General features: G+C 48.0%; 1 protein-coding gene across 3 annotated transcripts; it reads right to left on the reverse strand.

Annotated features, from left to right (window-relative positions):
- Nucleotides 1-6,963: 6,963 nt before the first annotated feature.
- Nucleotides 6,964-56,811, reverse strand: Eva1a (eva-1 homolog A, regulator of programmed cell death). 3 transcript variants are annotated; one of them, XM_060383505.1, is made up of 4 exons: nucleotides 56,694-56,811; nucleotides 56,092-56,288; nucleotides 28,357-28,508; nucleotides 6,964-8,276 (listed from the first exon to the last, which is right to left on the reverse strand). In XM_060383505.1, exons 3-4 carry the CDS (start codon nucleotides 28,454-28,456, stop codon nucleotides 7,903-7,905), a joined length of 474 nt encoding a protein of 157 aa, XP_060239488.1. In that variant the 5' UTR covers nucleotides 28,457-28,508; nucleotides 56,092-56,288; nucleotides 56,694-56,811; the 3' UTR covers nucleotides 6,964-7,902. The 3 variants fall into 3 exon arrangements, with proteins under 3 accessions (XP_060239488.1, XP_060239489.1, XP_021519687.1); XM_060383506.1 differs by lacking the exon at nucleotides 56,694-56,811 and adding an exon at nucleotides 56,438-56,459; XM_021664012.1 differs by lacking the exons at nucleotides 56,092-56,288; nucleotides 56,694-56,811 and adding an exon at nucleotides 28,810-28,833.
- Nucleotides 56,812-72,089: the final 15,278 nt, after the last annotated feature.

Consider the following 72,089-nt stretch of genomic DNA (forward strand, 5'->3'; position numbering starts at 1 on the left):
CTCTACAACCACCTGAAATGCAACTATTTAAACATGTAAACACCATTCTGAGCTTGCAAGACACACAAACAAGGGACAATTGTTGAATTCGGCTCCATGAGCTTCTGTAAAACACTGCTTTAAAGGAGCATGTGGCTCAGTTAAGTGTCTTTGTCATCTCGTCTCTGTCACTCATGGATGCCCTGCTTTACTTTCTGACTCACATTTGAGAGGAATTATCAACACAGTGGGAACAGCCTCCTGGGGCCTCCATCTGTCCCTGGAGGATAGGCAAGCAAAAGCTTGCTCCTACATAGTGAAGGGGAGCATTCTGAAGAACACTTGTGTTCAGGATTCCCCTTCCTACCAAAGGTCCTGCACTCAGTACATTTTTGTTGGCATAATAAACACCACAACCAAAAGTGACTTAAGGAAGAAATAGTTTATTGCTACTTATGGTTCCAGAGGGGTGAGGCCATCATGGTGGGCGTGGCTGCAGGCACCAAGCATGGGGGCAAGAGCAGGAAGCTCGGAGATCAAAAAGCAGAGAGAGTGAACAGGAAGTGGGGTAAGGTCTTAAACTCTCAAAGTGCAGTTCCAGTGATGTACTTCCTCCAGCAAGGCCATGCCTCCTAAACCTCCCAAAACAGCACCAACCAACTGCAGATCAAGTGGGCAAACGTGTGAGCCTATGGGGGACATTTTTCATTCACACTACCACAGCTCCCTGTGCACAAATTGACCCTTCCCATTCCAGAGCTTCACTAGGGGTACCCTCCATGCACCCCACCAGCTCTCCGTGGCTCCTGCCCTCTGTGGATCCTGACCTCAAACGCTATTATTCTGCTTGTTTTGTTTTTAATAAGATCAGCTCTTGCTGTTATTTTTAATATTATAACCAGAGTGGTGGCCACCATTTTTCTTCTTTAAATACATATGTCTGGTTGGATGTGATAACAATGTATATAGCAGCAAATGCTATCCATGAAAAGACTGGTAACAAGCACCCAGTTTTAAGATGGTAAAGAAAGCTTTTGGTTAATCATCCTTTTTTTTTTTTTTTTTTAAACTGTGTAGGGGCCTCATGATGGTGAGTCTAAACTGACTACCTAATATTATGACCTCCAAAGCAGAAAAATCTTTCTTCTGAGACTCCCGGAGGCTCGTATTGGTTTGTCTGATGAGAGCCGAAAATGAAGGCTGTGTTTCATTTCTCTGCTCCAGCAGAGACCCATGCACCTGTCTATGACTGAATACAAGTAAACAATGGGGAAACAGATAAGTAGGAATTCAATCCCATGTTTTCTTCTTTGGAGTAATGCTTATTTCTTGTTAAAAATGTAGCAGACCTGTCTGGGGGTCAAATGCCTCACGAGACCGGGAAGACAGATGATCTCCAAGGCAAGAGCATCACGGCAATGTAGGTAAACGGGGCAATTAGGCAGACTCCTAAGAGGAAAAGTTCTGAAGTTTTCCGTCAATGTTAAATGGCTTAAATATTGGTTACAAGTGAGTTCACACATACCACGCATTGTCACTCAAGGATGGCTTCTCTCTTCTGATTGTAAGCCCTCCCCAAGGCAGAGGGAGCATCAAGGAAGGTGGTGCAAAGAATGCAGGGGCCTGGCGATAAGAGTGCTGAGAAATGCTGTCTTCTGGGTGAGCTCTCAGCCGAGGGGGTTAGCCACACAAGAACAAACCAGTCAAAAATTCATCGTGGTTGGGGGACTGTCCTGAAGCCCCGCCCTTAGCTGAGGCAGCTGATGGCTACTGGGTAAGGGAGAGTCAATTTTGTTTGGGCTGTGGCTGTTGGTAGGCTGCCCCACTATACGGGCTTCTAATTAATGTAGGAGAAGACGAGGGCCATCAGCTGAACAACATGAAGGAATTGTTAGCATGGAAGGAAAGGATAAAGATGGATAAAACAGATGTCTGTGACCTCAGGAAACAGTCCCTGTCACAGCCAGGCTGGGGCTCTGTGGAAAAGCACACTGTAGAAAACTGTGGCTCAGTTACTCAGAGACCTTGCATGCCCACTCCAGTAGTTCAAAAATATTTAGCCAGGTGCATTGGTGTGCACCTGTGTTCCCAGCCACTTGGGAGTGTGAAGCCACACTGAGTAGCACAGAGACTGTGTCTCAACACACACACTCACACACACAGTAGCGACACCGAAGGAGGCACTAGTCTGAGATGGGTCCTTATGTGAGCACTGAGGACAGAGAGATGAGCACTGTGAAGGAGAATTGCAGAAAAGGACTTGTCTGCAAAGGCTGACTGACTGAACCGTCAATGGACTGTGGAGAGTTTGGAATGTTGCAGAACTAGAGCCTAATAACAATGTATCTTGAGCAATCTTTAGTCTACTAAATAGCTGTGTCTTGTCTCACCTCTGTGTGACCTAACAGCTTGCTCCTAGCCAGACCTAGCATCCTAACTACAGATTAAGAAGGAAAAAAAAAAAGTTGGAATGTATTAACTTGACCAAACCCGAATTTTCCAACCACTAGATGCTGAGTCATCAGATAGCACCTGAAGCCTGCAGCTGAGATTTCTCTGCTGTGCTGTAACTGCCACTTACTGGCCCCTCCAGTGTATTTAAACTGACTTTATCTTAGTGTCTCCATTGCTGTGATGAAACACTGTGACCATAAACAGCTTGAGGAGGGAACTGTTTGTTTTAGCTTACAGTCTGAAGGACTGAAGCAGGATAGGAGCTGGGAGCTTGAACTGATGGAGAGACTGTGGAGAGTGCTGTTTACTGGCCTTCTCCTCATGGTCTCCTCAGCCTGGGTTCACACAGAACCCAGGAACACCAGCCCGTTGCCACACCCCTAATAAATGGAGCCCTTCCACATTAACCATCAGTCAGGACAATGTGCCAAAGGTCAGTCTGGTGGGGGCATCTTCTCAGTTGACATTCCTTTTTTCCAGGAAGACGCTAGCTTGTGTCAAGGTGACATAAAAAACAAAAAACAAAACAAAACAAAACAAAAAAAAAAAAAAAAAGAAAAAAACCTAGGCAGCACAGCCCTGATTTATGACTTTCTTTTTTCCTGCCACTCTAAAACTTCATGAAACTTCTTCCACAATGGGGTAAACCAGGCCATCCTCATTCAAATTCGGCTCCATAATAAAGGTCTTATGCTCTTTTCATTGAGAGCAGTGCTTTGCATCAACAGCACAGTGTGGCTCAGAGTATGGAGAATCAAGGCAAGTTCATAAAAAATCACATATAGCCAGAATGTTCCAGAAACCATGGAAAAGTAATAGGAATATTTGACTTTATCTGGAGAAAGGAAAGAAAAACGTTTTCATGTAAGAGTACAAAAAGAAAAACAATTTATAATTTTAAACTTACACTTGTCAATTTTGAGATTTAGAATTAGTAATAATGTAACACCCTGACTTAAATTTGCAAGGGGACCTGGCATTACCATCTACTCCAGAGCGGCTCATAGGCTTGATATTGATATTTAAAGTAATGAACTCAGTGTTTAAAGCCAGAAAGTATTCTGATATAAAAAGGATGAATTTGGCTGACAAGGGGTAAGATGAACCCCTTGTCTATCCAATGTTTTTTTTTGGGGGGGGGTGGCAGGGGTGTTCATTTTCCAATTTGTGCGATTACAACACGACTGAGAAGATAAGAGGTAAGAAATGAGGTTAGTTTTGCTCTGCCCAAGGCAGACTGAGAAAACCACGTCAGTTTATTTCTTTATTTTCTGAGCTGTTCAGAATTGCCATTGTGATGAGTGCATGCTGGGCGAAGCACACCAGGGCCACGATGGCGGGGCAGGCTGGCTAGACTCATCCCATCCCAGCAGAGCTGAATTCAGAATACCTACACATGCAAACAAGTGATGGGATGCAAAGAGAGACTGGGATAAAGAAAATAAATCAGAAAACATTCCTCACAGAGAGATGGCTGTCAGAACAAGCCGACTTTGAATTTAATGTGAGTTCCTGTAAAAAAACCAAAAGATAAAAATCTCTTATGACCATCAGGTAACTTCAACTGAAGCACGAAAGTGTAAAACTCAATAACTATTGACATAAGACTCAAAAATGCTCAGAACAAGGCTTCGTTATAAAATTGAAGGCCTGGACACACTTCGGAGAGCGCCTGCGTCCAGTGCACAGTGGAGGCCCGGGGGTCTGTAGCCTGAGATCTGTGTGAGATCAGAGCAGTCAACCATTTGCCACCGAAAAAGAGCTGAGCTGGTGCATGCGCTAGAAGGTGAGTTTTTGTTCCACCTGGGGGTGAAATGTAACAGATGCCCCCCCCCCACGTTCAAGCTGGGTCTTCCCCGCGCAGGCTGTTGGCCCACCTGCCAGGCCTCTCTGAAAACACCTGCTCAGACATGAGCGGCAATGTCCTTCACCAGTGGCTCAGGTTTTCTTTCGTCTAAAGATTTATTTATTTATTATTTATTCAGCATTCTGCCTGCACACCAGATCTCACTATAGATAGTTATGAGCCACCATGTGGTTGCTGGGAATTGAACTCAGGACCTTTGGAAGAACAGCAAGTGTTCTTAACCTCTGAGCCATCTTTCCAGCCTGGCTCAGGTTTTCTAAGTGTCTCTCTAGTCAAGCTGGTGACCAAGAGTTACCCCAGCACCCATGGTAACCGTTAGAAGGCTTTTTAATCAATTACATGGGAGGCTAAAGAAGGAGAGGAGCCTTCAGTGGTTCCTGCCTTTGATTAACTTTGTCATTTGCTAAAGAATGGGTAGAATATTCTCCCAGGAAAGGTGTGATATGGTAAAAAAAAAAAAAAAAAAAAATTGGTCACTTAAAGAGAACTAAAGTCCAAGGGTGAGGGGACATGGCCTGAGCTACATTCCCAGTCTCTGGTGAGGGCCTTCTCAGTGCGCTGTGACATAGCAGAAAGGTAAGCATGCTCAAGAGAGATCCGTTAGTCCTCCCTCGTTGACTCTGATCAGGAATTCACTGCCTCGGTGAGGGTATTAATCTATCCATAAGGAGAGGACCCCACCCCCCAGCACTGTTTCCATGGCAATTAAATTTCAGTTTGGGTTTGGGAGGAACACTGAGCCCTAGCGTGGGACAGATTATACAGCTGTCTGCTGTGCAGTAAAATCCCACAAAACTTAATGACGTGAAAACAGCACTTTTTAAGCTCGTGAATTCCATGGAATCCCACTGCCGGGCACATTCTACAACTCGGCTCCAACATCCATGCCTATCATGCCATGAGGAGTTACTTTCCTGTGTCCCACTGGAACAGCATACATCTAGGAGTGCCCAGAGCAGACTGTGCCAATGGCAATGATGTTTGGATGTATCGAGCATTTGCCAGTGGCCACCTGTGCTGGCCAGCTCAGGACAGGAGGTGTGTGCAAGCTGCCTTGGGCAAGAGAGGCCTCCTTGAGCACTGAGATACTTTACTTTTCCCCAGGCATTGTCAGCAGGTCTTCTCAGCAGAGAAACCACACCCAGTACAACCCTTCTGTTCTCCTCCCTCCCTCCTTTCCCACATCTGCCCCCACACACACACGCACACACATTCCCTATGTGCTGTGTGGAAGCTTGGCATTCAACTCAATACAGGCGTGGAACAGTTGCCTCTGCAGAAGCAAACAAACACAGCAACAGCAAAAACCCGAGATGAAGCAGAGCTAGGAAAAGCCAGCCTCTCGCTGGTACCTGAGTCTCTGAGCCCAGCCATCCCTGAAGCCAGATCCATCTCTGTTCTTTTGAGTTTTACAAATCAATACATCCTTTTAAGTTGGTCTGTATTGTAAACACAAGTATCTTGCACAGAAACTGTTATAATTAAATTAAAACTTAATTAAAATATGAAATTGGACAGGTTAAAAAGAAAAATAAACTGCAATTCTTAGAGGACACAGAAGCTGATGGTCAGCTGTTGCCCAGGATCTTGTGCTCCTTGGATGGAGTCTCCACCACCTCAGCAATGGAAACAGCATGGACTTGGTGGAAAGCCATGAAGATAATTCAGGGAGCACTTGGAGAGCTATGTGACCCAGGCCCTGGCAAGCACATCTGCCACTGCAGCCTCTGTCCAGCTGGTCCCTGTGGATCAGCTTGGGCTACTTCCTGGACATGGAGGTAGAGACGACTGCTCCATTTTTCTAAGCGATGGAAACCAAGACTGGAGATGTCTATCTTCAGCTCAGGAAACAGGATGACTCCTGTGACTGGCCCCAAGTGACCCAGGTGACAAGGATGTATATCCAGAGATGCTAACTTACTACAACCTTTGGCACTCGCTATAGGCCAGGAGGAGGCTGATCTAAATAATCAAACTGGCCAGAGTTTCAAGCAAACTGTGTCAGCCCTTGGCAAGTGGAGATTGTGAGTGTGCAGTTAGTTCTTCCTACCCCTCGTGACTGAGAATGCATTTCTAAAAAGGCTACGCACTCCACAGTTCCCTGCCCATCTCGTAGCCTGGTGATAAGGCAAGGGACAGAGGAGTTGAAGTCTGGATATTGCAAAAGGGTCCTGGCCCAGGGCAAGAAAAGGGATCCCCCGTCAAACCTCTAGTTTCCTGTCTATGACCTGAGCGGTGATTCTCAACCATTCCAATGCTGTGACCCTTTAACACGTTTCTCAATAAAACGACTGTATCTCTACTTCATAACTGTAAGTTTGCTAGTGTTCTGAATCACAATGAACATATCTACTATGCAACTCCAAGGGGGCTGGGACCCAGAGATTGAGAAGTGCTGCTCGAGAGGACCGCTGTCTCACCGTGTCATCAATCTCAAATAGAGCAGTCTTCCTCCCTCCTGTCGTTGGGGCGTGCTCACTTTCCCTAGCTACCAACTTCCTATCGCTTGCTTAATAATAACTCAACCACAACCTACAACCTACACCCAGAACCCTTATCACAGGAACCCTGTTTGTAACTGTTCATCCTTCGGGACCTGCAGAGGCCGTGCTTGTTCTGAGCATACAGGCGTAAGTGTGACCAAAGAGACAGGGAGCAAAGGAGACCTTCATGGAATGTTTATTTTAGATACCGTTCTAATTTTGGCTTTAATCCTCACCTCTGGTTTCCACTAATTTCTTGGAAATCTAAACTTTTTTAAAAAACAAAATATTCTTTAAATATAACGAGTCTCTGAAGTCATGAGAGAGACTTTTCTTCTCTCCAAAAGGGAAGGACACATGATTTCTATTTTTATGCAGCATTTTCAAATACACGTGTCAATATATATTTTATAAACTACTAAAAAATAAAACCCTTTATCCTCTGAGGTTATTGATATATTCTAAGTCTCCAATACATCTCACACAACACAGTAAATTCCATTCATTTTCATGAATGAGGTGGGAACTAGACTAAAAAATAGGATTTTAATCCCTGAGGTGTCAGTTAAAATGCAGAGGTTGCCAAGAATTTGTTTTAAAAATTAGCATTAAATAATTAGCATCGGTCATGCTATCTCAATCAAAACCACTTCCAGCGCAAGGAGTCCTATTCGGGGTTAAGGTCACCCTGATATCCCCAGCTCTCCAGGTCTGAGAATTTTTTCTTTCCTTTTGTAAAGGAATAACGCAGCTGTAAGTCTGCACACAAACTTCTGAGCGCCTCAGAAAAAAAGGACCATTTTTCCTTTCAGCTCATCGTATCGCTGTCACGTGGATGGAGAGGACCCCTCAGCACCATTTCAAGACCTGGAAGGGTCGGGCTGGTGTGCCCACGTGGGTGTCAACTCCTGGAAAGGCAGGTGCCCCTGCTGGGGTGGTCTGTTTCTCCAGAGGTTAAGAGTTTAAATCAAACCTCTATGCTCTGGGAAAAGGAGGCTGGCCCTGTTCTTCCCAGAGCCCCACTAGCAGAGCTGGACTCAGCCACCTCACCGTCCCTGTCCGCAGAGCCCACCCTCTTTTTCTGGCAGTCTGCTGAGGTTCTGGGGTCCACTAAGAGCCCTAGTAGTAGCGGTTCAGGCTCCTGGTGCCAGGCGCCTCAGGCTGCCCGTTCATCCAGATCTCCCTGATGATGCGCTCGCGCTCCTCCAGCCGCTGCGCGCGCTCCAGCTCCTCGGCAGAGGTGAACACGTTCTTGTTTAAAGTCCTCTCGAAGCGGCGGTGTCTGCGCACAGACAGGTCCGACGCCGTGTCCTCGCTGCCATCCTCGCTGTCGCTGCTGTCGCTGCTGCTCTCAGGGTCCTGCAAGCACCTCCTCCGGGGACCCCGCCGGCAGTCCGTGTGGCAGGAGATCCTCATCACCAAGGCGGCCAAGGTCAGGCACAGGCCGATGCACACGCCGGAGACAAAGTACAGAGCGGCTCGCTCAGGGTTTTCTGCAGGGAGAGTAAGAAGGAGAAGGCACTGGACAGGAGTGCAGGGTCAGGGGCGCAGGCGCATGGTCTCACCAGGACCAAACTTGGACGGCAAACAGTGCCAGCCTTCTCAGGAACAAATTTCCTAACGTTTCCAAAGAGCATTATCAGGCCAGGTATGGTGGCTCGTGCCTATAAATAATCCCAGCATTGGAGATACTGAGACAGGAGCATTGCTGGGAATTCGAAGCCAGAGGGCCTGCCTCAAAAAGATTAAAGACAGTGGCAAGGTGGCTCAGTGGTGCAAATCCTTGCCTCCAAGCCCGAGGTCTGAATTACTACCCCAGGAATCTACAGGATGGAGAGAAGAATGGGACTCCCTCAAGCCGTCCTCTGACTTCCACATACATGCCATGGCACAGTGTACCAGAAAACACACACACACACATGCATACATACACACACATGCACACATGTACATACATACACAGAATAAAATGAAAAGGAAGAGAAAGACAGAATAAATAAGTAACACATCTGTTAGAGGCAAGGGTGTGTGAGATTATCACTCTTTTCAACTTTAACTTTGAAGTTATTTTCAAATAGAAAGTTGCTATATGTATGGTCTTTGGGTCTGGTTAATTTCTTTCTTTTCCTTTTTATTATTATTATTATTTATTATTATTATTATTATTATTATTATTTTACACTTTATTCACTTTGTATCCCCCCATAAGTCCCTCCCTCCTCCCCTCCCGATCTCACCCTCCCTCCCCCTTCTTCATGCATGCCCCTCCCCAAGTCCACTGATAGGGGAGGTGGGTCTGGTTAATTTCAATGTGTGTGTGTGTACACAACTTTTTAATACTAAAGTTTAGAATAATTCTTAATGTTAAAAGACCCAAGAAATTAAAAGGTAAAAAACTAATGATTCAGTCCCTCCCACATGGAGCAACCGTGCTCACTCTGAGCCGTGTTTTTCTGAAGACCTTCTTCCTGAGTGTCTAAAGGTTTCCATTCATCAACTTTCTCTCACAACTCTCTGGATCACTCATGAGTACCAGCTCCTGGTACCCATGCCCTTTGTCAACCAACCTCTTCTTTTTAAAATTTATTTATTTTTATTTTATATGCATTGGTGTTTTGCTTGCATATTTATCTGTGTGATCTCCTGGATCTGGAGTTTATCAGATCTCCTGAAACTGGAGCTACAGACAGTTATGAGCTGCCCTGTAGGTGCTGGGAATTGAACTTGGGTCCTCTAAGAAGAGCAGCCAGTGAGTGCTTATAAGCACTGAGCCATCTCTCCAACCTCCTCAACCTCTTCATTTTAAGGCCTACAGCTTGCAAGTCTGTGTGTGTATGTGTGTGTTTGTGTGTGTGTGAGAGAGAGAGAGAGAGAGAGAGAGAGAGAGAGGGAGAGAGGAAGAGAGAGAGAGTTATGAGTGTGTGTGTTCATGTGTATATGAGTGTGTGAATGTAAGTCTGACTGTGTTTGTTTCTGTGTATGTATGGAGTCTCGAGGGTAATCGGGTGTCCTTCAGGAACTGTCCACCTTGTTTTTTTGAGCCAGTGTCTCTTGCCCTTCTGGAATATATAAGGCAGACTAGGTCACATGACCTGTAGTCTCCACTCCCTCATGTTGGGATTACAAGCGCATGCCACCATGCCTGGCCTCTTAATTCTGGGTTCTAGGGACCAAACTCAGACCCTCATGTATATAAGGCAACACATTACTGAAGGAGCTGTCTTCCCAGGCCCTACTAACCTATTTCTACACAATATGGCAAAAGCAATAGGTGATTATAAGATGAGGTTATTTGAAGCTTCAATATGCCTTCCTCATAAATTCCCTTTCTTTCTCTCTTCCTGATCATGAAGATGAAGTCAGCTGCTGTGGGCAAATTGCTCATATGGAAGTCCAAGTATCACATAGCTGACAATGGCCTCCAGCCTTCAAAGGACCAAAGTTGCCAACAGCCATGCGGGAGAGCTTAGAAGGGAATCCACATCGAGGTAGAGCTTGAGGTGAGAGGATACAGCCTTGGCTTTCCAGCAGCCTTCTGAGGGGCCTTGAGCCAGAGAGCCCAGTTAAGCCACACACAGCCTTCCAAACCACAGAAACAGAGCTGTGGGTGCAACTTTAAGTTTTATTCAAGGGCTCATGTGCATGTGAGTGCAAGTATTCTAGGAGGCCAGAGTCCTCTGCAGTGACAGGTGGTCACGAACGCCTGCTGTGGGTGCTGAGAATCGAAGCAGTGCCTGCTCTTAATTGCTGAGCCATCCCTCTAGCCATCTGTGCTGTTTTAAGACCCTCAATTTGGGATAATTAGTATACAGCCATGGAGATAACTCATGTAGTCAATCACACATCTAAAAGCAGGGTAGGTATTGAGGAATGGCATCAAGTCCACTGAAAGGGGAGGCCTGAGGTGCTTGGCAGAGAAGGACATAATTGTCCTATGGATGAGGTGTATGCTCAGTGGGGCCCTTGGTGACCCTGGTGTAATGTACTCAACGGAATGAGAGCCACTGGGTGAACACAGCAGCTGTCCCTTTCATGAAGATATTCCTGGCCCAGGTCAAAGGCATGGTCAAAGTGATAGGACTTACATACACATCAGCAATCAATTTTCCACATTCTGTAGCCACTTGGGAAAGGAACTGACATGTTATTTGGGGGCATCGGACAACAGAAATAGGATCACAGGTGACTCGGAATTGCTTTGTAAGTTTAAGGCTCGGCATGGGGACACTGACCTGTAATCCCAGCACTCTGACAGTGGAGGTAGGAGGGTCAGGAGTTTACCAACACCATCCCCAGAGGCTGAGTTCAAGGCCAGCTTATGCTACAGGAGATCCTGCCTGGGGGAGGGCTGCATTTCTTAGTGAGATTTTCAGATCTGTGTGTTTATGGCAATAGCACCGTGCTTTGTAGAACAGACCCATAAAGTTCATTAAGTTGTTTACTGATAGCCCATAAACTGTTTCTGATATGTTTATATGTAATGACTTAAGGATGGGTCTAGCAAGCTGGCTCAGCAGGTAATGGTGCTTGCTGAGCAAGCCTGGAAAACTGAGTTCGATCCTTGGAACCCAAGAAAAGGTAGGAAAACCGAAAACAGGCCCCTCGGACAGTGTTCTCTTCTTCCTGGATTCTGTAAGGTCAGCAATCACGTTCTGCCACAGCTTCCCCCTATGGCTGACTGAAGCCTCTGAAATAATGAACCGAAAGAAACCCTCCAGCAGCTGGGCGCAATCCCAGCACCCAAGAAGGCAGAGATAGGTGGATCTCTGTGAGTTTGAGGCCAGCCTGGTCTACAAACTGAGTCCAGGACAGCCAAGGCTACACAGAGAGACCCTGTCTTGAAACAACAACAAAATCCTCCAGCTTTTAAATCATTTCTTGTATTTCATCACCAAAATGAAAAAAAAAAAAAAAGAATGTAGCTGGGTATGAGAAAGCATCCTAGAAAAACACAATTTCTGAGCTGAGAGTAGACAGGTGTGATGAGTTGTCCAGGTGGAGATCAGGAAAAGCGACACAGGGTACATGGTTGTGCAAGATGTGTAGCTTTGTGGGAAAGTGTGAGACGTCAATCTCAGACGGGCTGAGCTCCTCCTGCCTTCTCCTGCTGTGATCATCAAAACAAAACAAAAACGACCACAGCAACTTGCATAGGGAAGGGTTTATTTGGCTTACATGTCCCGGTAACTGCGCATCACTGAAGGAAGCCGGGGCAAGAACTCAAAGACGGGCAGGAACCTGAAGGCAGGAACTTAAGCCAAGGCCATGGAGGAATGCTACTTTCTGGCTTGCACACACCCCCCTGCCTCCAGATTATTTAGCTTGCTTTCTTATATAACGGAAGACCACCTGCCCAGGGGAAGCACCAGCCACAGTGGGCTGAGCCTCCCACATCAATCAAGCAAGAAAATGCCCCACAGACTTCATACGGGTCAATCTGATGGAGGCCATTCCTCTATCAGATATATCCGGGATTGTGTCAAGTTGACAAAACCAGCAAGCACATAACCCCAGCCCTGCAGTTCATGTTCAGCTGACCACAATTTGCTATCTAATGTCAGTTTGAGATAAGCCTGACTCAGAGACTTACGGATAGGGGACCCAAGAAAAAGTAGAAGATCATTAAGCTCTCTGATACATGGGATGTGACCTCTCATGAGCTTAAATCTCATGACTAGCCTCTCTGTTGTTTAGCAGGAAGAGGCCACTAAACAACTCCAGCCTGGGTCCATCTCAGCCTCATGGAGCCTGGCATCCCATTGCACATGATAAAATACAGGTGTGGGGGGGGGCTGGAGAGACGGCTCAATGGGTAGAGTGTCGGCTGCTGCTCAAGCGTAAGGATCTGACTTTGCATTCCTACCACCTCTGGGACAGCTGAGATGTGGGCACACGACCTTATCCCCAGCCCTGCAGAGGCAGAGACAGGTGTGTCCTGGGGACTCACTTGCCGGGCAGCTGAGCCCATCAGTGAGTTCAACAAGAGACCCTGTCTCAAACAATAAGGGGGAGAGTCTGACAGAGGAAGACAGCTGACTTTAGCCTCTGGCCTTCACTCATTGGTGAGTGTGCGCTACACATACACACACTACAGTGAGAGAGAAATAACTGGAATGGATGATGTGTGCCACACACTGGACGTAGACATAGACCTGGCAGTGGGTTGAGTCAGGGCTGAGGGGATGGATCTCTGAAAGGCAAGGGAGGCTCGGTCTCAGTGACCTTATCAGATCTCATTCCAGTGATAATTCAAAAGCATATTGCTGGAAAAAAAGCAAAATGAAAACCTATTTGCTGGAAAATGGGTTCTGTTGTTTACCAGAATGAAACCTCTCCCAGGGGCCATGTCCTGGCTTGGCTCCTCTGTGCAGAGAGATCCAGTGGCCCCTTCTCTCTAAAGCAGGCTTGACTCAGCCTCAAACATCCGCCCCCAGGTGCTCCAGCATTGATTTTTCTGCCACTATCCACATAGGACAGAAATAAGGTCATTGTACCTGAGGCGACAGCTTGTCAGGAAGCCCAGAGTCCTTCCTCTACCCACACAGCCCCCAGGGCCCTTGAGGCCACTGACCCTGCCTGCATTGCTTTGAGTGTAAGAGAGTGTGGGCTCTGCCTATGAGCTCTGCTCTTAGGGTAAGCCATCTTCACAGGGGAAATGTGTGCATAGAAGGGACAGTAGGGGGTGGTTCTTTAACAAATGTGTTTATTTTGTAATTTTGAGATTGGGTCTCATACAGTCCAGGCTGGCTTTGACATCCTGATCCTCTTGCCTTTATCTCCTAAGAACTGAGATCATGGGCATGCACCGTGACAGCCTCATGGGTGGCTTTGGAGAATGCATCTCAGTGCCTTTGACAGGCATTTTTTGGTTCTTTCCAAGCTGTACCTCACTGAGACGGCACCTTGACCACAGTGTGCTCACTGCGCTATCCCCACGAGGGAGCCACGCCTCCCCCCAAAGGTGCCCTTTCCCTCCCACACCTGAACTGTGCCTGCGCTATCCCCACGAGGGCCCCACGCCTCTCCCCAAAGGTGCCCTTTCCCCTCCCACGCCCGAACTGTGCGCGGCACAGTGAGCTCCCACCAAGTGCGAGTGGCCAGTGTGTAAAATAACATCCTGACAGTGAGGAGGCAAGCGCTCCTTGGGACTAAGACATCCTTTCAGGTCATTTCCAGGGCTGGCCCTCCTGCAGCCTGTGTGCAGTGAAGCCACACATGCACACGCGGGTCAGTGGAGGCCCACGGCTGACATCAGGAGTCTTCCTCAGTCTCTGTCCACCTTGTTATTTTTGAGGGGGAGGGGGTCTCTCAAAACCCAGAGTTTGCCCTTCTGGCTAATCTAGCTAGTCAGCTTGCTCCTGGCATCTCCTGTCTCCATCTTCCCAGCACTAGAACCACAGGCCGCCACATGCACATGCAAATGGGATGCAAACCAGACCTCTGATTCAAATAGCCCACACTGATGGGTTAGACATAAACGTGGAGTGGACTACCTGGAAAAACCTCTGAGGAGCTCAGACCACTAATGCAGGCTACAGACTCTAACTGCTCCTGTCTTGGCTTACCTCCACTCACTAAAAACCATGGCCTCAGACCATGAGGTTTTTGACACAATCACATTGACCACGTGACCCAGAACTGAACAGACACAGTGTGGAAATTGGACAAGTCCTTCACTTTCCAGTCCGCAGAATCACTCTGCACCTCCTTGTTGCAGTCTGAATGTGAAACATTCCTCCAGGCTCATGTCTGAACACCTAGTTCCTGGCCAGTGCTGCTCCTTGGAGGAGTTAGGGAATCATTAGGAGGTGGGGCTCACCCGAAGGAAGTGGGCCACTGGATGGGTGGGCCTGCAAGTAGACAGCCCTGCTCCACATCCTGTGCTCTCTGTTTTCTGACCCACCAGTATGTGGAGAGTCAGCCACAGGTTCCCACTGCCACAGATTCTCTACCACAATAAACTTTATCCCCTCAACTAAGAGCCCAAACTAACCCTCGTTCTCTTGCATTCCTTCTTACCAGGTGTTTGATCACGGCAAAAAGAAAGGAAGAAAGAAGAAGGACGAAAGGAAGGAGGGAGGGAGGGAGGGAGGGAGGGAGGGAGGGAGGGAGGGACCGAGGGAGGGAGGGAAGGAAGGAAGGAAGGAAGGGAAAGAAAGAGAGAGAAAGAAAGAAGGAAGAAGGAAAGAAAGAAAGAAGGAAGGAAGGAAAAGAGAAACTAACATTTCGGTCCTAACAATGGACCAAAAGAATGTTCAAAGACATAGACAGAAATACATATTGTATATACAGGCACAGGCACATACACTCTCAAGAATGGGAGGAAGGGATGAGAACAGTAAGGAAAGGGGAGAAAGAAGACAAGGAGGAAGGTTGATAGGAGATTGACAGGTAATAGATGGAATATAGGTAACACATAGATAGATTGGAAGATCAATAATACATAGATTGGAAGATAGATGGATACAGAAAGAAGATAGATGGATAGATGGATGGATGGACAGACAGACAGACAGACAGAAGGAGCTCCTATTAACTGAATCTTTCCCAGGATCTGGGAAAATATCTTTGTGCTGATCTTGTACCTTTAAACATTAGCACAGTTTAGGACAGTGGGTTGGTACTGGTACTCCTGGTTCAAACATTAAGACCCAGGTGACCCGTGTCCTTACCTGCATGAGAAGGAAAGCCATACTTGAGTTGAAGGGTAGAAAAAATTATTCTGACTCCCAAACCGCAGATTTGCAACACAGGCCCAACTTTTACCATTGCTGGATGTTTTTGTTTGTCTGTTTATGAGATAAAACTTTGCTGTGTAGCCCAGGCTGGCCCTCTTGCTCCTCTGCCATCCAGTTCCTGAATGCTGGGATTGCAGCCATGGGCCAACATGCCCACTGAATAGGCCTCATTTTGGAAACTGCTATTGTCATTCTAGCCTAAGTAGTTTTTCTCACTCATCAGAAAACACTTTCTTTTGCATGCAACATCCCAGATACAGACTCCAAAAGACATTCAGTCAAAGCGACCAAGCAGAGCAAAGGTATTTGTTGGTACTCACTGGGTACCAACCTGATGCTTCAAAGCACCTTTTCAGGATGGTGTAATTTGAATCATGCTAACTCACTTCTCTGCCTACATCAAACTGGAGTTCTAGACTGTTTGTTTTTACTCTCCTCTAATACTTCCTGCTCCAGGTCACTTCCCTCTAGGCCAATGACCCGCCCTGGTTTTAACCACATTCAGACATCTGCTTATTACCCAGGAAGTGAGGTGAAGAGGGCTTTTGTCGTTGTTTTCCTTTACTAAATAAAAATAAATGTATTACTCTATCTTGTTTCCTGCAGGGTCATTGTTTTCATGGGCAGGAAGAGGCCCTTTGGGGAGGTCCTGAGGCTGATCTCATTTGCATGCTGGGAAGCCAGATCATGCCAGGACTACAAGAAGGAACAGCCACACCAGATCAGGCCTAGTCTCCAAGCAAGTGTACCATGCTCCCTGCCTGAGGTTTCTTGCTGTCTTCAAAATGTTCAGTCTTTAAAGGGGAAAGAAATATGCTTACAGAATGGGCTTAAAGAGAGTAGCAGGATTGTGTGGACTCAGGGAGGACCCAGTGGAAAGCTTACACTGAGCTCTCCGTCATCATACAGATGTCTCCTTGTGGGAGGCAAGTCTTTTCACCAACACTCCAGGTCTCTGAAATGCTGAGGGAGGTTTCCCTCAGTCTCTTCCATTTCGGGCTTGTCCTGCTTGACAACAAGAAATACTGCCGAATCTGTCTGTCCCGCCTGCCAGGACAGTCTGTTGCTCCTTTGACCCCTTCCATCTTCTCCGCTCCCCCACCTCCTAGGCAGTAAGCACCCCACCAAGAAGCTTCCACTCTCCTAGTACTCATCTAGTCCACAGCATCATCAATTGTCGCTCCTCTTGTACTCCTTCAATTTTTTTCAACTTGATTCAAAGCACAGTCACCCTGGAGGAGAGAACTTCAACTGAAGAATCGCCCAGATCAGACTGGTCTATGGCCAAATCTGTGGACATTTCCTAAACTGCTATTTGATGGAAGAGGGTCCGGCCAATTGTGGGTGGTGCCATCCCAAGCAGGTGAGCCTGCAGTGTAGAAGACAGGAAGCTGAGCAAGCCAGAGGAAGCAAGCCAGAAAGCAGCACCCCTCTGTGGTCTCCGGGTCCTGCGCCTGGGTTCTCTGGATGATGGGCTGTAACCTGTGAGATGAAGTAAATCCTTTGCTCATCCTTGTTGCTTTCCGTCATGGTGTTTAATCACAGCAACAGCAAGCAAACTAGCTTCCCTGGGACATTAAATTAAATCATGACTATAAATTCTGTAAGTTCAGTTACTACATTTACTGTATGTCCATAAGTTTATTATATGTATGATTGTGTAAATGTGTCTACAGATATGTATATATGTTATTAGTTAGCTTTTTGTCTCTGTCACCAAAATACATAAGAAAATAATTTAAAGATTTATTTTGGCTCACAGTTCCAGAACTAAAGATTTAATTGGCATCTTGACACAATCTGGAATTCCCTGGAGGACAGTCACAAAGAGGGACTGCCTAGATCAGGCCGGCCTGTGGAGGACTGTCTTGCTGAGCTTAATAGGTATGAGGAACTCAAGCCCACTGTGGGCAGCACCATTCCCTGGGGTTGGTCCTAGACTGTGAAACAGAAAGAGTGAACAGCACAGCAGGAATTTGTGCATTTGTTTCTCTCTGCTCTTGATATTGGCCATGATACATGCAAGCTGCTTCAAGTTACTGCCTGGATTTCCTGCAATGGTTGGCTGTAACCCGCAATTATAAACTAAATAAAACCTTCCTTCTTTAAAGTTGCTTTAGCCAGTGGATTTTATCTCAGCAACATAAATGAAACCAAGACACCGAGGGTTTGATCCATGGTCACTTGGCCCTTGCACTTGGACAGATATCATGGCAGTGGCAGTGTAGGGCAGAGATGCCCTGCTCACCCCAACTCACAGGAAGTAAAGAGTAAGACTGGAGGGGCCAGGAGAAAAGTATCTTCAAGGATCCCTTACTCCTCCAAGCAGGCTCCACTTACTACAGTTTCCAGAAACTGCCAACACAGCACCCCCAGCCAGGGACAAAGCCCACAAACTTTCGAGAGACACTTTATATCCAAACAGTGTGTGTTATAATCATGTATGTACTTGTACATGTTTATGAATATATGATGAAATAACATGAAAGAATAGCAAAAGGGGCCAACAAGATATCTCAGTGGAATCAGTGCTTGCTACCAAGCCTGGCAACCTGCTCCCTGCTCCCCAGGACCAACATGGTGGAAGGAGAGCACCAACTCCTACAGGTTGTGCTCTGAGCGCCACATGCACACCAGTTTGCACACACATGGCATGCACACATACGGACACACATGCATACACCCACGCATATATATACAAATAACCAAAGCCATAGTAGCTCAGCCAGGGGCAGTGATACTTCACAGTTTACAAAAATGGCTTCTTGTCTTCATTAGTTGGTTGAAAGAGTATTAAAAAAAAAAAAAAAGGAATAATGAGTAATGGAGAGGTTTCTCATGGCTAGGAGCACTGGCCACTCTTCCAGGGGACCCAGGTTCAATTCCCAGCAACCTCAGTGTGGTTCATAACTGTCTGTAACTCCAGTTCTGAGGGATCTGACTCCCTCTTCTGGCCACACTGGGCAGAAGAAGTAAAAAATAAGACAAAACAGTGATGATGGGAGTATTTTGCACCCAGCGCTGCCTCCTCCTCATTTTCTTGTTTGCTTATTTGCTGTTTGCTACTTTTTAGGGATTCTTGGAGAGCCAAGCAGGCTGAGCTCCTCATGGGTACTGCCATGTGGGCTCTCGAGGTTGGCACCCAGCCTCACCTGAAAGCAAACCCTCCTCTGTCAATAGCAAGGGAGATCCCAACTGTTAAAATGCGGGGAGCGGAGGAGATGGCTGGTGGTTGAGAGTACCAGCTCTTGCTCAGGTTCCCAACGCCCACATCAGGCTGCTCATAACTGCCTGAATCTCCAGCTCCAGGGATCCAACACTCCCATCCGGGTTCCTCAGGCATGCACACACACACAAATAAAAGTAATAACTCTTTTTCAAGTTTAAAAATAAATAAATAAATAATAAAAGCTTTTGAGAAGCCGTATAAAAGTACAGCATTCAGCTTAAGGGGACTTGCTTTATTTCACAGTCTCACTGAGCGGACAGCACTCCGGAAGCTCTCAGCAGCTAGGGGCAAGAAGTCCTCCTCTCTCAGTAACAGAAACCACAAACAGTAACACTTTCTCACATCTGCAAATTTTCGACTGGCTCAGTTGAGCTTCCCCTCTATTGCTGAAGGACCACGTCCTTCACAGCAAGCTCAAGAGAAACTCCACCCAGATTCTAGCCAACTATTCACAGCCAGTACAGCTGGCCTGCAGGCGAGTGGCCACATACAAACTGTGAGCTTCGGGCTGGAGGACTGGCTCAGATGACAACACGCATGCTGTGGAAGCATGGGGACCTGAACCCCAGCACCCACATAATAAGAAGCTGGGTGTTTATGTCTATAACCTCAGTTCTGGAGTGGTAGAGACAGCAGATTCTCGGGTTCTTCCAGCCAAACTGGTGAGCTCCAGATTCAACGAGAGACCCCGTCTCAAAACATCAGGGGGAGAGCAGCAGTCTAAGACAGCGGACATTGCCTTCTGGCCTCCACACACGCACAGCACACACACGCGCCACATTCACACACACATGCATGCACTAATACAAACATGGTCTTACACCATGCACAAATATGATGGGTGCAGTGCGGCTTGCCTATAATCTTAGCGATTTTGATGGTCAGAAGTTCAAGGACAGGCACAGCTACATGAGATCCTGTCTCAAAAAAATAACATTGTAAATATTACAGACACAGACAGACACGCACACGCACACACATACACACACACACACACCCCACATTTACCTTTAATAATCTACCAAGATCTCTTCACAAAAATACTACAACCTGCAAAGTGAAATGACAAATTAGAAAACAAAACTCATTACATTGCCAGGAGAAACAGGATCAATGGATAAATACTTAGAAAAAGCATCAAGAAAGTAAGCAGCAGGGCTGCAGAGATGGCTCAGCAGCTAAGAGCACTGACCGCTCTTCTACAGAATGGGGGTTCAGTTCCCAGAACCCACATAGCAGCTCACAACCATCTGTAGCTCCAATTCAAGGAGCTTTGACGCCCTGCTCTGACCTCCTCAAAGCTGGTGCATATATACTTGCAGGCAAAACACCCACACACAATAAAGAAATATTTTCAATGACACTAAGTAACAGCCAATAAAGAAAATTTAGAAATCATCTGAGCAATTCACAGAAAAAGCAACAGGCCTGGGCTCTTCGCATAGGAAAAATGGCCCCGCTTCTGCCCAAGGGACTGGAGCGCTGTGGGCTACAAGCTACAGCTGGCAGGATGCCTGCACTTATCAACAAAGTCCCACTGAAAGTCAGGCGTGCCTATCCAGTCATGCAGCCTTTGTCTGAGTCTCTGTTACAATAAAGTGAAACTGGTAGAACACAGGATAGACCGCAAAACGGAAAACACTCTCTGGCACTTTATGGAAAAACAAAGTTTGCTGACCCCTGGCCAAGAGAAATTAAATTACATTCAGGGAGACTTCTTCATCTATCAGATTGTCAAAACTCCAAAAACAATTGAAAACATTGTTCTGGGCCTTTGCATATGTCTCTTTCAAAAGAATGAACTAGTAAAGCTCTTTAGGTAGCAACTTGGTGACATTTTTTTTCCCTGGAATCTGTATGGGACATGATCCAGCCATTGTATTTGGGGAAACCAAGTCTGGAAATGCCTGGGACATGTGTGCCACGGTTACTGGTCACTGCTCTGTTTGAGAAAGATCTGAGCCATTCCCAGCAGCCATCTAGGAAGGGCCAGCTAAGCGCGAGGCCATGAGCGCAGTGGAGAGGCAAGCACTGTCCAACAGAACAAGCATGGCTACTCTGCACTGCCCTGCAGTGTCTCCAGGACCTAGTGCTCGGTGGGAAAGGCAGGAGGCCGACTGTATTTGATTCACCTCTCATATATAAAATAGGGGGAAAGGTGACCAGAAGGAAACACAAAAGCCTATGAGTGAAATGAATAGAGGGGACGGCATTGAGATTAGGCATTTTTCTGTGTCTTTTCATGGAGTGGTAAGGAGAAAGACAAGAGAAAGCAGGGCGAGCACAATGTGTGTTGATGGGAGCACGTAGACAGGGACCGGCACTAAACTCACTGACTGACAAGGCAACTGCAAAGGAGAACACTAAAAGAATGGAGACCTGAGCCAGGCACTTGCACTAAATCGCCCAATCATTAAGTGAAAATGCGTAATTATTCCATTTATTCTTTCTAATGGCCCTATTAGAAATTATTAATGAGGCTATTATTATTAATGACAGTATCTTGTTTATAAAGCATTATATTCTGATTAACGAGTTGCTTGCAAATGATTAAGATGAGAGATGTTAACTCCCTCAATACAAGTGCTGAGGCAGGGGAATAAAACACAAGTCAAGGAAACATGGACGAGTGAGAGAGCTCTTCAGCCTTCTTAGACAACCAAGATTTTACTCCACCTGTAGCTTTAAAACAGCTGTGACAGCTAAAGCACACCGCACATTTGGATTATTTTGGCACATGTATGTGCCTGTGATGTGTGCACACATACATGTAGAGGCCAGAGGTTAACACCTGTGGTGTCTTCCCGGATGGCTCCCCCTTCCGTATTAAGGCAGCACCTCTCCCTTGAGCTCAGAACTCACCCATTTGGCTGGCCTAGGACCCAGCTAGCTCCAGGATCCCATCTCCACCTCCCGTGTGCTGGGGTTGCAGGCAGGCCACCACACTCACTGGCATTTGTATGGGTGTTGGGTTCTGAAGCCCAGTGCTCACTCTAGTACAGGAAGCTCAAGATAGCAACAAAATAAAGCGAATTACATCCTCACACCTGCACTTTAGACACACCATTTTGCTACAAACCCAGGCTATGGAGCGGCGTTGGAGGCAGGAAGATGGTGATCAATAGCATTATGGCAATTTGGGCAAATACAAGATGGAATTAAAATCAGTCAGTGATGGGGCATGAAGGGGGGCGGGGACACAACTAAAAACTGGAAGTGGTGAACAGACAGACCTTAACCAACGGATGTCGTCTGTAAAGGAGACACATCTACAGGTAAAAATCTTATTTCTGAGTTAGGTACACAGACACCCGAGTCTAGGCTGAGCTCGGGAGGCTACGGAGCTCAAGAAGAGAGAGAAATGGGAATTCTCTAATGTATGGATAACACAAGTAGAAATCAATATTCCAGTTGGACACCAGTCTCACAAGGTGTTACCAATGAACTACAGAATAGCACTAAGCAGGCTGGGGCTGGGGGCTCAGTCAGTAAAGCATTTGAAGAATCCGAGTCTCATCCCTAGAATCTACCTTTAAAAAAAAATCAGGGAAGGAGTGTTTGTGTAATCCCAGGGCCTAGAAAAGGGAGGCAGGCTGATTCCCGAGGCTTACTGGCCAGCCAGCTTGGCAAATTTCAGACCAGAGAGAAACCCTGTTCTCCAAAAAAAAAAAAAAAAAAAAAAAAAAACAAAAAAAAAAACAGATGGTACTGGCAGAATGACAGCTGAAGCACACACACACACACACACACACACACACACACAGTACCATGCACAAACAACATTCAAAAAATATAACGAATCAAAATAATGTAAAGAGTATACAGACACTTGATCCTCGCACTCATACAAATTATAGTGGAATACAGACACATTGACAACAGATAGCATCAGTACATTGCTACACACTATACCACGCATGTTCTCTATCCCCCTAAATAGCACATCATTTACATACTTCTATTTCACTTCCTATTCAGCTAATTTTCTCAGTTTTTTCCATCAGAATGAGAAAGTTCTTGCCCTCATAGTAATGTGTCTGCCTACATCTCTAATAAGAAATCCCTAGCGGTGGGATTCCTAAGTACATAATATATGCACGCTTATGGCCTTCGCATAACTATTCCCTAGAGAGCATGCCTGCATCTGAGATTCTGGCTTTTGTGCAAGCACTTGGCTCGCTGCACTCCCTTCCCGTCCTCACTGTTCATGTATTTGCTAAAATTTGAAACTGTTTGGTTTCCTCAGCCATTTGCATTTTTCCTCAAGCAAACTGCTAATTCTTGTCCTTTGTCGCTTTTCTCCTGGGATTCTTTCCTTGGGTCTCTTTGATTAAATTTCTGAAATTTTATATGTTATAAATTTGAACATTTAATCATTAGTAACTTTTTGTTGTTGCTGCTAAAGAAAGAGTCGGCTTAGTGTGGTGGTTACAATTGTAATCCCAGCACTTGTGAAGCTGAGGTGGGCACATTGCCAGGAGTTAGGGGCCACCCTGGGCTATGCAGTTTATCATTTCTTTTCAGGGAATGTTTCGTTGAGCGGATAGTGTTAATTATTAGAATAGTTAATGTTGGGGGTGGCTGATGTGGAGAATCGTAAATCTCTAATGTAGTTACAGTATAAAATCCATGTCACACATACACTGGACACAATGAATCCAAAGCAAACAAGAGGACCACAGAGGAGCTCAGCTGGGATCAGGGGCCATGCGGGTCTGCTGGTTTCCACCCGCACATTAACCCTAGCTAGAGAATCAGGAAGTAAGGCCAGCCCTTTCCCAAAGGAAATCTAAACTGAACCCAAGTCCCTTCCTTTTCAAAAAACATCTAGAAATACCAGCTAACACACACATGCACAAGCTAGCTTCCAAAAGATAAAACTTACAGGGGTGTGTCCACATGCAATCAAAGAGCTGCTTCTCTATAACCCTGTCTGGTCTACAGAAACATCCTTAGAGGTCATCCATCTTGCAGAAAAGCACAGCTTTGGGTTAAAGAGGCAAATCTAGGGGGCTCCCAGATTTACACAACATTCTATCTCCCTTTCTCCTGGAAGATTCAAACACCTCACATGACCCCTAAAACTAACACACACACACACACACACACACACACACACATATACTCAAACACACACACATTTGTCAAAGGACTAAGACAGTTCTGTGCATTAGCAAGTAGCAAGTGTGCTGCTAAAGAAACAGACCCTCGTGGGTTGGACAAGAGGCAATTTGTATTAGTCAGGATTCTTCTGAGGAATAGAATGAACACGGATGCAGCAGAACCTAGACACCTGGTGGGAGGCTTTAGCGTCCAATAGTCTTCAGGCTCAAGAGCCAAGAAAGCCAAGCATTGCTCAATTGTTGGAGCAGCTGGAAGCACCCAGAATATGAAGGACCAGTGATGCAGAATGAAGGGTTGGAAGCCTCCTGGAGAATGCTGGTGGCAGTCCCCACTGGGGATGGACTAACCTGGTATCTGATGTCCAATGATCAAGGCCAGTGGCAAGAAACACCGCTCAGGAGGAGCAGCTCCCACCTGTGACAGTCCATTGCAATCACCAGCCTAACACAATCGTGAATCTTATGGAGAGAGAATCTCAGTGACAGCTGTCTAGATCAAGTTGGCCTGTTGTCATCTCTACGGGGGATGGTCTTGATTGAGGTGGGAAGACCGGGGCCACTATGGGTGGCGCCATTCCCTCTGCAGGGGATCCCTTTCTGTTGAAGTGAAGAAGTGAGCTGAGTACAAGCATGAACACATTCTTCCTCTCTCTGCTCCTGACTGTGGATAAGACTAGCTGCTTTAAGTTCAAGCCACTTTAAGTTTCCTGTAGTTTTGGACACTAACCTGAAGGGTGAGCTAAAGTGAACGCTTTATCTCACACATAGGTTTTCTGCTTGTTTGTTGCTTGTTTTTTCCAGGGTTTTTATCGCAGCAGCACGGAACAGCACTGAGAAAGCACCTGCACAGGTTTCCCCTTCTCCCTCTTCGCCTTTCCACTTTGACCCCGCCTATGAATGGAGACACCTCCACTCAAGGTGAGTCTTCTCTTCTCGGCTCAGTGTTCCGCGTACCAGTCTCTGAAAATCCCGTTAGACAAACCTGGACACGTGACAAAACTCCAGGCACCCCTCAGTCAGTTCAGGTTGACAGTGGGGACCAACCAGCACACAACTGCAGAGTAAGCCGGAGAGGCTGGGTCCTGCGAGAAACTGACGACTAGATAGGGGAGAAAGGGCACAGGAGAGAGCAATGCGAGAGCAACATGCCCGACAAGTCTCTCCTGCCACGCTTTCCATGTTTGTTCTAATATATCTACTATATTTTCTTTAAGGACCGTGTCCTAGTTGCTGTGAAAAGCAACTCTTCTAAAGAAAACCACTTAATTAGGGCTGGGTTACAGTTTAGAGGTTTGCTCCACTCTCAGCCACGATGGCAAGCACGCAGGAGGACAGCGCTGGAGAGGAGCTGAAGAGTTGCACACCCAGAGCTGCAGGCAGCAGGAGTGAACTGAGACACTCTTTCACCAACGGGCCACACCTGCTCCAACAAGGCCCACCTTCTAACAGTGCCCACCATTCCCTAGGAGCCCACGGGGCCAATTATGCTCAAACTGCCACAGACAGTAACTGTTTTTACCTATTGTGTTCATCTTTGTGTTTTAAACTTCCTTTTTCATGACCTCTATAATTGAAGAGTGTTTCTGATTTCAAAATCATTAAAAAATATATATGTATGTGTACGTTTGTGTGAGTGTGTGCACCTGCATGAGATGCCAGCTGAGCCTAGAAAAGGTTGTAAGCTCTTCTAGTGCTGAAGCTCTCACATGTGAGCGCCAGGAACTGAACTTGGGGATACTCTGCAGGAGCAGTGTTCTCTCCTAGCTAATGAGCCATCTGTTCAGTCTCTCAGAATCAATTTTAATCATTGTCTTTTATTACACATAATAAATTTTATTTTAGAGACCCAAGTTTCCACTTTCTGGCATTCACTTTAAACCTCAGCCCACGTGTATCTAATTTAAAATGTACACACATAATTTATTTTGGGGGCTCTGGTAGCACGGCATGCATGCGGGGTCAGGGGACAGCTTACTGGAGTAGGCTCTCTGTCCCGCTCTGTGGACCCTGGGATCCACACGCGGGGTGTCAAGCTCGGAAGCCCATGCCTTCACCCGCTGGGCCGGCTCCTCAGCATCCCACAGGCTTGTTTAAAAGAGGAAACTTACTACTGCATCCAGGCACCACTAATTCCAGTGTAATGGCTTAGGGAGAAGGAAGGTCAGAGGAGACAGAAAAAATAAATAAATAAAATAAACAGGGCCACGGGCTTTTTCAGACTCACCAAGAGCACAAGCCACTCAGCAAACAGCAGCCAATTCAATGAATTACCCCATTCAGTGTCACAAGCCCGGGTCAGGCTGGTCAGAATGGAAACTCTCCAGGTGCCTCCAGCACCGAGCAGAGTGCCAAAGTCCAGCGCTGTTTGCTCTCATCAGAGGCATTTTCACCCAACAGCTGGTTTGCAGGTCTCCTTGAGACTGGAAATCCCAGCCCCCGCCCCTGCTGCCCCTGCTTACTTTGGGAAGTCTTTAGGACAGAGAAGGTAGATCCTTCTCCAGGCACCCTGTAAACGTGTTGTCACAGCCCCAAATGCCCCCACTGTGGCTTCAGGGTCCTTAATTCCCCCCAAGACTCTCTCTCTCTCTCTTTCTCTCTTTCTCTCTCTCTCTCTCTCTCTCTCTCTCTCTCTCTCTCTCTCTCTCTCTCTCGCACACGCACACACACACATACAGCTTGAAGAAACAGCCAAGGGGCTGGAAGTGTCGTTCAGTGTAGAGTGCTTGCTTAGCCTGCACGAAGCCCTGGGTTCAGTCTCCTGCGTAAACCACATGGGACATCTGAAGACAGCCTGTGAGACTGTCTCCACAGGAAACTAAGAGTGAAATCCCTCTGGATTTCATATGCCTGGATACCCAGGAAGGAGGGAACATTAGATTTCCTTAAATGGGGCAAAGAGTTGGATTCTCTGCTCAGGAAAGAAGAACCGGGACATATGTCACCCATGGACTGGACATCCTCTGTTGATGGTCAACAGATGTAAACAGACACTTTAGATGTACCTGTGAGGGGTTGTCTAGTTAAGGCTAGGCTCTGAGGACATCTGTGAGAGACTGTCTTTTTAAATATGTGTATATATGTATATAAATAATATATATAATATATATTATAATATATAATTTTATATATATAAAATTAACTGGTTTTTCATACTCCATACTTTCATATTTCATACTTTCATACAGTGTATTTTGATCATAATCACCTACCCTCCTCCCCGGATCTCCTCCTAGACTCATCCTTCATGTCCTTTAGGGGATTATTTATGGTATTAATTAATATGAGAAAGATCAGTCTCCGTTGGAAAAGGTGGACTCATCCTCTGGACAGAGGACCTTGGCCCTGCCGACAGAAAACAAGCCCCGAGTGGCATGCGTGCAGTCGCCGCTCTGTTCCTGGTTGAGAGAGACCACGGCAGGCTGCTGCATGCACCTGCTACCTGACATCCCCACCATGCTGGACTGTAACCCTGAACTGTGAGCTGAAGTAAACCCTTTCTCTCTTAAGTTGTGTTTCTCAGGGTGTTCTGTCACAGCAACAGGAAAGTGACCAAGTCACGCTCCACCTTGCCAACACAAAGGAGTCAGAGGGGTTGGCCCTCAAGAGATGCCTTCCAATCGCTAAGCCAGTGGAATCAGAAGCATCTGACTTTACATTTGAATTCTTAAGATACCAATATGAATTCTGGCTGGAAAACTAGGAAATACAACCCTTCCCCTAAAGGGAGTTGACTCAGAACCTTGGCCCATTCTTCATACACTGTCCATACAACTCCAGGCAACACAAAACAAATCAAAGATTAAAACACTCACTCCAGCAACACAGAAGTTCGACTGTTCAAATGATGGAGCATTCCTGTATGTTATTAAATAGCACTTTTCATGTAAACAGTACCTGTTCTCCAAGAAAAAAAAAATCTTAAGGAGAAAGTCAGCCATCTTGCTGAAGAACACAGCTTTGAATGAAGAAAAGGCTAGCATCAGTGTCTCCAAGTCACAAACCTTTTGGCTCCCTCTCTTCCAGAAGGAAGGCTCTTAAACACTTCTGATGGCTCTGACACACAGAGAACACACACACACACTCTCTCTCTCTCTCTCTCTCTCTCTCTCTCTCTCTCTCTCTCTCATACTCACAGACAAGCAACTTGTGTGGTGTTGAGAACCTAGAGAAATCCTCAGGCTGGTGGACTCCTCAGTACCTTTCTTAGTGGTTGATGTGCTGAGAAGGGAAAGCAGCAATGGCCTATGGCCAAAAGGGAACTAAGCGTTTCTCTAGAAACACAAGACTGTCAGGAGTAGTCACCTGACAAATTAGAGGACATGCTACTTCGATAATAACCTGAAGAACTTTCATCTCAAACCCAACGGAGCAGAGGGATGACCACTCACTTCTCTCCTAGAACAAGATCAGACCCAGGCCAGCGGGAAGCAGGCCAGGACTGAGCCCCAGGCCATAGCCCTGGCCAGCAGACACCAGAACCCACCTGAGATGTAGGAATAGGCCGCCAGGATGCTGCTGAGCAAAGCCATCTCCAAGGGCTCCGTGGCCACCGGCTCCATGCTGGGGCTGAGGGGCAGCCTCATGTGGCATCGGGAGAAGAGCTCCTGGCACTTCTGGATCCCTCCTTCTCTTCTCCTGTTTGGGGACATAAAGTGTACAGTGAGGCAGGCGGCTTTCCTGGGGTTGTGTTTCCAGGAAAGCAGTCTTTCCCAGGCAGGGAGACACAAAGGTCAGGGTCTTGTCCTTTGATCTGGTGAGGTGCCTGGTTTTCAAGAGGCAGTGTGTTCACAAATACTCTGTGTTTTTCCTGACTTTTCTGCTTTCCCTGCCCCACTACAGCTCCCCCCCCCAACCCCCGCAGGCCAGTTCTCATATGCTTCATTGCATCCTTCCTGGTTTATCTCTGAGGAACGGTCCATTAGAGCCACATCATCACCTCGGTGACTGCTCAGCTCCTGTTGTTTTCTGGAAGCCTGCACCTGTGACTCTGATCACCGGTGTACTTTGATCGGGTGCCTCGTCCCTCAGGTCAAAATATGCCACCCTTGACGACAGGCCAGCGATGCCCATCCCACGGCTGCCACTATGTGCCCTAAAATGCCCATAAAGACTTTGGAGCTAAGTCTGCTCCTGATCTCAGCTCCATGACCCCATGGCAATGACGTGTCAGCGATTAGAACAAGGATGGGGATCCCATAGTCCAGAAGGGAGAGGGGGCTTTAAAGTATACACCAAGCAGGGTAGCAAGCATGGGGGTGACACAGTAAGGTTGTTCAGATCAACCTGAAAAAGTACCCAATCTTTTTAGTCCCTTTCCCTCCCTCCCCTCAGGGTGTCAGAATGAAGAGAGGGAGCCGAAAGGGCTCTGACCCACATGGCAGTTCACAACTGTCTGTAATGCCAATTTCAAGGGATCTGACACCTTCACACTGAATGCACATAAAATAAAAAAATAAATAAATTATTAAAAAAAAAAGAAAGAAAGAAAAGAGGCTGGCAGCTGGGGGTGGGGGGATAGCTCTCCCCCAGCCCCTGAGGCACAGTAGGGCGTGTCCTTCAGTAGCCATTAGCATTCCTGAAAGGTGAACACTGAAGGACACAGGCAAACAGTGCAAGGCCAGTCCACTGGCCAGCTCCTTACCACCACCTCTGGGCTCAGCAGGTTTAAGGATGCCAGGATCCAGAAAGAGACGTAAGCTGCTGGAATCTTAAATTCAGATCCAGCCCCTCCCACCTACCCTCAGCACATCAGTCACTCCTGAGTGTTGCAAGTTTCCATGTGCTTTTTTTGACGACTCTGTTTCTAACTTAAGTTAGTACACACTCACCAGCAGGGGTATCTTTCTTCAGTACAGATGACCACAGGGCCACAGCCTCTGCCTACAACCAATCTCCACTCACTTTTTAAACATAACCCAGGCACTTCTAGGCTGCTAACCTAAGGAAACCCGTGAGCCAGCCCACACACCTACACACACAGATGTAAGCTCACTGAATGTGCCAACAATGCCAGATTGTTTTTGATTCCCCCAGGGCACCAGGCTCCTTCATCCTTCGATGCATTTGACTGTGATCTTCACTTGGCGCCTACTGCTCTTACAGAAGGCCTGAGTTTGTTTCCCAGCACGAATGTTGGGCAACTCACAGCCACCTACTACTCTGGCTTCAGGAAACCCAGCACCTTTGTCTGGCTCCCTTAGATACCCATATTCACATACAAATAACACTCCACACACACATATGCATACATATATTTTTTAATTAAAAAAAAAAAAAACTTTAAAAAATCCACAGTGATCTCAAGTTGGCCCAGGGATCATAGCATGCAGGTACCTGATCTACACCCTCATTGCTCAGAGTATCACCTGAGTACCAGCTGTATCAGCATCAACTGGCAGCTTGTTAGGTCTGCACAATCTTAGGCCCCACCCTGGACATAATGAATCCAAATCTCAATTTCTGAGATACCCAGTCAAATTTAAGTATTGTACTGTATGAACCTTGTGGGCTCCTATGGCCAGCACTCTGTGAAGCTACACACCAGCACAAGGATACAGGACAGACGTGTTCAGCCACTCCTACATGTAGGTTTATGCCGTGCTCCTCCATGAAGCCCTCTGCCTTTTCTTAGCTCCGAGAAGGCTGGTTCTCAGCCTGGGTGGTTTTGCCTCCCGGCACACACATCTGACAGCATTTAGCATCATTTCTGGATGTCACAGCTACAGCACAAGGTGACACAGGCTTCAGGTTTGGGGTTAGAGAGGCTACTAAATATATCATAATATACAGGTCAGCCTTCTGCCACAAAGAGCAATTTGGTCCAAAAGTGTTTGCAGGGTTCTAGAGTGAGCAAGCATCAGTACTTCAGAGTCCAGCCTAAGCCATCTTCCAGTTTAGGACTCTTGTGTGCCTCGTCCAAGACAGGAAGGTCTCCGAGGGAAGTTGCCAGAGCCTACCCCCGGGAGCACTGCTCCAAACCCTGGCCCACAGTGCAGTGCTCCCAGTGGCCAGAAGTGATCTCTTTCTATGAATTACAGTAGCCACGTCCTCAAAAGAAGATACCACAAGACAACAGTGGCTTATCTGTAATCAAAAAGCCCCTGGCTCAGAACTGCCCATCCTACAGGGAACTTCCATAGAAGTACTTCCTTCACAGGGTACAAGGCCCATGCCAAGACTGGGATTCAGTCTCCAGACACACTGAGGCTAGCTAGGGTTGATGGGGATTATGCTGGGAAAGGAGAAGTTATAAGGGAGTGGGTATTTTCAAAGCCAGAGCTTTCTCTAAGTGGTAACTCACTGCGTTAATTCCACATCCTTCTAGAGAAAAGTCATTTCTAGAGAACACCCTGTCGACACTCTCCTAGCAAAGCATCGTCTACCAATTCCTGTGCAAATGAGAGTGTGCATACAGGAGCACACAGTGGCCGGTAGCCGTGAGCACACCTGAACCCCACAGGAGAATGACAGAAGTCCTGCTAGACCACTCTCCGCCTCACTTCTTGAGTTAGGCAGGCTCTCAGCTAGTGACCATTTCTCTGGCACCACAGACCTGGGATTATGGGCTTTTTAAGTGTGTGGATTTGATCACGCCCTCATACTTGAGCGCTTAGTGCTCTTAGCCACACCTTAACTCTATGACAGCTTTCTTTTATAGATTGCTTCCCAGCTTCTTCACCTAATTAGCAACAAACTGCAAAGTATTGGAAAGAAGCAACCTCCTCTTATCACATCCGCCCCAGTGCCTTGGCTTCCTGGCCACATTCTGCTCTCCCGATGAAGACAGCAGCATGCCCTGTGTTGGGAGAACCTAGATTGAGTGGTTACTGAACACACGGCCTGCTGCTTTCACTGCCTTCCACTATACAGGTAACCTCATCCCCACAACCACAAATGTACGTTCTCTGCAGCCTTGACTGCATCCATGTACAGAGTGCAGCCACAGAAATGAAATGCTGGTGATACCGCATTGCACCTTACACCCAGGAACAGTTTCCCTTCCCTGGGAGGTGAGCCCACCTCCACCTCCATGCAGGTAACTCCCATGGGTGGGGAGCGACCTGGAGAGGTGGGCTGCCAGGAACAGAGAAGCACCCGCCAAGAACAGGTCATCTTTGATGAGGCTGGTTTCAGCTAGTCAGAGTTCTAAACCTGCTTGGCCCCAGTAGACTTCTCAGATGCTGAAGGAAAAACAGAAAGAAAGGGCAGAGACATTACATCACATCACGTCTGGGAGATCACCTTGTACCTTAGACCTGGTGCCATTATGAGTCCAACAGAGAGGTCTGGGGCGGGGGCGGGGGTTGTCTACTTCCTTGAGAGTTGGGTAAAATTCTCTTGAAGGAAAAATCCCATGAGTAAGGGTGTTTTGTTTCTTTAAGATTCCTACATGCTCATGTTATATATACATGGGTGTTTGCCTGCCGGTATGTATGTGCACCTCATGCATAGCTTGCAAAGGCCAGAAGAGGGCATTAGATCCCCTAAACTGAAGTTACAGAACTACCGTGTGCTGCTGAGAAACATGCAGAGCAGAGCAAGTCCCCTGCAAGAGCCGCCAGCCGCTAGCTGCAGAGCTGTCCACCCAGACCCTGTGGACTGGGATTTTATCTGGAATTTGGACTAGCCTGTTAGAGAATCCAGCCTCCTCTGTTCCCGACGGAAAGGAAGCAAGAGACAGCTGATCACAGACATCCGTTTCCTCTTCTTTTTCTTTAGCCAAAACCCACAACCCTGTGAGTGAGGGACCAGTCTGCCTGGCCCCACATCAATGAAGCATTCAAGCTGCTTCCCTGGAACAGGAAGGAAGGGAATTCAGTTCCCAGATAGCAATGCCCAGATGCACCATGGAATAAAAAAAAAAAAAAAAAAAAAAAAAAAAATCTCGCACGGCTCTATAAATTCTGATACGATACGTGTTTCCACAGCCTGTTCCTGCTGCTCGGGAGGCCTCTCTCTTCAGCCCAGGACAGAGGCATTTTAGTCACCAGCTTCATTTAGGAGTAGAATAAACAGCACCCTCGGAGGAGCTCCTGGATTGCTAAGCGTCTCCCTCCACGTGCACGCTCATGTCTAGAGATTTTATGGCAGGGTTGCTCCTCACGAAGGACCCTTCCGCACCCCCTACCTCCATTTCTCTTGACAAGAAAGGAAGTGAGAAAGAAGCAGCAGCTCGGGCTGCAGGGGCCGCTCAGTGGTTAGGAGCACTGGCTGCTTTTGCAGATGAGGCAGGTTTGATTCCCAGCACCCACATGTGGCTCAGAACTGCCTGTGACTCCCTCTTCTGACCTCTGTGGACACAAGCTATTACACACATGCAGACTTTTACATATACATAAAATAAAAAAAAATGTTAAAACTATTTTTTAAAAAGAAGAGGAAATTTGAAGTACAAGAGATTTTGAGTTCTTTCTGTTTGTCTCTTTTATTTGGTTTGGTGTGGTTTAGTTTGGTTATAACATATGGTGTCTCTTTTAGCCAAGGCTAGCTTCAAACTATGAATCCTCCTGCCTTAGCCTCCTAAAGTCTAGGCTCACAGATATGCAGCTGGCTTACATCTGCAATTCTTTTGTTGTCCCATTGTTTTGTTATCTTAATTTTTACAAGGTTTTTGTGCCTATATATTTAGCACCTCTCACCCCAACTTTCTTCTATGTTAGCTGGGAGCATTATTTATTTATTTATTTATTTAGTTAGTTAGTTAGTTAGTTATTTCAGGCTGGCATAAGTGCATGGAACATTTTCTTCTTAATGGCTGACGCCGGGAGGGCGCAGCCCACTGTAGGCGGAGTCCACTGGGCACCTAAGGAAGCAGGCTGGGCAAGCCTGAAAGGGCTGTTCCTCCTTGCCCCCGCTTCAGTTTCTGCCTCCAATTCCTGCCCCTGGCAATGACGGACCCTGAAGGAAAGTGAAAATGGAGTCAGCCCTTCCCTCCTGAAAGCTGGCTGGGTCGGTACTCTGCCACAGTAACAGAAAAGCAAACCGAGACACCCTCCCAAAAGTTCCCCCTTGTCCTGTAGACAGCTTTATGTCTACTTTCATGTCATGTACACAGACATGATTTATGTATCTATATAAAATCTAGGAACTTTAAATGAGAGAAAACATATGTGATATTTGTGTTTCTAAGACTGGTTTAATTCACTTTTACAAGTCTTTCCAGTTGCATCCGTTTTCCTGCAAATGATAAAACTTTACTCTTCTTTGTGGCTAAAAAACTGTGTGTGTGTGTGTGTGTGTGTGTGTGTGTGTGTGTGTTTGCATGTGTGTGTTTGTGTGTGTACCATATATTCCTTATCCATTCCTGTTACTGGACACCTAGGTTGGGCCTAGAATTTAACTGTGTGAATACTGCTATAACAAACACTGGCCCCTGTGCTGTTTGGACTTGGAGTGTTTAGTATATCAAGAATGGTTGAGATAGGCCATCTATATATCTATATCTAGTTCTTGAGCAACCTCTACACTGATTTCCTCAGGGGCCAGACTGGTTTACCTTCCTGCCAGCACCGAGTAACAATCCCCATCTGTCCACAGATCTGTAAGTCCTTACGGACTCCTGTACCTACATGCAAAAGCAGGTCTCAAGGCTCACTGATCCACATTCTTGAAAACAACCAGGGACTGACCATTACAGTCTGAATATAAAAGATCCCATAGGCTCGTGTAAAGCAGCTTAGCTGGCAGCTATGGGAAATGGTTTGATCATGAGAGCCCTGTCTTCATGAATAGCTCATTGTAGCCGTTTTGATGTCAACTCAAGAATCACCAAGTAGCAAGCCTCTACTAAAGAATCATCCTGACTGCCCCGGTTAACTTGGGAAGATCCAGCCTGGTTTTGGCAGACCCTTCTGGTGGCAGGGCAGATGGAGGGTACAGCATAGGGAAGATTCTCGCCTTCGGCGTACCTGGGCTCCCTGAGTTGACCCACCTGGTTATGGCGGCCGCTGATACCAGAACCAGTGTTTCCAGCTTTCCATCGTCGTCAAAGGACAGAGACTCCCGGGGAAACGTCCCGGTTCTCGGTGACAGACTGGGGCTGCTAAGACACCCAGCCATGCCAACTGAGTGAGCAGCTACCTGGCTGTCGGCCTCCCCAGCGTGAGGCCCTCCCAGTGCTGAGACACCCAGCTCAAGGACCAAGTAACCACCAGGTTCCCAGCTTTCACGCGTGACTCGGCTACTGTTGCTATGTTAACATAAACTGACGTAATAAATCCATACATGCATATACACATACACACACACCCCCATTAACTCTGCCTCTCAGGAGAACTCTGCGGAAGGTGAGACCCAGTTGGAGGAAGTGGGTTACTGAGGCCACATCCTTGGGGTTGTATCTTGCCTTTCCTATATTGCTTTCTTTGATGTGCACACACCAAGAGGACAGTAGTCTCTGCCACATACTCCTGACACCATGATGTTCTGCCTGAAAGCATGGAGTCACTTGCACGGGTGGCTTGGTGGTAGAATTCTCATCTGCAGATGTAAGAGATCAAACAAGCATGGACTAAACCTCCTGAAGCTGTGAATCAAAACAGTGACTCCTGCCTTACATCAGTTATGTCAGGGGTTTTGATCAGTGATGACAAAACCAATGAACGAACAAGCACGCATGCATGCACGCACGCACGCACGCACGCACGCACGCACGCACGCACGCACACACGCACACACACACACACACACACACACACACACACACACACACGGGAGTGCTTGCCCCGCACACGCGTGTGCACTTACACACTGGAGCACACACACACGTTTGTCACTTGGAGCTGGGGCAGTCGAATCGAAATCTTCTCTCTGAGCACTCGTGGTGAGCCATGAAATAAAGCAGCTGCTGGCCACTGCACCCCTAGCAGCAAGTCATTCCCAGTGACACTTCTGGATCCCATCAGCCCCTTTGAGAGACTTCTTCAGCTCCGAGTCCTGAGCTGTGAACCGCTCAGGGGCGGGGAAGGACACTCCCCTAAGAGTCAGGAAACAGCAGAGATGGTGCTCAGTGGCTGCTGGACGCGAGCTTCCCTGTGGATGACACTCTTGCATCAGGACCTGCTGCCCCACGACGGAGTCAGAGCTCCGGTGTTCACCACCCTCTGGGAGCCCGACCCCACTGCATTCTTCGTGTTCACCGGGCACACCATTCCAGGCCCAGTTATTCTCTCCATACGGCCTGGTTCCTACAACTATACCCCACAGTTCTCACCAGGACCTTCTGACCCCCCACCTCTCCCAGGCCTAACTCTTAACCACTCTGACCCCCACCTGGCTCGTCTTCTGCCTGACACCCAGCACTAATGAAAAGAACCACCTGCAGTTTTTATCATCCTCCCAGCGCCCCTGAGAAAACAAAAGACAACTCCCCACACATGAGCTACACACACCCCCATCCATACCCCACACGTGAGCTACACCCCCATCCATACCCCACATATGAACTACACCCCATCCATACCCCACACATGAGCTACACCCCATCCATACCCCACATATGAACTACACCCCATCCATACCCCACACGTGAGCTACACCCCATCCATACCCCACACATGAGCTACACCCCATCCATACCCCACACATGAGCTACACCCCATCCATACCCCACACATGAGCTACACCCCATCCATACCCCACACATGAGCTACACCCCATCCATACCCCACACGTGAGCTACACCCCATCCATACCCCACACGTGAGCTACACCCCATCCATACCCCACACGTGAGCTACACCCCATCCATACCCCACACGTGAGCTACACCCCATCCATACCCCACACGTGAGCTACACCCCATCCATACCCTACACGTGAGCTACACCCCATCCATACCCCACACGTGAGCTACACCCCATCCATACCCCACACGTGAGCTACACCCCATCCATACCCCACACATGAGCTACACCCCATCCATACCCCACACATGAGCTACACCCCATCCATACCCCACACATGAGCTACACACCCCCCATCCATACCCCACACATGAGCTACACCCCATCCATACCCCACACGAGCTACTACACACACCCCCATCCATACCCCACATATGAACTACACCCCATCCATACCCCACACATGAGCTACACCCCATCCATACCCCACACATGAGCTACACCCCATCCATATCCCACACATGAGCTACACCCCATCCATACCCCACACATGAGCTACACCCCATCCATACCCCACACATGAGTTACACACACCCCATCCATACCCCCCCCTCTGCCTCCCCCAGCCCAGCCTCCCTGCTTGTCTAAGGAACTGGCATCATCACTGACAGATTACTTCCTCCTTCCTAGGGCTAACAGTCCAACAATGATTCATTCTTCCTGCATTTTTCCTTTTTTAACTCATCTTCATCTTTCCACATAAAAAAAGTGGGCGCACAGGCAGAATGATGGAATAATAGAGACAGAGGAATGACATATGTGTGTGTATAATTCCCTCTCAAACTTTCTCCCTCTCGCTCCCTTTTCACTCCTATACATGTGTCTACGCATGCAAATGCACAAATATGTATGTGTACATAACACAAAGATATGAGTACTTACATACACAAATGTACATGTATGTATTTATGTGTTATATGCATGTCTTTCTCCAATATTTTCCTATTCTTTCCAATCACTCCTTGTGGCCATCTTTTTGTCTGTTTACCTTATCTACTACAAACTTACTTAGTGGCCTCCACGCTCGGCTGAGCCTGCCTTTGGTCCACCTCCCCTACATATCCTCGATACTCCAACTTCTTCCTTTTCTCCTTACTCACTTTTTATATCGCTTTGATAAAATACCCTGGCAACTTAAGGGTTTGCTCTGGCTCAGTTTGTGGGTACAGCCCATCATGGTGGGAGCTCATGGCAGCAGGGGCCTGGGACAGTTGGTCACCAGATAGGATGCAGACAGCAACAAATACCTTGCTCTGCTTACTTTCTCCTTTTTATTCAGTTCTAGTACTCCAGCGCACAGGAACGGTGCCACACACATTTAGGATGGGCGTCCCTGCTTTACTGAGTCTAATCAAGATGCTCCCACACAGGCACACACAGAGGCTAACCTAGTCTAGGCATAGAGGCTGACCTCTTAGGTAACTAGAGTCTGTCTCACTGACAATCAACACAAACCACTGCATGTTCACAGACAAACATCTTCACAACGTTTACACTTCCCATCACTTTCCTCGTTCAAATCTTGGCCTGTAAAGCAGCCTTTAGGAACAGCATATCTTGCAGTTATTTTTAGCCAGGCAGCCCTGGTGACCCCGCCAACTCTGAATTGTCAAAGACCGTTCCAGGAGAAGACTAGCTGTCAGGGTCGCATGCCTCATCATTTCCCAACAGTGATGGTCTGCATAGTGCATGCACATGACCACTTCAAAACAAACCCCACCACATGGCTAGAATCAAAATGTGGGGAGTGGGTAAGATTTCCAGGCTTCAGAGCTGAGTTGACACCATCTGGACCATCAGTAGCATTTCTGTAAGTCCCGAGAGACTGACATGGACTTTGTCTTCATTGGAGCAAAAGCTCTGAGTTAACGAAACTCCTCTTGACCTGGTGTGTCCCAAGCCAGACTCAACATGCCAGCTCCCAACTCTGGAAGTCCCAGTGCTGCTCAGGCAGGGATCTAAGAGCCTGGTGCCTTCACCTAGGACTAGACAGGGGTCACTCTTAGGAACAACTCACTGAAGTTTCTAATTTTAAGCAAATGCCTGTCAGCTTGAAGGTACATTCCCTTCCTGTTCCAAGGTAGACAGTCTGCCTAATGGAGGTCAACAAATAGGCGACTTCCTCTGAATGACTGAGGGAAGGCAGAAATGAATGAACGTGGCCCGTGGGAAAGACCTGCAGTCTAGCCACCTAATACGCAGCAAGAAGGAAGCATAAAAGCAACGTAAATGAAGTGTTCAGGAGCAGTGGGGAAAGAGAAATTAATTCAAACAATGGAACAGCAATAGGAAAAAGCCATAAAGACTCCATTAGAGGCAGTGCTCAGAGTATCAGTTACTAATTATATTCCCAGCATGTGCTGCCCAGGCCTGACCTTAAATTGGTTGGGTGCTTCTGCTGTGGTGTGGTTCTTGCTGCTTTTCAAATGGGAAAAGGATGAAGTTCGTCCATGATGACCAGTGGGAACGTAGCAGAGGCTGCAGGTCAACCCCAGTGCTCTGACCTCTGAACTATCCTTCCCAGACCAAAGCACAGACTGCCACCTCAGCCCAGCCACTGAGACAGAGAAGACTGAAGCAGTGCTGGCACTGAAGAAACTATCTCCAAGGTGGATCCATACTCCCAGCTAGGGGCTGAGGGGCAGGAGCACGCACAACTCAAGGCCCGTCTAGGACACAGAATGAATTCCGTCATTCTGGGGGCAGCTGAGGGAGACCCATCTCAAAATAGAAAACAAAAAACAAAGATAAACTCTAGGGTATAGTGCTTACCTACCATGTGTGCAGTCCTGTTTAAACCCCAGACACACACGCTCAAACATGCATGCCCAACGACATACACACGAGAAAAGAAAAGGAAAAAAATGAGTTACTAATTTAGCCAACCTCAGCCCCAGCCTCAGATCTTCGGATTTGGATCGTTTTGCTGGAAAATTCCACCGACTGTTTCCAGAAGAAGTAATCAATATTCTATGTAAAATAGAACAGTCTACTCCCCAATGCATTTCACCAAACTAGCATGATCCTGATACCCATCCCCCAAAAAGAAATAACAGGAAAAAAATGCCGCAGCTCTGTAATACAGACATACAAGTCCCTAACACTGTATCAGCAAACAGACCACAGAAGGCTTTTCTCAGGACGTTTCACGACACGGTAGTCCGGGGCTTATTTAAAAGTTCAAGACTTGTTTGCTATTGAAAATCAAATTAACGTGATCTACTGTGTTCACAAGCCTGATGTGACCAACTCTAGTGAGGCCCTCTTAGCTAAGTCACCTCGTGGAGGATGGTACTGCAATGGAGAAACACACAAGTGGAAGAGGTCGCATGACCAGAAAGGAAACTGAAGAGCTTCCTGGGACTAAACGGGGACCCTGAGAACTCCCCCATAGTAGCACCTTGTGGTGATTAATCTTCATCAACTTGACTGGATTTGGAACCACCTAAGAAACACGTCTGGGTGTGTCTATGAGAATGCTATCAGAAAAGCTTCCCTGAGGAGGAAAGAGCCACCGTCAACGTGAGCACAGGCTGGAGTCCAGCCTCAATCAAAGGAAGAAAGCGAGCTGGGCCACCTCATGTCCCTTCCACCATGCTGTCCCCACCACGGTGAATCACACTCTCAAAGTGTGAAGCAAAATAAACCTCTCCTTATGCAAGTTATTTTTGTCACATATTTTGTCATAGCAACAAGAAAAGCCATTAATAGTAACCACCAATGACCTATAGACTTCCCACAAGGTCCCCCTCCCAAGGGTTCCATTACCTCTCACATCATCCTCTTACACGTCAGCCTTCAGGGACCCAAAGACATCGCACCAACCCACAGACTGCTCAACAAGCAGTAACCCCACTGCTGTGTGCCCAGGTCATGTGATAGCTTCGAGAGCCATTTCCTTTCAGTTTTCATGTCTGCATGGGCAGAAACAGAATCCGGGGCCCGTGCCACATCGGCTCTGCTAAGAGTGCTGCTTCTTTTTTTTCCCCCAAGTGAACATCCTATCCCGAAAGGAAAAACTAAATTCAGAAAGCAGCTCTATGCTGGAGTTTTATTGTATAAAGCAAATGTTGAGTTTCCAGTTTCTGGTTTCAGCCTACCCAGAGGAATCATTTCAAAGAAATAATAATCTCTGAGAAAGCCACCCTGGGATAAGACTGCACAGTAATTCAAGCAGCATGTGTAAAATTTATTTAGTGTTTGTCTGGGAATGGTTTTAATTACGTGAAGTCTCCAGGATGGGCAGAAAGTGACTGAAGATGTTTGACGTAACCCGTCGTGGAGGCGCTGGATGCTCCCAGACTTCTCTCCAGTTTCAGTTTATTTCTGCAGTCCCCAAAACATAGCCCACGGGTGGCTCTCAGGGCACCACTACACCCAAGATGCGACCATCAGCAGCAAGAGAAGGAGACACCAGAACCAGCCATCCAAAGACCTCCAGGGAAGTGTGCAGATCAGATGTCCCGCCACAAATCCCTACAACCGGAGGGGAGTGTCAGAAGAAATGTTCAGAGCCTTTGAGGCAGGGTGCAAGATGCTCTCATCCCTGGTCTCAAGTGACTGGGTCCCAAGTACAGAGTGCAAGGGTGTACTTTGAACTTGAAATGCTAGGAATATGAGGAGAGTGCTAAGGCCCATGCCCACGAATGATGGACATCGAGCCTTGCAGAGAGAAGAGGTGAGCTAACTGTGTGGGACTTTAAAACAGTCATGATGGCGGTCTGGAGGTGCAGATTCGTGGGCAGAGTGTGTGCCTCATATACACAAAGCTCCAGGTTCTATGCCCAGCACACAGCCCTAACCAAGTGTGATGCTGCACACCTAACAGCCCCAACACTCAGGAAGTGGAGGCAGGAGGAACAGAAGTTCAAAGTCATCCTTGGCTACCTAGCAAGTTCAAGGCTAACACGGGCTACTTGAGACCACGCCCCTTACCCTAAAACAAATTGAAGATGAGAGGCTACAAGCTGTCTGATAAACAGGTGAAAAGCTCAGGAGATGGACTCTAAAGATAAGCTTCCCACCACCTCTGGGCTCTGTCCCTGTACATAAAGTTCCTGGAACCGACCTGAGGGGAGGGATTTTGCTCCAGTGGGGCCTGTATGAGGCACAGCACCAGCAAGGGAGTAAGAATCTCCAGGGACAATCACAGCCGGTTCTGTGAGCAGAGCTTGCGAGTTGAAAACAGGTACCACGATGTTCACATACGAACACAGAATGCTGGCCTGGCACGCCTGACTCCCTGGGTTCAATTCCCAGTGCCGTATACACTGGGTGAGGTGGTGCCCTCAGTCTATGCCTCTGGAGAAAAAGGCAAGAGTATCAAAAGGTCACAATCATAGTTTGTTCATTTTGATAAAAAGGAAAAAGAAGGAGGATAAGTAAGAGGAGGAGAAGGAGACAAGAATCAATAACAACAAAAGCAGCTTTCCTGCTCATCATCTGCTGTGTTGACCTCCTAGTCCCAAGAGTGACTTGTAGAGGCATTATTGTGACTGAAAACAGACTGTAATGTGGATGGGGAGGGGTTCGTGAACCATCCCAGCCCATCTCCACTCTGGCCCAAGGAACTGTTGACAGTTAAAGGCTGCTGGATTGTTCAGATTCATTCTCTTCAGGGGTGTAGCCACGGGTGAATTGCTGTAGTTTCAGGAAATAAGTCCCTCCCCCATAGCCGTGAAAGCAGCCTTAATTAAAGTCAGAGGGTCGCGAGAAGTGAAACAAAAGACACAAGTCGGAGGAGGAACCTGTTGAGAAGGAGACCAGGTTCCCTGGGGACGGGAAGGCAATGGGCTGTGTATATGATAAAAATATATCCCTGCGTGAAACCGTCAAATGATAAATCAGAATATATTTCATAAGAAAAGCAGAGCATGCATGTAAGGAGCTTTAGAAATCCAAACGGAAGCTGAAAACCCCGAACCACAGAGACCCTGGGGGCTCAGGGAGGGACAGCAGGATCCAGAGGCCCTAGGCTGGTCTGGCAAAGCCAGAGCGGGACATCCGTGCCATGACACAGAGGTCCTTCCCAGCCAACCCTGCTCAACCCCAGCCAGGACACCACTGTCTTATCTTACACTTTCTCCCCCACCACAATCACAGGACGTGTCTGCATCAAGGGCCCTGGAAATGTGTGATTCACATCACACTGAGAAACTATTTGTAAAACTGTGAACAGAGAGGCTAGAGGGGCGATTCAGGGGTTAAGAGTGTACACTGCTCCTCCAGAGGACCTGAGTTTGGTTCCCAGCACCCACATCAGGCAGTTCACAACCGCCTGTCACGCCAGCTCCAGAGGACCTGACCTCTCTGGTCTCCATGGACACCCACACTCACGTGCACATACCTACACAAGAACACATGTACACAGAAAAGAGTAAAACACATCTCTTCAAAAGGGTGTGGACCGGAAACACGGTTCGTTGGTCGATAGCACTCGCTCTTGCTGAGGACCCAGGTTCAATTTCCAGCACTTACATGGTATCTCAGAGTTGTCCACAACTCCAGTTCCAGGGGGTCCAAAGTCCTCTCTGTCCTCCCTGGGCACCAGGCTTGTACACTGAATGTCCTACGAGAGGACCTGGGTTCAATTCCCAGGCAGCTTTCACAACCATCTGGAAATCCAGTGCCAGACGGTCCAACCACCTCACTGGCATCTGCCGGAACCCATCACTCAGACAAAATACTCTTATAAAACAACAACTAAAATGTAAAATTGTCTTTTAAAACCTGGAAACAGACACACTCAATAGCGGTCTGTGCCCACTGTGGACAAGCGTAGGCCCCGTGGGTTTACAAGCCCAGCTGGCTGTGTCAGTGCTCACCTCAGAATGAAGGGTCTCCTGCCAAAACGATGACTATATCAGGACACATATGGATGTGTCATCGATTGGGAAATCAGGAGTTGCAAAAAGATCACTTAACAATTCAAATCCATACAAGTCTTTTCACGCTGAGAAAGTGCACACACAAGCAACCGTCACCACTCCAGCCTTCTAGTGTTGTGTTCAAATAAGACAGCGGGCAGGCTCCGTGACTCCTGTGGAATATATCCTCTTATAAAAACACAATTGTGTATGGCATGTAGTTCATCTCTGCCATCCCGGGCCCTGAAGGGTGAAGCAGGACAGTGGTGAATATGAGGACAGCCTGAGCTCCTGTGTAGCAAGACCATCTCAACTCAGAATCAAGAGGAAAAGGAGGAAATGCATCTAACTACATATTATGGAGCAGTAGGTGCCCACGAAAGGGCTCCCATAGTTTTAAGTGGGATTGGTTGCTTATTCTAATCCATTGATTGGCTTTAAAACTCTGTGCAAGGGGCTGGAGAGATGGCTCAGAGGTTAAGAGCACTGGCTGCTCTTCCAGAAATCCCAGGTTCCATGGCTCAAAACCATCTGTAACTCTAGGCCTCTGTGACCTGTGGGTGCACAGACATGCATTCAGGCAAAGGATCCATACACATAAAATAAAAAATAATTTAATTTAAAAAAAAAATCAGAGCAAGGTCCACTCGGCGGCGTGGAGGCCACTCTGCTCAGCCTCCTCCCAGGCTGACCAGGTGTCAAGGATATCACTGACATGTGAACTTGGGCCAATGTGCCAAAGTAAGCACGTGTTGCTGTATAAGGGCTTTCACAGCAGGCTAAAGGGAAACAGAAGTTTCTTGGGGACAGGGGGTAAAAGGGCAATAATGCAATTAGCATCCCATGACCATACACAATTGTTTGCTGCCCAAGTAAGGCATACATTAGTAGAACATGTAATTCCAGGACTTGGGAGGTGGGGCCACGAGGTTCAGAGGTCATCCTCAGCTACATAATTAAGTCAGAGGCTAGCCTAGAATACCCGAGCCTTGTCCAAAAGGCTTGTTTCCCTTTAGAATCTCTTCATCCATTCCTTTCGGTCAGTTAAAGCTTTTACAATCCTAAAGCCCAACAAGGTTGTATGGTGTGAGTGCCAAGATCAAAACCAATTTTCCTATATTCCTGTGCTGGCTAGTTTACATCAACTTAACTCAAGCTAGAGTCACTGGAGAAGAGGAAGCCTCGGTTTACAGAGCTCCTCTGTTAGCTGAACTGTAGGCTACAAGGCATTTTCTTCATTAGCGATGGATGGGGAAGGGCTCAGCCCATGGTGGTGGTGCCATGTCTGGGCTGCTGATCCCGGGTTCTGTAAGAAAGCAGGCTGAACAAGCCATGGGGAGCAAAGCAGTGAGCAGCGTCTCTCCCTGGTCTCTGCATCAGCTCCTGCCTCCAGGTTCTGGCCCTGTCTGAGTTCCTGTCCCGACTTCCTTCAGTGATGAACGGTGATGCGGAAGCAGAAGCCAAACAAAACCTGTCCTCCCCAAGTTGCTTTGGTCATGGTGCCTCATCACAGCAATAGTAACCCTAACTAAGATAATTCCTCTTTTAAGTTTTGAGACCTTTTGTTTGTTGTTTGTTTGTTTGTTTTCTTTAAAATAAGATCTTACTAGCCCTGGCTCGTCTGGAACTCACCACGTAAACCAGCTGACCTCAAACTCACAAAGAGCCACCTGCCTCTGCCTCCTGGGTCCTGGAATAAAGGTGTGGTCCGCCACACCTGGGTCAAGACCTTTCTTCTCAGCAGTAGCTGAATGTGTAAGAATCCTGTCTAAAGCACTGTCACGCCCACTATCCCACTGTCACGATCTTCCCCAAACTGCAACGGGGCACGTTTGGCGGTGAGGACGGTGAAGCTGGACCTGTCAATCCACACCTCGATTTCAAGCTTCCGTGCATACCACGACAGTCTAGTGTTCTCAATACTGAGGCAGAGAAGAGACACTCTTACTTATCACATAAAGCTGTTCTCTGTACTCACTCCACACACCCAAACTTTTCCCTGGACAGAACATTCAGACCCATGAGATTGGATGAAAGCCACATAAAGGGTTCTGTGTCTTCACGAAGTCCACACCTGTGCTGAGCCGCAGGCACACTCTCTTGGGGATGAGTGTCTGCTCCCCCTGGTGAACCAAGGAAGGGCGGGGCAAGGCACCTGTGGCTCCTCCCTCGGCTACTACAGTAGCACTCAGCCCTGTGCACTATGCCCACATCTCCATTCATTCCTGGTTCCTGGAGTGTCTCTCCAGAGTCCCACGAAACCTCCAAGTTTGAAATACGACTTTCAAAAGATGCCGGCTTCCTGTTCCCAGACGCCCAGAGGAAGAAAATAAAGCAAATTAAGTTGAGTCATTGCTTTAGGCATGGAGATACAAAGGCACACACAGACACACATTGGCACACACAAGCACGTACATACATACACACACACACACACACACATATAAACACAGAGATACACACAAAGACACACACCCACACACACCCAAGGCCCTTTTTGGTGGCCTTCAGGGCAGCGGGTCTCAAGGAAAGCCTATCAGAAGCCTCTTGTGAAAGTGTGTACATTCACGGAGGTACTCCCAAGAGCAAAGATGCCATTTCAACCACAGAATATTTACAAGGTTGGAAGCCAGATCTCAATTCTAGCCCTGTGCCTCTGGGATGTTACAGCCAGGAGCCCAGACAAAGCAGCATTTCTTGCTTGAGTCAAGACTTAACCCTTCATGGTCCCTGTCTGAGGAAAGGAATTCTAAGACCTCAAAGCTCAGAAACTGTTTTTGCCCCAAGATAAAAAGAAACTGTTTTGGGGCCTGTGTGCTTTGTGCCTGGCAGCAAAGCATTTACAAGGGAACTTGTTTTTCTCATTATGACAAAGTTAAACGACAGAAGCTGAATCAGCCAGGGTCTTTGGAAGCAGATGCACTGAAAGCCACACACCTTTCACTTCCTACAAGAAACAGCAACCTTATCCTCCTCCCCCCAGCACTGTGTTCATCCCCTCCACCTGCTCTCTGCTACAAGAGCCAGGATTCTTGAGTCCAGGCAGGAGCTGGGGACTCTTCCCCACAATCCTCCTGGGGCTGGGGTCCCTGACAGGCCCTTCCTTCCTCCGCAGGGCCTTTCGCCAGCTGTTGCGCTCACCAACCCGACACCTAAGGAGCAGGTACCTGTTCCCGCAGGATAAGGCAGCCCAGCGTGTTAGCTGTCTTGAGGCTCTTCTGAAGGCGGCCCTGGGAGCTGGAGGGGGGTATGCTGTCCTGAACTTCACCTGTCTGGAGTCTGCAAGTGATGACTCGTTTCTGTGCTCCACCTATGAACATGGAGTGTTTGCAACACCCACCCCTGGCTTCTTTGTGTTTGTGCGTGTGCACACATGTGCATGTGTGTGTGCTGGCCGGAGGTTAATCTCACCTTGAGCACCGTCCACCTTTTCTAGCCACGTTTTTTTCTTTTGAGACGGGGTCTCTCACTGGCCTGAAATTCACCAAATGTGTTAAGCTGCCTAGCTAGCTGGAGTGTCCTAGGGATCCATTCCCTGGTCACCACCTCTCCATTGCTGGGATTTCAGTCACACACACACCCATGGCATGATTTTCATAGATTCTGGGTACCAAGCAAACACAGATCTTGTGCAGCAGGCCCCTCCAGGACTTCCTTAATGATGTTTTGCTGTGTGTGTGGACACTGCCCAGAACACAGGACAAATTAGCAAAGGTCTCTGTGTAAAGGAAAGTGATCAAGGAGACATTCTTCCCAGGTGATGGTCTTTGGCCATCTCATGTGGATTCTCTGATGCTTTCATTCAGCAGAAACTCAGAGAGTTTTTGCTAAACGCATTACACCTGAAGGCTTCTCTGCAGTGTGAATCCTCGGATGGTGAGAGCTGAGCTGGACCTGAAGACTTTCCCGTAATCACGGCACTCATTGGGACTCTCCCTACGTGTCAGGGCTTCTCTTCCAGGCCTCCTTGACCTCATCCGTCTCTGTGTTCCTGCCTGACTTCTCTCTTTTCTGACTTCCACAGGAGCTCTGTCATAACGGCCTGTGCTGCTCAGCCATAGTTCCTCACCTTCGGTTTGTCCATTAACCCACTCTTCCCACTCACCCCCTCAACAGCTCATCACCCCGTGGCCTTCTAATCCCCTAGTCAACAGCCCCTTCTGTGCAGCTGACCTGATCCTGGGCTGCTGACCCCTCCCTCCCGGAAATGCTTCTGTCCGGCCTTCCAGTCCCCGTGTCCTCCTACTCCAGGCAACGCTGTCTTCAAAGTCTCTCTTCTGCTCTCCTGGAGCTCTGTGTGGCATCCCAGCAACCCCTGCTCTCAGAGCAGACTGACACAGACGTGGATCCCGACAAGCTGGGTGAAAATCCTGGGTCTGTCATCGAGCGCTAAGAGGCTATGGCATTCATCACCTCTGTGCCTCAATTTACGCAGCTATAAAAAGGTACATTAGGAGGAATTCTCCTTGGTGCTTGGTTGTATTCTGAAGTTCAGACTCTTCAGCAATCCCCTTCCTGATGCTATTTCTTTGCTCCTAATCAGGATCAAGGCAAGGGTCAGGAATGCACAGCACACTTCAACAGCACCACCTGGACCTGGTGATGGGGCTCAGTAGGTAAAGTGCTTACCAAGCATGAACCATGTAAACCAGGCTTGGGAATACACACCTGTAACCCCCGAGACAGGGGGACCCCAAGTTTAAGGTCACCCTTGGTTATATGGAAAGTTTGAGGCCGGCCTGGGCAAATATTTTGAGAGCCTGTCTCGAAATAAACGATAAAGAAATCTTGAAAAGCAAGCAGTGCTTACAGGCCTCTTCCCACACCCCATAACTCTCCCTGATTGAACAATCCATGACATCACTGCCTCTTGTTAAAAGCTGGCTCATGAATCTTCTTTGAGACCTCTCTTGAATGCCAAACTCATGAAGCCATCTGCCCACAGACATATCTCCCCACCTGGCCTTGGTGTTTCCAAGTTGGCCAGTCTGAAACTGAGCTCACTGCCCTCTCCTGCCATGCTGCACCCTCCCCGGGCCCCTGCTGCTCTTCCTCCACCCCACCCCACCCCCGCCAATGAAAGGCTCTACTATCCTTTCCCTGGCTCCCCAGGCCAAAACTCCCTAGTCACCATGGGTTCCTCCTCCATCCAGTCACCAAATCATGGTGACTTCAGTGCCAAGTGTTTCTTGTTACCAGCGTCTCAGAAACTCACTGGTTCTTGCCTGGATGATAGGAGCATGATAGGAGTATGTGATATTAACAATAATCACATACCCATTGTTGCTACACCATGTTGGAGGCATATCATGTCATACGGAATCCTGGCACTAGCCGGATGAGGACCTGGAGTTCCTGAGTTCAGAGAAGATGGATTCTGATTCACCATCTAGCCCAAGTACTGCAGAGGTGCTGGAGGCAGGGAACAAACATCGACCTCAGGTTGCAGGCCATTTACACAGAAGACCCTGACATCCTGCTGCTCACCCAACACCTGCTTAGTTCTTTTCCAGTGTCTTCTCAGCCAGGAAGTTCGCTCACTAGGACAATGCCTGGACTCGGTCTCTCCTCTGTGAAACCCTGCAGGAATTCCCCAGTGCCTTCAAAGTCAAGTTCACACACTTCAGCAAGACCCTTCCTGATGGAGTGACTTTGCTCTATTGGAGACTCAGCTCCCTTCTCTCCAACCACTCCTCCCTCAGCAGCCCCTCTCCCTACAAATCCACTCTCATTCTCCCTCTCCTCTCTTCCTGGACCTTCCTGCTGAAGTGTTCCTGCTCTGGAAGCCCATAGCACACTCTGTCACTCCTTACATCTTACAGCGCTACAACTGTGCCGGCTCTCATGTGTTCTCTAGAATTCACTTACTAAAAACCTAATCCAAATCACGTGCAAACGACACTTCAGGTGGCCTTTTGGAGTCAATTAGAATAAGATAAGGGCACGGATTAGGTGCTAGCCCTGTCTGCATGAGTGGCTTCAGAAGAAGGGGCAAGACCTGACTACATTGTTTGCTCCATCTGGCCACAAGATGCCCTCTGCAACAGCAGGGTCCTGCATTTCACTAGGTGCTAAGCTAGGCTTTCAGAGCTATGTGCTGACAAGACCCACTCCCACTCCTGGGAGTGAGTGTCTTTCCTTTGGTGAACAAACCGTGTGTCCCTGGCCCAGTTCTTTGCAGTGGGACTGCAAACTTTGAAGTGTCCAGTTTGCATGAACCTGGGCACTTCAGCAGGTGCCCCGGGATTCAGAGCCTCCTGGGCTCCCTGTTGCACCGCAGGACGGCAATGCAAGGAGCTGCTGTTAGGAGCTACTCTGCCAAGAGGCACACAGAGAACACTGAAAGTGTCTTCTTCCGCTGGAGGTGCCACCAGTCCCTTCCTTGAGGGCTGCTAGGACCTGTCTTATCCTGACAAGATCAAGCAAGAGGACAGCCGGCTGTGTTTGTGTAGATGCCTGGGGAGACAGCCCTAGCCAGGCCTCGTGACTCCCCCTCCCTGAACCGGAACAAGATCCCCTGAAGTATGCTCCCTCGGGCTACTGCCCTTCTGAGGCACAGGAGAGCACAGGGCAAGGAGAGAGGTTTCACTCATTTCAGGTGTTCTGGGAAAACAAATCCTCAGAAGTTTATGGTGGCCCCTCTGCTGAGCAGCACTTCCGCCTCCTCTCTCAGTGGAGGACAAAGTGCAGGCTGCCACTGGGATCAAATCTGGGGCAAGAGGAGGAGGAAGAAAGGAGGCAGTTCAGAAGTGGAGAACCAGCCCTGGCTGGAGAAAAAGCAGGAGGAAGTAACTGTCCCCACTGCTGCTTGCTTTTCTTCCTTCTTTCCTTCCTTCCTTCCTTCCTTCCTTCCTTCCTTCCTTCCTTCCTTCCTTCCTCCCTCCCTCCCTACCTCCCTCCCTCCCTTCCTTCTGGCCTTGAACTTATTAACTTACTACGAGGACAATGACCTTGAACTTCTGATCCTCCTCCCACCTCCACCTCCCAAGTGCTGGGATAGGGACCACCAAATCCAGTTTACACACCCCTGGGAACTGAACCTAGGACTTCGTGCAAACTAGGTAGCAACCAACCAACTAAATTACACCCCCAATCATTTTTTTTTCTTGTTGGATGAGCAGGATATCATGTAGCCTACCTTTAATGATCAGACACTGTCCGGAGACAGTCGTAACAGGCCGGATGGCTGAGCTTATGGCTGGTATCTGATACTGGCTCTGCCTTTTAGCTGTGAATGTGCATGCTCTCTCTCTCTCTAGTTCTTTCTCTCCCTTCCTCTCTCCCCTTTCACACACACACACACCCCTCACCCCCAGAGACTCCTGTAGTAACCAGGAGCCCCTTCCCGGCGTCCTCTCCTCCAGGGTAGGCTTTATGGTCTTTAGAAGAAGACACTCTCTCCTGTCTCCAACCCCTGAGCTCTGGATGGAAGAATTTTCCTCTATTTCTGTTACCAGGGTTGTTAGGGTCAGAGCCTGGGCCATGCGGCTCTAAAGAGCTCCACTCCGCCATCCACCCTCTCTACGCTGGTTAAACAGACACCAGTAAAAACAGATGAAAGACATCTAATCAGATATCAGGAACAGGAAAAGAGGTTCAGTGACACTCTCTACCCTGGGGCCGGATGTGAAATTTAGGTTTAAAGCTAAGCGGTACTGGTCCTCCATCCCTGCTGTCTTCAGGGAGGTCTGACAAGTGGTCAGAACTATATAAAGTCTCTCTCTGGGTGAGAAGTTCCTGCTCTGGCTGGCAGCAGGGTGCCAGCCTTTTCCTTCTCCCATCATGAGAGTCCAGTTTTTCAACTGTTGCATTATCGTATTCATCTTGTCCTCCATTGCCCCTATGCTGTGCAGCTGTCTTCCTATCTCTCCATGCAGCTATGAACAGCCTGAAGGGGAGGCATGTGCGACTCCTGGCCTAGCGCTTTTGTTCACTCATCTCTCCAAAAGCGGAATGGTGGATGGGGTCAACTCAGGGGTGACCTGCAAGCAGATGAGCCCATCACTACTGGGTGCTTTATGCAGTAAGTGCACACAGAGGGCTCTGGCTTCAGGGAAGCGTGTCAGCCCTGAGAGCCACTACCTGCTGCGTTCGGACAGGCCCACGTATCAAACTCCATCCCTTCTAGTTCACCCTCTCCATTCTCCAGAATGAATCTCTGTCTCGCTTTCTTCCCTCCCTCTCTACGTCTGCCCCTCTCTCCCTAAGTCTGAGAAACTTACTCATTGCTTAGCCATCCATACAGATTTCTAGATGGTATAAAGGGAATTGTCCCAAAGCCAGGGCTCTAGAGGGGCCATCCACATAGTCTATCAGCCAGGCTTTGAAAAGAAAACAAAACAACCATGCCAGCTACTGAGCTCAGCTTTCTTTTCTTTGCTTACTGGAGACAGTGCTCCTCCTCCACTCTGAGGCTCTGGTCCCCCGGCCCCAGGAGGAAACAAGGCCAGCAGAGATAGAGGCAGAGTTGCCATTCAAAGCAGTCTGCACACCTGAACTGGACCGCCCCCTCTATTGTCTCCAGCAGTACAGCCACAGACAGCTGGACTGTCGACAAGCCACACCTCCCAGGCCCATCTCTGGGTCTCCAGTCCCCACCAAATCTCTAAAGATCTGCCACGCCCTCTCTTGATCTTCTGCTTTGTACACGTGCTTCCTGAGACACTGCTTTTTGATCACCCAGCCTCCCCCTGAACCCCCACATCAAGCCCAGCATGCTCCTTCCTGACTCTTCTTGTGGGACAAACTGATTCAGTTGAACAATTTTCTCTCCCTACTGAACACACTCTGGTGGCCATGTGTCTGTCACATCACAGCCAATGACCTTGTTGAAAAGAGTCATGTCTCCTTTTTCTGTGTGTCTCCAGGACCCAGCACTGAGCTGTGCACGGCACCCACATTCCAAGTTCAAGGTAACTGCTGAAGATTCAGGCAGCGATCATAAACACTGGACCAAAACACCTCTTCCTACACCAAGTGGGATGTGCATGAGTCTAACAGCAGGACACACTTCACAGAGATTAAGAAGAATCATCCATGGAGGGGACCAATTGTGTATGACATCAGAGACCCCGATCCTGAGACTGACTCTCCACCCCACCACTCTGAGCAGGTTATGTTCGGGTCAGGCTATCCAAACCTCAAACAGAAGAGACGCCCAGGTCTTGATTCTGGCTTTTCTTCCCATCTTTAGTATCCTAGGAAAATCTGCTTCTGGCATCTGGTGACCTAGGACCCAAGTGACAGACAGGTCTGGGGAGGGAAGGGCCTGCAAGTTCTCATAGGAACTAAGAAACAGGAAACCACTCACCCTGATACACCCTGAGAAACAGCCTTCTCCGGAGCGCTTCCAGGGTCCCTAACAACACCAGGTCCCCACACCACACAAGAGAACTCATCCTATTGAAGTTTAGGGAACGGCTTGCTGCAACGAGAAAACTGTGCGTGGAATGGCTGAGCATGAAGGCAGAGCACACAGCTGTGCAGGGATTTGGGCAAAGGAGTCAAACATGGCCCACCAGAACAAGGCCGGGGAACCAACACGGAGGGGCTTCAGCCATGGCAGCTCTGAGAGAACCTGGACTCTAAGCTGGCGAAGTGACTGGCTGACACCCAGGATCCAGTGTCATACAGGAGTCAGCAGACCGGCTCCAAACCTGGTTCTCCAACACTCCACTATAAGAAGCATTAAGACCCCTTAACAAATTTTGCCTTTAATAGATGACTGCCTTTGGTAACCCTTAGAAAGAAGGCCTAGCCTGCCATATAGGGACAGCCAGCATTTACTCACTCCCTCACCCAGACTCCCCTGCTTCATGCCTGAACCTTTCTCTTCTGAGCAGAAGCGTTAACGACATCCTCCCAAAGAGCGAGTGCTGTTGCAGCCTTGACTAAGCACACTTAAGCTCCATTTAGTAGCAAGGTCGATGTGACTAGGGGCCAGTGTCCTACCCTTCCGTAGCTGCAGGCAAAGCAAAATGGAGAAGGAAAACCAGTGCTGTCTTGGATCCTGACTGTGATACAGGCTAAAAAAGAAAAGACACGTGTTTAGGCCCCCACTCATGCAGTCACCAGGTCTCAACCCACATTTACTGAGCATTTACTGTGTCTGACACACACTAAACCCTTACCTGCAAAGGAAGAAGAGTGTGTTTCTGAAATCCAATCATCTATTTGAGTGTTGACCCTACCGCCAGTGAGCTGTGTGACTTTGGCCAAACTCCACAGCCTCTCTGTGCCTCCACACGGACTTCACAGAGACGGTATGTGGACCAAACGAGCCAAAACTCATGAAGTGAGCTCCGCACTAAGCTATTATCCTGTTAGTCAGTCACACTGATCTGCAGAAACAGCAGTATGCTCTTCCTGTAAGACTTTCAGAGGGTCTGAGCCCACTTGCTCAAGGTCACAGAGCTCTCGGATGGCAAATCTGGGATTTGAACACAGCAATGTCCAAAGCCTGTGAGCTCAGCAGGCACTGTGAGCATGGGCCAGGACCAGGCTCTCAGCATGTGGGTATCAGTGGAGAGGTGAGCAAGAGACATAAAGGGGGACTGGTAGGGCAGCAGAGAACAATGAAGCTAACGTAAGGACTGGAGAAAGCTTCATCCAGAGCAGACTGAGTTCCAGACCAAAGAATGATAAGGGGTTTGCCAAGCCATGGGGAAGAGGGATTCGAAGAGATCAGAACAGCAAAGTGACAGTGAGCTGGAGTGTGTTGGGAGCATGGCAGGAAGGCTAGAGGGTGAGGACGAGCTGGGAAGCCTGGGACTGATGTGCAGGGTCATGGATTAGATTTCACCTTCCAGAGACTGGCTCAGGAACTTGGGGGTTGCGGGGTGGGGAGGAGGCTGCTGTTAGTGCCTGACAAACACCTATAGATCCAGTTCCTGTCAGCAACAGAGAACCAGCAAAGGTGTGGGGCAAGCCAGCAGCAGGACCTGGTAGGGAATTCAGCAATGGAATTCTGGCCCTGGAGTTGTGGGTGAGGGGGAGATGTGAGAACACTGGCTGTCATAACCAGCTAAACAGAGCTGATGAGAGGAAGAGAGTTGGAATACCGGCTCTCTGTGGGCCAATACCTTAAGCCAGGATGGCTCAAGGAAAGCAGTAGCACTGTGGGGAGGGGGGTCTCTCGAACAATCCACCAACTTAACAACACCCTCCCCCACTCACCTGGTCACTCACATGGTGACGGCCAAAAAAGTCCCCGATATCCCCCAGACTCTTTAGGGGCACAATTAAAACAAACAGTGGCAGACACGGGTGCATAAATACAAAATAAAATAAATCTAAAAGTAAAAACAAACGCTGTCGTCGTTACTATTTTTACTGTTGACTCGGTTTTTGATCTTAGTACTTTGAGACAGGGTCCTGTGGAACCCAGGCTGGACTGAAATTCATTCTGTGGCCACAGATGACCTTGAACTCGTCCTCCTGCTCCCGCCTCCCCTGAATGCCACACCACACCTGGCTCATCTACATACATTTCAGAAAGGAAAACACAGCTAACAGAAGGCACCGCCAAGGTTGGTGGTCTGACCCCCATCGCCCGTCCTCTTCCACACAGGACTTGACCTCAAGCCAGCCTACTGTGGCAGAATACAGATTCGACTGCCTGGAGGGAGGAGGGGCTGAAAGGGTGAAACTGCGAAGTAGAATGTCTTTGCTGAGCTGGGACAGCAGCGAGTACTAAATAAACACTCTGGATTTGAATGGAATCGCCATGTATTTGCTATAAAAGGCAAACGCTTGGTCTCCCCGGGTGTGCGCAGGCAGGAGGTGGCAGATTCTTGCTCGGACTGGACAGAGGAACTATCTGTAGGGTTGGACTTGGGGTGTGCAGCGCAGACCGGCTGGGCTCGAAATCCAGACCCTTTGCAAACACCTTGGCTCACGGCCGCTTACTCCCTCGATTCATTTTGTCCACTTGTAAAGCCAGGACTTGTAGAAGTTCCTGCCACAGGCCTGATGTTGGGTAAACGAGTTTAACTAAAGAGCAAAAATGAAACTACCCAACCGGGTCGTCTGCCCCAGCACCTTCCTCTCCACCCCGTCTTCATGCCCCACAGGGAGCGCTTCCCTCCACCCTGAGTCGTCCGGACTCCTCAGCCCCTGAAAAGCGCAGAGGGGCTGAGCGAGCCCCCTCTCCAGCAGCAGCGTCCTATTTAAGGCTTTAGGGGGCGCCAACAACCTTTTGCACGCCGCAGTCCACTCTGATCTCGGGGATCTGGGGGTCGCCAAAAGAGTGCCAATATTTCAGTGGCTCCTAGAGGAACCACGTTAAGTCCTTCGCTGGACCGACTTAAGGTGGGTTAGTCCCCAGCAAAGCCAAAGCCCTCCACGGCCGCGGGCTGGCCCGCTCAGCCACGCTCCCGGGGTTGAAGCAGCTAAAGAAGCGCCCAGATTTGGAACTCACTGGCTCTCCTCCAAAGCCTGGCAGCGGAGGCAGGGGGTTGCGAGTGGTCTGACCCAGCGAAAGAGGGGCAAGAGGCTGGGGACGCCAGGAGGAAGAGGAGGCTAGAGAAGAAGGCAAGACCCGTGCTAACACCTTGACAAGGGTTCGGAAACAAAGCGGAGGTTTCGGGTCCGAAGAGCGCTGAGGAGTTCCCGCTCCGCAGAACTGGGGTGTTCCTGCGCCCTGGGTGCGCTTTAAGGGGAGCAGCTTACCTTCTCGGAACCGCAGGCTCCTGGGACCACCGCGGAACCTGGCGTAGATCAGATCACCCAGGGAAGCGCCAAAGTGCTCTGCGCCCTGTGGCTGGGGCACCCGCGCGCCAAAAAGCAGTTTGGGGCGGCCCTCCCTGCAAGGCTGATCGGGCGGGGGAAGCGTACACCGGGCCTCGGGACTCTCGGAGCCCTGCACACTGGAGAGAAGCCTGAGTCAGTGGGAGGAAAAGGTTGTCTCATTTCCTTCGGTCTACCCCCCTCCCCCGCCCCCGCCCCTTGGCTCGGGACCTGCCCTCCCTCCCGCTCTCCACCCCCTTCCCCACGTGGGCGCCGCGAGACGCTAAACCTGAAAGGCTGCACCAACATAGTTCAACTCGCGCAACTCCTGCCTGCGTCCCAGCTGTTCCCACCGTCCCTGGGCTATGCGATCTCCCCACCCGTGGTCCCCAACTTGTCCCAAACTTCCAGCCTTTCCCTCCTTGCTGCAAGGAACCCAGATCTGCGAGCAGATCCCCAACCCCCATCAGCTTATTCCTGCCTGGTGGAGCACTGCGTTGAACAAGCTTTAAAACTCCAAGTCCAGACAGGAAATAACCACTTACTTTGTTAAATTTGATGCATAATCTCCAAGGAATGTTCGTTTCTATCAGAAGACAGCCATAACAGCTTTTGGCCTTGCTCGCCTGGGTTCGAAGTTTTGTTTGTTAAAATCCACGACTATTTATGGAACGGCCAATAGCCACGGAGCTTGGTGCTGCACAGGCTAAAATGAACCCAAAGAGCGTCCCATTCCTAAGCAGTTAGCACAGGTGACCGGGCAAAGAGAGAAGTGGAGCAGAGTTTTAATGGTAGAAGTTTACAACCAGTGAGTTCAGCCTAGACAGGCTGGCTATGCATCCCAGCACAGAGCCAGGGCTGTGAGAGTCAGGGAGGAGGAGGGGGGAAGGGAAGAGAATGCCCAGCCAGCCCAAGAAAGGAAGGGTACTGTTGGAAGCCAGGGCAACTGAAAACCAAGGGCTCAGATGGAGAGATTGGATGGAATGACCAGAAGCCAAGGGGGGAGGGGGGAGTGTCACCAGAATCCCAGGTGCCCTCAGGAACGGCTATCAGAAGCATGGTCTAGAAACAGCAGCTGATATCCTGATCCTCTGGACCTGATCAATTGAGATTCTACATTCTAACAGAACGCCCAGATTCTAATACACATCACTATCTGGAAGCATTGTCTTCTAGACCATTGATGGTATGGTGGACTGACTGTATCAGAGCACAGAGCCCTGGCTGGACATTAAGCTATTAGGTAAAAAAAAAAAAAAAAAAAGAGGAGGAGGAGGAGGGACCCAGCTCCACTCATACAAATACTTGATTGTTCTGAGGAGGGGCCCTCTTCTGAAAGGCTCACCGGGTGATCTGACATAGCCAGAGCTGAGAGCCATGTTCAACACTTGTTCAGAAGGTGCTTGCTTTATTTAACCTTAAAATGCAGCGCTTCCCCCAGAGAAAACAATTTCAGGGTCCTGATGTTAAATGGAGCAGTTGTCCTCTGGCCTATGGAAGCTGCCGGCCTGGTGGGTAGGAGCTTGCTTCCTCCGTGGGACCTGCTCTAGCCTTGGATGGCCACTACACTTGTCCTGGACTTGAATAGGCTTCTCTTCTGGCTTCACTTCTCTTCTGTGTAAAACACACACGCACTTGACACACTTCCACACCCTGGCACTCTGCGTGCTCCCCATAACTGGCCAGCTGTGTCAGCAGGCAGACGGAGAGGCAGCCCAGAGGATGCGTGATGGAATGCTCTCTTTGCAGCCACCTGGGCACGGCACCCTGGGGTTCTTGAGATCCCGGGTTAGATCTGGGCAACACACATAGCTGATGCTCAGTAAACGTATGTGGAAGAAAGGTATGAACAGGCCACAGCCATGGCAGGGTGAGCAGAAGCCTTCTGAGGGACATATGGGCTTAGACTGTTTTATGGCGAACATTTGGGTTCAGTCCAGAGCCCATTCACTGGTCCCCAGGCTGAAGAAAGACATTGGCATACTCTGACCCCATCTGGCTTTGGATATAACTTTATTACTGCTAATAAGAAACGCCAATGTATGTTGCATTCTTAGAAGGCGCTTGGCCCTGCAGAAAGGGAGCCTCGCTGCATGATAATGAAGCAGATACCATTGAACTTCCGCTTTTCAGCAGCTTCAGGGAGTCCTAGGTGGGAGAGGGAATAGAGCTATCATTTATGTAGCCTCTGCCTCTTGATGTGAAGCCTCACTGACATCCACAGGACATGCTCACATGCTGGACCTTCCCACAGCGTGCACAGGGATGCTTAGATTCCAGTGACCAGAGCAGAGACCGCCATCTCTGCCAACACAGACAAGTTACTGGAGAAAATCTAGACCCCTAGAATTTCTTCAGTTAGCAAAAGGGGACATGGTAATTTAGGACTTCCTATAGCATCCCCTTGCTGGCAGAAAAACCATGATGATAACAAGACCTGACCAAAGAGAGGTTGTGGCCCTTCCTTCCCTGTGTCCCATCCCGGCCTCTTCCACGTCCAAAGCTCTGCTTGTGTTCGCACGACAAGTTGGTAATGCTACAAAAGGTCAAACTCACTGTCAAACTCATACTCACTGTTGCCTCAAAAACTGCAGCCTCAGCTGAACGGGCTCAAGACTAATTCCAGAACATGCGAGTCTGACACAGGAGGGTTGCCCTGAGTCTGGACCACATAGTAAGCTCCGGTGTGAGACCACGGACCACATAGTAAGCTCCGGTGTGAGACCACGGACCACATAGTAAGCTCCGGTGTGAGGCACTTTCTCAGAAACACCAAATCGTGGTTTGACTTTTCATTTACTAATGTGCAGAGCAAGACACAAATCTAGATAATGAGGACAAAAGAAACAAACAGGTACAAGCTGACACTGGGCTGAGATTTTAGACCACTTTAGTGCTCCAAAACAACGCTCTGCTGAGGGACCACAGGATGCCTCTGTGAGACGTGTTAAGATCCTCACCCTGAATATTCCGGCACCATGATGTGTTATGCACTTATCAACGCAACTCAACGTGCCTGTCACTTCCTAGTCACTGCCTGTTCATCACAGGAGCCTGTGCTGGTCACCCAGGCAACCTCAGTGCGTTATGCTCAGTGCTGCCCTGGGAGCTGGCCTCAAATCGCAGGGTCCAGACCAGAGAGCTCTTTAAACAGACACACCTTGGGAGTAATTAGTACGTGGAGTCGGGTGTATAATCCCGCGTGTGGCAATGCAGAGAGAGAACCTAGGGCCTCAAAGCCCAGGAGCTTCTAGAACAGCGAGGAGTGCTGCCAACCCAGGAAAGCCTGGCCCCCGTCCGTGGCATGTTTGTTAACGGTGCCAAGCTGGCATGATGGTGCATACTTTTGACACTCCTTCACACTTATCCTTCCCACTGTCGAGGCCGAGACAGGAAGATATCCATTAACTCTAGGAAAGTTGGGCCACAGCCTCAAAAACACAGGGAGACCCCTTCTCTGCCTGTAAAAATAAATATTGACGACAAAAGCCAAATCTGCAGTGTGAGACTCAGTTTCTCTTCCTGTACTATGACAAAATACCCCGACAACAGCAACTTAAGGGAAATGAATTTATTGGCTCAAATGAATATGTTGGCTCATAGTCATGCTACAATCCATCATGGCAGGAAAATCTCAGTGCAAGGAGCGAGTAGGAGCCAGTCACCAACACATCTGCAATCAGGAAAAGGAACTGGCTGGGTGGTGGTGGTGCACGCCTTTAATCCTGGCACTCAGGACACAAAGGCCGGCCCGGTCTACAGAGAGAGTTCCAGGACAGCCAGGGCTACACAGAGAAATCCTGCCTTGAAAAACCAAAAAAGAAAAAAGGAAAGGAAAGGGACCCTGTCTCAAAAAAAAAAGAAATCACAAATCAAAGAGAGAGAGAGAGAGAAACAACGATGAAGACACACCCCTGCTTAGCTCACTGTCTCCATGTTATTCAACCCAAAATCATCTTCCAGAGAATAATTTGATGCACAGTTAGAATGCGTCTTCCCACAGGTATTAATTTCCTACAGGCATTCCCAGAGGCCTTTTACCCCGTGACCCTAGATTCTGCACACCATAACCAAGCAAACAAACAACCGAACAACAATATCTAGTGTACCCACAAACTCAGTAGGCTAAAACAGGGGGCTCCCAGTGAATCAGGGGCTACATAGTAGGTCCCAGGCACAGAAACAGACCCTACCTTCAAACAACTACAAGCAAGACAAATGGACAACAATCCCTGGCCTTGCCTTGTATCTTGACTGGCGAAGTCAACCCTTATGGTTGAGGGGAAGAAATCTGGCTCCCTCCTGAGAAAGTACAGTGATTGAAGCCAGAGTCTGCCCCATCCTGTGGCAATGCTTTTATGAGAAGCTGCAAACTCGAAGCTCTTATTAATCCCAGAGGCAGTAAATGATCTCCAGGAGCGCCGGAGCAAGGCGGGCATGTACACCAAATACCAGGAGACAAAGGAAATTGCCACATGGCCCACCAAGATGCTAATGCATGGGCAGACAGAGACGTTGGTGTCACCCTCAATGATGTCACTTGAGGAAAACCAAGAGCCTGAGAAATTGCTTTGAATGTTCTGCCCTACAGTGATTCTGTGGCTATTCATCTTGGCAAAAGTGAGCTTGAAAAGAAATGTCCAGTCTTTTCTGATGTTAAGATGGGGCTGCAGAAAAAGCTCAGCGGCCTAGAGTGTGGAAAGTCCTGACTTCAGTCTTCAGCGCTAGGTAAACAGGGTATGGTGGCACACATCTGCAGTCCCAGCCCTGAGTGGGGTTAAGGTAGGAATAGCATAAATGACAGTGCCATCCTCACCTACATAGAGAGCTTGAGGCCGTCTTGCGCTACATGGGACCATGTTTCAGTTTGTTTGTTTTTTTAATCACTGATTAAGTAAACAATGGGACAAAATGTCAGTTTGGGTTGTGCTTATTGGGTATACCTATAATCCTAACACTTGGGATGTGGAGCCAGGAAGATGATTAGTTCAAGGTCATCCTCTGAGTTCAAGGTCATCCTCTGCTACGTAGTTACCTTAAAGCCAGCCACGGCTACATGAGACCCTGCCTCAAAACTAGCTTAACTAACTAGCTAGCTAGCTAACTAACTAACTAACTAATACAAAATGTTAGTTTTGGAAAGGCAAGATACCCAACTTTCCTCTCTTCCTTCTCCCTCTCTTTGTCTTTCTTTCATTTTTTTCAACCCGGTGACTCATTTTTACTATTACATTCCATGGCAAAGGGATTTCGGTTAAGTCTCACGGGCCATCATTAACCAGGTGGCATTTAAATCCATCCAGTCCTTGGCAGCCTCTTAAAGTAAAGCTAGCCCTTTGGCAGTGTTAGCTACTGACACCTTCTAGTCACCAAGAATGCCTTACCACTTATTGGTAACTCCAGACTGCACCAGTCAAAAAAAAAAAAAAAAAAAAAAACAACAAAAAACATGTATTCATGTTGTGTATGTATGTAGGGTGCACGTGGGCACTAGAAGAGGACAGAGGACAACCTGTGGGAGCTGGTTATCCCTTCCTCCCCTATAGGTCCTGTGGATAAAGCTCAGGTTGTCCAGGTTGGCAGCAGGTGCCTTGACCACTGAGCCATCCCATCCACCAGGCACCAATCGCCAAGTCTGATGGGTACCTCTCTCATCACCAGATCAATGATCATTGTCAGCTAACCACTCTCTGAGCTTCTGCTTTCCACATAGAAAATCGTCTTCTCTCTGCCCAGAAGTGAAGCTTTGCCCACAGAGAGGGATAAGAGGGGCACAAGATGACATTCAGTAGTCTAAAAGTCTGTCTAGATCTGTGGGTCAAGAAGCCCTTGGGGTGGGGATGTCTCATCACAGAAACTCTGCATATCAGACATTTTCATTATTATTCATAACATCAGCAAAATTACAATTATGAAGTAGTAATGAAATAATTCTATGGCTGGGGTCATCACATCAGCAAAATTACAATTATGAAGTAGTAATGGAATAATTCTATGGCTGGGGTCATCACAATGTGAGGAACGACGTTAAAGGATCACGGCTCTCTCTCTCTTGAGAGAGCCGCTGCCCTGCAGGCTGCTGAGAAGACCATCATCAGTGGCTGAAGTGTGTGATGTTTAGGCATGAGGACCTAGTTCAGACCCTCAAAAGTCTCAACAAGTAGCTATGTCTGTAATCCCAGCAGGCCCAGCCTGATAGAAGGAGACAGGAGAATCCCCAGAGGCTCCAGGATCAGCTGGCTGAGCAAGAGAGAGAGGGGGGAATCAAGAAAACTGTAGAAGGTGAGGAGTGACAGTAGAGGCTGTCCTCTTTCCTTCAGACGCACACTGTTAAGTATAAAACGCTGGAAGGCAGACCATTCAAAGCTTTTTCCCAGCCCCCTGATTTTCTTTTTTACACCAACTCCCTTTTTCTTGCTCTATGAGTTAGTAGCATTGAACTTAGGGCCTTGTGTTAGTGTTAATTACCAACTTGCCAGAAGCTAGAAGCACCTCTGAGACAGGTGAGCACACCTTTGTGCGGAGTTATCTAGGCTAGGTTAGCCTCTGGCGGTTGGTGGTTATCCTGAAGGCATTCACTGATGTCAGAAGACCTATCTGAATTGTGGGCGGGACCATTCTCTGGGTGGGGATCCTGGATCTGGAAATGAGAAAGGGAACTAGGCAGAAGGGAGCATTCCTCATGCCTTTTTTTCTGTGGATGCAATGTGACCCAGGCTCCTGCTCCACCCCACCGTCAACCATCTGTTCCTGGAACTGCAGGACTGACGAAATAAGCCCCTCCTTCTTTGTTCTGCTTTTTTCATAGCAACAGAACTATAACTAAGAGAGGCCCTTTCGCCTGCCCAGCAAGCTCACCAGCAAGGAGAAGCAGCCGCAGCCCCCACAGCACCCCTCCTAGGAAGAAAATGCACTGTTAAACTAAATAGTGAGGAAAGTTTGTAATAACGTATACATAGCTCAAAATCAGCAGAGCCAACCCCGTGGGGAGCTGTGATCAGGGTTCTATCCTGTGACTGCTAGCAGCATCCCCAACACTGAAAGCCTGGTTCCCGCAGCTCTGTGGAAGGTGTGGGCTTAATAGAATGATTTTAAATGAAGGGTAAGTGGGCAAATGGGACAGAGACCAGACTTAGGGTTTCCTTGAGGTTTGAAGGCTTAAGTACTTTCTGCTCTTACAGAGGACCTCAGTTTGGTTCCCAGTATCCCCTTCAGGCAGTTCACAGCCACCTGAAATTCCCTCCAGCTGATCCACTTTGGGCACCCCAACGCAAACACATTTTTTAAAATTTAAAAATTTAAACTTGTATTTTAAAATTAAATTTAATTAAATGCATGTCCTACAGGACGTGTTTTTAGTCCATTTTATGATTTCATAAATTGTGTGGTAGCATATTCTAAAACATGGTTGCCTTGTGCACAGATAAATTACACCAGGTCAATCTAACTAGGTAACGAGATGTAGTTACGACTCCAGTGGCCTGAAGCAGACTCTTTTCCGTTCCAACGGCTCTACGCAGCCAGCACCTGGACAGCCTCCCACACAAGCAAGTCAGACTAAAGGTAAGATCAGCTGCAGCTGTGAGCAAAGTATCTAATATCTGAACCTAAAACGTAACAACAACAACAAAAGGGCAGGTTCATTTGCTTCAGCTAAGTTTCTACACTAGGCTAGCAAAAGTGGTTGGTTGCATTCGCACTAGTCTACTGTTAGCCATTTGCTTCATTTGGAATGGTTTGGCAGGCTTCACAGAGACCTAGGGTTTGCTTATAATGAGATGTGAAAGCCTGGCTGTAACCCTTAGGCACATGGGAATTTGGATGGATAGGGACTCTTCTCTGAATTTCAAGCCTCTGCTTGCCAAACCTTTCCTCTCCACTTCACTTCCTCTTTCCTTGTCTTTAATCATTCTACTGTCTCCTTTCCCTCTGCTTTGAACATGCCCCAGCCTCCCCCATCATTTGACATATGTTGCAGCAACCATGAACCCCCTCACAGAACTTCCTCTTAAGAGCTAAAAATAGAATCCTCATATGACCCACCAGTCTTTCTTCAGGGTATTTACCCAGAAGACTTGAAATCAGTTTGCCAAAAAATGTCTGTATTTCATGTTCATTGTTGTACAGGGCAGAATAGCCTGGCTATGGAATCCACTTGTGTCTGTAGCATGTAGTTAAAAAGAACGGGGTGTGTGCATGGGGATCCTGTTCATCATTTAAAAAGAAAGAAGCCATGCCTTTAGTGACACGGATGGAACTAGAAGGTATTGTGCTAAGTGAAATAAGCCAGGTACAGAAAGAAATGTTGTATACATTTCCATGTATGTGTGGAATTGAAAGCAGTCAAGATTAAAGGCAAATAGTAGAATGTTAGTTATGGGTGTGGGATTTGGGGGAAGTTGGGACAGGATAATGGTTCAAAGGTATAATGTTGGGGTGATCTTTTTGTGCACTGTGCAAAGGTCACCTCTGTATGGTTCAAATGGTGATTTCTGACCAGCAGAGAGCTGAGTACAGACCCAACTTTGGTATTGTTATTGTTATAGATGCATCATATTTTATAAACACACCCTCCAACACCTTCTGATTGGTTTAATAAAGAGCTAAGTGGCCTATAGCAAATGTAGGAGATGATAGGCGGGACTTCTGGACAGAGATAGGAACTCTGGGAAAGAATCAGGAGTGTGGAGATTCTCCAACCAGAGGGAAGGAAGAAACAGGCACTGGGACAGACTGTATAAGAGAGAGATAATGAGCCTTGTGCTAGAACATACATTAGTATAATGGGGTTAATTTAAGTTATAAGAGCTAGTTGGGAACAAGCCTAAGCTCAGGCCAAGCTTTCATATTTATAAAAGGTCTTCCGGAGTTAGCGATCCAAGAAAGCACTGTCATAATTGACAACCATTGTTAGAGTATAAAATATCAGGTGCATACTGAATATGGTTAGTAATGGTTATCGTACATTTTTAAATTGCTGAGAGTAAATTTTAAATATTTTACCCACAAGGAATAAGCATTTGGATTTAATAAAAAAAAAAAATAGTGTGTGTGTGTGTGTGTGTGTGTCCTCATGTGTGCAGGTGTCCACAGAGGCTAGAGGAAGACATTGCAGTCCTGGAGCTAGAGTTGCAGGCAGTTGTGAGCTGCCAATGTAGATGCAGGGAGACTCGGGCTCTGCAAGAGCAGCAAGTGCTCTGAACTGCTGAGCCATCTCTCCAGCCCCAGGCAGTATCTGAAGCCAAGCATGATGGCTTATCCCAGCACTCTAGAGAGCTGAAGCAGGAGGATGGCAGTGAGTCGAAGACCAACCTGTGGTCCATAGTGAGGCACTGTCTCCAAAAGAAATCCAAGAATTAAAAAAAAAAAAAGTTTGAGATAATGTGTATGCTAACTAGTTTGACTTATTTCTCACAAATTACAGTCATAAATCATAATATCTCTGCATAGCCCATAATAATATAAGATACAGTAAATAAATAAACATTAAACATTAATTACTATTTGATGGGTTGTTGTGTTCTAGGCCCATTGCTAGATAATTTATTTGTATTATTCTTCCATTTATTTTTTTATACCCAAACATCTCCGACCAATGTATATCTTCATCCCTGAATTTTTTGTTTGTTTGTTTGGGTTTCTCTTTTTTGGTTGTTTGGTTTGGTTTCTCCGCATAGACTTGTCTGTAGACCAGGCTGGTCTTGAACTCAGAGAACTGCCTCTGCCTTCCTAGTGCTGAGATTAAAGGTGTACACCATTGCCGACCGGCCCTATACATTCTTAACTGCCATTTAACCTTCAGTTTCAGTTCAACTTTTGTACCCAGCACTCCCCTCAAACACTCTCATCAGCATATCCCCCCCCCCCCCGTGAGCCCTCATCTCTGCAGCATGAGCTACGATCAGCTGTGAGTGAGAGATCCTGTCACCCCTACCTTGCACTAACATTGCTTCCTAACAAACACATCTGATCCTTTCACTGTAATGCCCCCAGGACAGCAGGGACTCCTCAGCGCAGCACACAAGGCCCTCAGAGTGGGCGCTCCCTGCCCCCCAAAAACCTGTCATACTGAACCCTCAGAAATGCAAAGTGCCGGCATCCAGCCCAGCACCGAGCTGTGATTCTTCTCTGTGGCAACAGGCATTTGGAAAAGCTAAGGGCAGATTCGTGCCAGAGACCAGTGACCCCAGCTACTGTGGGAGGTTGATATAGCAGGATCATGAATTGATGGCCAGTAAAAAGGACTAAAAAAAGGAGCGGGCTGCATCATTTGCCTGTCAAGTTTGAGGGGCTCCATGCTTCATTCCCAGCACAGGAGGAGGAGGAGGAGGAGAAGGAGGAGGAGGAGGAGGAAAAGGAGGAGGGGAGAAGGAGGAGGAAGAGGAGGAGAAGGAAGAAGAGGAGAGGAGGAAAAGAAACCTGGTAATGTAGCTCAGCTGGTAGAGCACTTGTGTAGCAGTCACAAGCCGTAGGGTCAATCTCAGAAGCACACACATTCCCAAAGTCGTGACGCACACCTGCAAACCCACAGCAATCACGTAGCAAGAAGCCATCCCCCAAATAAGCCAGTCCATAAATAAATTGTCATTTAACTATGGATTTGTGCAATTACTTAATTAAAAGCTGAAACGGCCATGAAGAAATGACTAGAGTTCTCCCAAAGAAAGACGTCTCCACCGGGCAGGCCTCCTCAGCCTCACCTTGGTCCTTGTTCCTTCCAGGGGAAGACAATGGGCTGAAGTGCCCAGGGTCCTGTTTAACTCAAGAACAGGGCTGGCTTCCAGGGTGAGTGTCTGTGAGCAGCTGACTTGAGCTGCTGATGCAGTGTTCTCAGAAACTGAATTAACCCACTCTCTCTCTCATGGATGATTCTATCTCATCTATTTTTCCCCACCCAATGAGAAAACGAAAACCGTGATTGGGAGAGGGCGAGAGATAGATGCCACAGCTGAGTGGCGGCTAAATCCAGCGAGAGGAAGCCAGGGCGAGTGTAATCCTTTCAGGAAAGCAAGTATTACTGCAGGGGGAGAGGGCTGCCAATGCAACTTTGTTCCAAGGATAAATAGCACATTTTGACTCCATGTTTGCTTTTCTCTCTTTGATCCCTTGGAGCCCCTGTGGAAATGCCTGGCCAGCGATTTTTCTGCCCTCTGAGGCTAGTGAGTAGAAGCCACAAGTGCTCGCTTGAGAGTCCTTCAGCCAGGGCCTAAGTGGGAGGCACACTGGAGCCACCCAGGCTCGTGGAAGCCTGGAATCCAGATGTTTCCGTGAAGTTTAATCACCACAAATATGCCACAGAGTTTCCAAACACGCTGTCACGATGCCCAGAAGCCGGTTTAAAGAGAGCAATAATGGCCGGAGCTATTTGACCAAAGTCACTGGGAGTCGTGAGAGTTGGAAAATGAGAAACTGAAGGCAAAGCTCGGGTGGGATAATATTTAACTCTGGGTCCAGGTGAAGTAGATGCCTGAACACAGCCGGGCTGACAAGCGTGGCCTCAGCCAGGGGAGTTCACGGTTCAAAGACTGTAGAAACCACAGGCCCTAGCTATTCACACAGCTGCCCTTTCTGTTCCCAGGGAGCTTGGCTGCACAGGAGTTAGAGGCAGGGCAGAGACAGAGAGAGCTAAAAGAACCTTAGCATCAGACTGGCCTCACATTTAGTGCTGATTTGTCCTCCTATTAGTGGGGCTAACCAAGGCAATTTAAGAGACCAGGTTCCGGGCTGAAGAGATGGCTCGGTGGTTTTAAGAACACCAGCTGACCTTCCAGAAGACCCAAATATGGTTCCCGGCACCCGTGTGAAGAGCTCACAACTTTCTGTAACTCCAGTTCTACAGGACCTGACATATATGCATGGACACATATGCAGGCAAGACACCCATATTAGCAAAATGTTTAAAAAGATTAGGCCAGGCACAGTGGCACATGCCTTCAATCCGGCGGCACTAGGGAAGCAGAGGCAGAGAGAGGCAGATCTCTCGGTTTGAGACCAGCCTGTTCTATAGAGTTCCCAGGGTTATACAGGGAAATGCTATCAGAAAGAAGGAAAAAGAAAGAAAGGAAGGAAGGAGAAAAGAAGGGAAAAGAAAGAAAAAACAAACAAACAAACAAACAAACAAACAAGTTAGGCCAGGCACAGTAGTACGTGCCTCTAATCCCACCACTAAAGAAGCAGAGGCAGAAACGGGCCGGTTTCTAAGTTTAAGGCCAGCCTGGTTTACATAGCTATTTTCAGACCAGCTAAGGCTACATGGTGAGAGCCTGTCTTGGAGAGAGAGAGAGAGCAACCTCAGCTCCTCATCTGTCACCTGTGACCCCTAACATTGACTTCACGGTATGTTCTGGAAGCGCATATGACATGGCAGATACAGTCTCGTGCTGCCCGAGCTGTTCATTAGCTTTCAATTCTCTTCCATTCACTGATTCTCACAGTGTACCAGCCATATAGGAATATAAGAAGCAAAGATTTATAAGTATAATTGTATCAGGATATAATAGTGCAATGATTCATTCTAGGTTCAGACAGACCATCAAATATAAAATTTTCTCAGTGGAAAAAAATGGCATTCAAAAACAAAGCTTCAATCTCAGAAAGTGTCCACGTGACAAGCACATGCCGTGTCATAAAACTGTCCACCAGATACTTATCAACAGCCATGTTCCCCCCCACCCCGATTGTAGGGCCTCTAGAAGGTGGGGTGCCCAAGAAAACCCTCCCTGGCCAGAGCTGGCATTGCTCTGGACAGAAAGGCAAAGAACAGCTAGGCCTATTAGAGAGAACTAAGAGTCACGTGAGGAACATGGGACTGTGGGTAGATGCTTGGAAGAGAAATTGAAACCTGGGGTGAATATTAACAGTGGCCTTCCTGAGAGGCAGGCATGTATCTCTTTGTGTGCTAGGACCCTGGGCAATGTCTTGGTCTGCTTCCTGTTGCTAGAACTGAATCCCACAAATGGAGTGAGTTACAGAGATGAATTATGGAAGGGTGAGGGAGCCGAAGAAGGAATTCATGAGCCAGGTTGTATAAAAGTCACTCTCCTGATGACCTGTATTAGTTACTCTTCTGTGGCTGTGACAGCTCCCACACTTGACAAAGGCAGTTTAATGGAGGCAAGGTTTATCTGGGTGCCCAGTTCCAAGGTACAACCCCCAATGGAGGGAAAGGCCTAGTGACAGCAGGAGGATGAGGCAGCTGGTCCCGTTGCAGTCCCGCTGCATCCACATCCACCGTGAGAAGAGAGCATGAAGCAGGCACTGCAGCTCAGCCCTCTCCTTTGCATTCAGCCCAAGACCTGAGCCCATGGAATCCTGCCATCCACATTTAGGCTATTAGCTAGGGTTCTCTACAGTAGGACTTAGAGAATCAATCTCCATATATGTACAGAAAGAGGATTCGTTAAATGAGTTACAAGGTGTGGTCCACCTAATCCAACAATGGCTGCCTATGAATAAAAGGTCTGAGAACCCAGTAGTTGTTCAGTGCGCAAGGCTGGACGTCTCTGCTGAGCTTCAGCAAACACTGAAATTCTGAAGAAGTTAGACGCTAGTGCCAGTGAAGGAATGGGTTTGCTAGCGAAGGCGAGAACAAGCAAGCCAAGAGGGAAATTTTCTTCCTCCATGTCCTTTCTTAGAGTTGGCCTGCCAAAGGTATGGCCCAGGTTAGAGGTGGGCCTTTCAACCTCAGAAAGATCTGGACTAAAGCTGTATCTTCCACCTGCAAAGATGGAGATTAGAAGCGAGTCTTCCCACAAAATCCCTCACAGTGGTGCCCAGCCATTCTGGTGTTTTATTCAATTTCAGAAGTAGTCAAGTGGGCAATGAAGAATATCCATCACAGGGTGGACCTTCTTACCCCAGTTAATCCAGAAAGTCTCTCATAGATGTGCCCAGAACTTTGCCTCCTGTGTGACCCCAGATCCTGTCCACTTGACAGTATCAACCATCACACTGAAACACGAATCTACCAATCCATGGCTACTCTATTTTGTTCACCAGAGCAGAACTTTCAGGACCCTACCGCTTTCCAAAGCCCCCTCACCCCCCACTTCAGTCTCCCTAGTGTGAGAACTTGAGTGCTGTTTCTAATGGAAATTGGGGAACTGGTTCCAATCACAGCAGCTTATGCCTCCTGCCCTCCACAGTCACTTCTCATAGGTGAGATGAATTCCATCCTGGTGGCTCCAAAGTAGAAACTCATTCCAGCCTCAGCGCAAACACCCAAAGTCCCGTGTTCCGGGAGGCTGCGGGCAGGTGCTGGTGAGGCTTAAGCCATCTGAAGATGTGCTCTCTTTCCAGCTGTGTGTTTGTCATGATGACAAAAACCAACCAGGACTCTCACCCACGTGACAGGTTACTGGTGGTTGTTTTCAGGAGGCATCAGTGTCCTCCTGACTTGACAACAGCCTCTCCTGACAGAATGCCTTAAACGAACAAAAACAAAGAAACAAACATAAACAAAAAGGCTAAAGCAGAGGCTTCGACGCCTTTAAAGCTGTAGCATCACCAGCCACATGCCATCCCCTTCACCTTACTGAGCAGATTTAAATCACAGCACCATTCATGGTTTGTGTGGGGGCATTCCACCAGGCCATAAATACCAGTAGGAACCAGTCATGGGGTGCCATCTTGGAGGCTCCTACGCATTTTCCAAGCACCCTGGGGTTTGAAACAGAACACTCAAGGAGTCACTGTGTCTGTAAGACAAAGGCTTCGGGGCTGTTTGTGCTTATCCTAGCCTGCTTCTCTGATCCAGGAGGCACCAACTCACCTAAAAGTTGTCCCATATGCCACTACATCTTAGCAAACAACTCTGAAAAGAGGATTCATCTTTTGGAAAAAAAAAGTTAATGAATGAATTTATTGTATGGAGGTGCACGCGCACACATGTGTATCATGAGGCGTGGATGGAGGTCAGAGAAAAGCTCGTGGAGTTATGCGCGTCCTTGAATGATAGAATATCAGGTCAGCAGGCTTGGCGGCAAGTGCTCGGCTTGCTGAACCGTCTCTGGCCCTGAAGCGAGAAATTCTTGATTTAGCCTGGGTGTGTCAGGTGCCTGCAGGAATAAAGAGCATTTCCTCCAAGAGAGTACCCTGAGGTTCTGGAGGCCTCTACCTGCCTTCTGCTTCTATCAGTATGTGCTTCCAAACTACAGGCGTTTTCTCTCCTCTGACCTTCCGCTCTCAGGCAAAGGCCTCTGACATAATGATCCTAATCTGGAATCACAGAGAAAAGGGAAACGTGGGAAGTGTCATTTGTGGTAAGTTCATGGAAGAAGATGGAGTGAGCCTGGCTAATCTTGTCCGAACTTGAGGAAGTTCTCTGTGAAAATCCCTCCAATGAACCATATAGAGTGCTGTGCTTCTTGGCTCAAAATTCCCTTTTCTGCTCCAAATAGAAAAATAAACCATAGTGTGAAATGGAAGCAAACTCAACAAAATCAATGCTTCTGTGAATGAACGGCTGAAGCCGTGAAGCTACAGATCTTGGAGTGGGCAGATGAGGTGATCTCCTTTGGGGATTTCGGGTCTTTATGTGAAATTTTTTTTTCTAAAATCTTAACTTTACCGTCTAGGGCTAGTCCCCTTCAGGTGTGTCCTTCTTCCCCGCTCCAGGTGATCACTGCCCATCCCCAGGCTGAAGAAGAGAAATGACTTGCATTTTTCAATTCCTTCACACAGATCCACTACCTTACGTGAGTCCATTATGTGTGTGTGCCTATGCCTGAGTGTCTGTCTGTGTATGCGCCTGTGCGTGTGTCTATGTGTGTGTGTCTGTCTTTCTCTATGTATGTGCCTGTGTGTGTGTCTGTGTCTATGTGTGTCAGTCTATATGTGGGCCTGTGTGTGTGTCTATGTCTTTCTGATGTGCCTGTGTGTCTATCTCTATGTGTGTTTCTGTCTATGTGTCCCTATGTGTGTGTGTCTCTATGTATGTGCCT

This window comes from Meriones unguiculatus, chromosome 5 (genome assembly GCF_030254825.1).
Source record: "Meriones unguiculatus strain TT.TT164.6M chromosome 5, Bangor_MerUng_6.1, whole genome shotgun sequence".
NCBI lineage: Eukaryota > Metazoa > Chordata > Mammalia > Rodentia > Muridae > Meriones > Meriones unguiculatus.

Coding starts and splice junctions, on each gene's coding strand:
- Eva1a (XM_060383505.1), bottom strand. CDS start 28,456: ATGAGGCTGCCCCTCAGCCCCAGCATGGAGCCGGTGGCCACGGAGCCC. Junction 8,277..28,356: donor GGCCTATTCCTACATCTCAG/GTGGGTTCTGGT, acceptor CTCTCCCTGCAG/AAAACCCTGAGCGAGCCGCT.